The sequence below is a fragment of the Moschus berezovskii genome, chromosome 13, assembly GCF_049115385.1.
Source record: "Moschus berezovskii isolate FMDL1 chromosome 13, NW_MosBer_1.0, whole genome shotgun sequence".
Classification (NCBI taxonomy): domain Eukaryota; kingdom Metazoa; phylum Chordata; class Mammalia; order Artiodactyla; family Moschidae; genus Moschus; species Moschus berezovskii.
Window position 1 is genome coordinate 67,796,939 of NC_142472.1, and position 71,268 is coordinate 67,868,206.

Consider the following 71,268-nt stretch of genomic DNA (forward strand, 5'->3'; position numbering starts at 1 on the left):
GTCGGACACGACTGAAGTGACTTAGCAGCAGCATGTATGGATGTGAGAGTTAGACTATAAAGAAAGCTGAGCACCGAAGAATTGATGCTTTTGAACTGTGGTGTTGGAGAAAACTCTTGAGAGACCCTTGGACTGCAAGGAGATCCAACCAGTCCATCCCAAAGGAGATCAGTCCTGGGTGTTCATTGGAAGGACTGATGTTGAAGCTGAAACTCCAATACTTTGGCCACCTGATGCGAAGAGGTGACTCATTTGAAAAGATCCTGATGCTGGGAAAGATTGAAGGCTGAGAAGAAAGGGAGGACAGAGGATGAGATGGCTGGATGGTATCACTGACTCGATGGACATGAGTTTGAGTAGGCTCTGGGAGTTGGTGATGGACTGGGAGGCCTGGCGTGCTGCAGTCCGTGGGGTCGCAAAGAGTCGGACACGAGTGAGTGAACAGAACTGGGGACAGGTCTGGTTTCGGCAGTTAAGAAAATTGGTGAGCACGTACCTGAGTTGAGAAAATGTCCGGCTCTGCTGCCTAGGGACTTCGCGGGGCAGCGGGCCTGGAGGGGAAGGCCTCCTTCCGCCCCGCCCCTCGCCGCGCAGCCCCGCCCCCTCGCCGCGCAGCCCCGCCCCCTCGCCGCGCAGCCCCGCCTTCCCGCTCCCTGCTCGCGGGACGATCCCAGCCCAGGTGTGGGCAGTTTACGCTGGGAGCAGGAACCATGCACGCGGGCGGGGAGCTGGGTGCCGCGGCGGGCGGCTCGCTGCTGCTGTGCGCCTCGCTGCTGGCAGTGGGCTGCGCGCTGGGCCTGCGCCTGGGCCAGGGGCGGGGAGCGGTGGACCGCGGGTTGCTCGCCTGGCTCTGCTTCAACGCCCTGGTGCATTTCGCGCTGGTAAGTGTCCTCGCCGATAAGTCCTCGCTTGGGCCCCGAAAACGCGGGCGGACGCCGCCTCTCTTGAGACCCTTTCCTCTAGTTTCCAGGAAAGGACGCGGACGCCAGGGACGCCTTGGCCGCCCCGGGCCCTGTGGCGGGAGACCCGGGATTCACCTGGAGGCCGTGGTGCCCGTGGCCTTTGGCCAGATACTGCACCTCTCCGAGGTCCCAAGGCCGTAGTGCAGCTTCCCTAGGGGTGCCAGTTTCTCTACCAAATTAAAACTAAACCAGGAAGAGCCGAACATTGTTATCCCTCTGCGGTGCTGTTAGTTGGACTGTATGCTTCCGAAAGGCCTTGGCTTGCTTGACTTCGTAACCTGCACATAGATGTTTAAGATAATTGGGAGTTTTTGAATGACCCAAAGGCAGCAGGGAGGGGTGATGAGATACGCTGGGGCCTGAACCAAAACCCCAAACCCACTCCCAAATAGTAATCACCATTTATTGGGTAACTACTGACTGAACTGATTGAATGACTGACTATATGCAGGCCCAGTACTGTGTTTAAAATTTCTGACCTGCGAACACCCCATAAGTCACTTACTATTGTTCCCATTTTACAAAGAAACAAGCCTTGCAAAGTTAGATGACGTCACAGTGCCACACAGCTGGTGTGATTTTCGAAATAACTTAATTAGTCTGACTCCAAAACTTCCACTTTATTTCATGCCAGGCTTTAGGAAACCTGTCCTTAAAACTTCACTCACTTTTTGTATGGCCAGGACGGTTGTTTTTAAGGGATTCTATTGAAAATGCCCCACTTCCTGTGCACGTTCTTCTTAAAGCCTTTTGTTAAACCAGGCAAAATATCTTTTTCCTTTTTTTGCCAATTTGACCTTGGTTAAATCTAGGCAAACCCAAAGCTAATGTGAAGCCAGGGTCTCTACAATCGATTCTACTCTATATCCGCTGGTTTCAATCAACGGAGGACAGAAAATACAAGAAAAAAAAATTCCAGAAATTTCCAAGATGAATTTGCCCTCCTCTGCAACTCCCCCTCCTCTCGCACAACTAGTTACATGGTATTCTGATGCTGGGAAAGGCTGGGGGCGGGAGGAGAAGGGGACGACAGAGAATGAGATGGCTGGATGGCATCACCGACTCTATGGACATGAGTTTGAGTGAACTCCGGGAGTTGGTGATGGACAGGGAGACCTGGTGTGCTGTGATTCATGGGGTCGCAGAGAGTCGGACACGACTGAGCGACTGAACTGAACTGAACTGATGTAGCATTTGCATAGTGTTGGGTATTAAAGGTGAGCTGCTGCTGCTAAGTCACTTCAGTCGTTTCCGACTCTGTGCGACCGGACAGACGGCAGCCCACCAGGCTCCCCTGTCCCTGGGATTCTCCAGGCAAGAACACTGGAGTGGGTTGCCATCTCCTTCAATGTGTGAAAGTGAAGTCGCTCAGTCGTGTCCGACCCTTAGCGCCCCCATGGACTGCAGCCTACCAGGCTCCTCCATCCATGGGATTTTCCAGGCAAGAGTACTGGAGTGGCTTGCCATTGCCTTCTCCAAAAGGTGAGCTAGAGACGATTTAAAGCCTAGGGGATGCTGTCCAGTTATATGCAGATACTACACCGTTTTTACATAAGTGACTGGAGCATGTGGGTTTTGGTGTGCCTGGGAAGCAGTCCCTCTCTGAGGGAGGACCATAGTATTGAGAAAGAAAGCAGAGTCTTGGAGAATCACCTTGGGCTGCAAATGTTTATCAGTTGGGTATGTGCACATATCAGATACTGCTGGAATGGAATGACAAAATCCCTTCTTTCCTAATAGTCAACTTGTGGAGGTTGTAGACGGTAACTATTTCCCTCAACTCCTTTATTTATAGAATTTATTTATTTTTTTTGCTGTGCGGGGTCTTGGTTGCAGCACACATTGATCTCCATTGCAGCATGCAGGATTTTTAGTTGCGGCATGTGGGATCTAGTTTCCTGACCAGGAATCAAACCGTGGCCTCCCTGCATTGGACCACCAGGGGAGTCCCTAAAGAATATTTAAGCCGTCGCTGAACACAAGGTGTCCAAGGAACAGAGGCAGTAAAATAGGTTACAAGGCCCACTTAAAGTGTATTATATTTTAGACACACAGAAAGGGTATAAAAACACTAAAACATACACCCACATGTTCACCACCTGTTTTAAAATTAAAGTCTGCTTTTCAAGGGCCGACTGCCAGGAAGCCCTGGATACATCTCCACTTGTGGCTCTTTGAGGTGCAGCCCATGTATGCCCCACTCTCCTCCTCTATTCTGAAGGAAATTCTTCCCCCACCACCGCCCATGGGCCCATCTTGTGCTGTTTACCTGTCTCAGCTGTGAAACGTCCCACTGTTTTGAATGCACCATACCATACACACCTGAAGTGAAAGTGTTAGTCGCTTGGTCGCATCTGACTCTTTGTGACCCCATGGTCTATAGCCTGCCAAGCTCCTCTGTTCTTAGAATTCTCCAGACAAGAATACTGGAGTGGGTTGCCTTTCCCTTCTACAACGGGTCTTCCCAACCCAGAGATCAAACCCGTGTCTCCTGTATCTCCTAATTGTAGGCAGATTCTTTGCCATCTGAGCCACTGGGAACCTGAATACATACAATAGTCCCTTAATTCTAAAAGGTCCGTCTAGTCAAGGCTATGGTTTTTCCCGTGGTCATGTATAGATGTGAGAGTTGGACTGTGAAGAAAGCTGATCGCCAAAGAATTGATGCTTTTGAACTGTGGTGCTGGAGAAGACTCTTGAGAGTCCCTTGGACTGCAAGGAGATCCAACCAGTCCATTCTAAAGGAGATCAGTCCTGGGTGTTCATTGGGAGGATTGATGCTAAAGCTGAAACTCCAATACTTTGGCCACCTCATGCGACGAGTTGACTCACTGGAAAAGAGTCTGATGCTGGGAGGGATTGGGGGTGGGAGGAGACGGAGACGACAGAGGATGAGATGGCTGGATGGCATCACCGACTTGATGGACATGAGTTTGAGTAAACTCCGGGAGTTGGTGATGGACAGGGAGGCCTGGCGTGCTGTGATTCATGGGGTCGCAAAGAGTCAGACACAACTGAGCAACTGAACTGAATTCTAAAAGGCACTATTTTTTTTGGCATGTTACAACAATCAGTGGCATAACCACTGTGGGTTATTTTATTGATGTATTAAAATGTATATTAAATGTATATATACACACATATTTGAGCTTCTTTATGACTCAGTCAGTAAAGAATCTGCCTGCAGTGCAGGAGAGCCAGATTTGATCCCTGGGTCAAGAATATCCCCTGAAAAAGGAAATAGCAACCCACTCCAGTATTCTTGCTTGGGAAACCCCAAGGACAGAGGAGCCTGGTGGGCTGCAGGCCATGGTTTTGCAAGAGTCAGACACGATTTAGCCAGTAAACCACCACTAAAAAATATTTATTCATTTGTTTGACTGCACCAACTCTTAGTTGCAGCACCCAGAATCTTTTACTTGTGGCATTTGAACTGTTTGAGCAGCATGTGGGATCTAGTTCCCTGACCAGGGAATCCCTTGCATGGAGAGTGTGGAATCATAGCCACTGGATCACCAGGGAAGTCCTTGATATTTTGTGTCTCTGGATTAGGTTGTATCTTAACAGTTGATAATGAAATATGATAAATAAAAGCACGCCCATTAATATTGTCTGGTTGAGCTGACTCCTTACACACAGTGCTTCAACCAGCGTCTTGGTGCACATGTCCTAGAGACTGGTGAGAAGGGCTCTTAGGTGGTGAGGCCTCCAAGGCAAATGCACGTCCATATTATCTTTGAGATGATTGGCGGTTCGGAAATGTGGGCGGAGCTAAGATTTGAATAGAAAGACTGGAGGAGGTCTGAAACCCCAACTCACTTCTTCCCACTGGAACCTGAGCTGTCTCTCCTCACTCCTTTTGCCTTGACTTCTCAAATTGAGGAGATGTCTGGGTCTGTTGGCCACCATCAAATGCTGAGCTTCCCTGTTGCACAGAGATTTAACCAAGCATTGCCAGAGATGGTTCAGCTCCCTGGTGTCCAATCAGACACTGGTTACCTGGGGCTGCAGCTCTGACCTTCAGTTCATTGGTTATGGCTGGGATGGAGGACTGGTTGGTTATCTGTCTGATGGGAGCCATGGTGACAACCATGAAGAAATCAGTCGTTTGGCTCACCGTTGCTCAAAAGGTGCCATGGGTGTTTCCTGCCCTGGTGCTTCATGGGTTTTCCCTCATCTGTGACCTAAGTATAGCATTCTAGGCATGGTCGGGGGCTTCCCAGGTGGCACTAATGGTAAAGAATCTGTCTGCCAATGCAGGAGACACAGACCCAGGTTCAGTCCCTGTCTCAGGAAGATCCCCTGGAATAGGAAATGGCAACCTGCTCCGGTATTCTTTGCTGGAGAATCCCGTGAACAGAGGAGCCTGGTAGGCTACAGTCTGTGAGGTTGCAAAGAGCTGAAAACAACTGAGTGACTGAGCATAGGCAAGGCCAGAGCCTGGAGGCAGGATGTGTATGCCTGTTTGGGAAACATATGGAAATCCAAATTGATTAGACAGAAGATTTACATAGGGTGAGACCCTAGCGACATATGTCCAGCTGATATCTGCAGACCTGGGTGATTATCCTCTTGGTATCTATGGTGGATTGCTTCCATAACCCCCTGGGATACTCAAATCCACAAATTCTGAAGTCCCTTATATAAAGAAGGGGGACAGACTGGAAAGAGAACTTGAATTACAGGTAAGGCTTAGAGTTTTATTCTATGGAAGGAAGCCATGGAAGTGTTTCAGTCAAGGAAGTAAGGAGGGCAAAGCAGATCTTTCAAAAGATAGTTTGTTGGTGGTGTGTTAAGTCACAGTGTAAGGGGTCTGAGATCTTACCCTTCTTCAAGTGAGGTTAGCCTTGTTGATTGCCCAGGCTCCACAGGGCAAGGCAGTGAGGGCCAGGTGGTACCTTCACAGGCTGGGGGTACGTTACAGGAGAGGAACTACCCCCAAATTAGGTTCCCATCTTCTGTGGAGCTGCTGGTGACCTGCTCCTACTTCTCTCTGGAGGAAGACCTTGTCTTTACTCAGCAATGTAAACAGATCTTCTCTGAGGAAGAAGAGGTGAGGTCTTTATCTTCACTACCCTGAAACATCTCAGGAAGGAGAGGTCTCTAAGCCCTACTACTCTGGAATGTCTCCTGACATACATATTCTTTTTTTTTTAATAGATTATTATTTTTTTTACATGTTTTTCTTTTTAAAATAATTTTATTTTTGGCTGTGCTGGGTCTTTGTTGCTGTGCAGCCTTTTTCTCTAGTTGCAGTGTTAGCTGCTCAGTCATGTCCAACTCTGTGGACAGTCCGACCCCATGGACTATAGCCCACTAGGCTCCTCTGTCCATGGGATTCTCCAGGCAAGTATACTGGAGTCGGTTGCCGTTACCTTCTCCAGGGGATCTTCCCGACCCAAGGATCTTGGTTGTGGCACATGAACTGTAGTTGTGGCGTACAGGCACCAGAGCCTGTGGGCTTTAGTAGTTGCGTCCAGAGCCCGTGGGCTTTAGTAGCAGTTTAGTGCTTAGGCTCAGAAGTTGCGCCCCTGGGCTTACTTTCTCCACAGCATGTGGGATCTTAGTTCCCTGACCAGGGATCAAGCTCACATCCTCTGCACTGCAAGGCAGATTCTTAACCATGAGACCACCAGGAATATTCTTAAATTAGTGTGAATGCCTGTGCTTAGACACCCCACCAGACATTGCAAGAACAGGAGATCTTTATGGAAAATTGTCTCCTAACAGATGCAGGGTGGATTGGAAAGGATAGTTCAGGGGCAAGAAGATCAGCTAAAAGGGATTGCAGTATTTTAGGAATGAGAAGAAAGCTGAGCTCAGGTGTGATGGAAGTTAAAATGAGGAGGAAAGCGAAATACAAGAGACTTTGCTGGGAAGAATTTTATGAGTCAGAGTAACCACTTATACATCGGGAGTGGAGATGATCTTGGAGTTTAGAATTTGGCCGACTTGGATAATGTTGATAATGTTAACGAGGACAAGAAAGTCTGATTTTAGAACTGTGAATCTGGGACCCCAGGCTGTAAAATTGAGGGGAAATGGTTAGAAGGCACTGAAAATGTAAGACCCGTTGGAGAGACAGTCAGGGTGGAACAGAGAGTTGGAAGTTCCTCACTGGACTGGAGGAGACACTAGGAAGCCCTGGGGAGAGTGACTTTCGACTAAAACAGAACGGTGAAGAGCCTGGGGGATGACAGCAGAGTCTTTTGATATTGCTATTGAACAACCGGGAAGAGGAAGATCCAGGAAGGATCTTGGGGGCAAGGCCAAGAACAAGATACAGTGCTGGGTCCTGGGAGCCAAAGAAAGGAATTTCAGGATCACTGTGAAATGTGCAGCATTGTTACAGAAATAAAAAGTTCAAAAAGGTGAAGGCTGAGCCTTTTGGGACCAGCCGTCAGGAAGTGGATGTAGATGGCATTGCTTGAATGGAGGCACCAGCAGCCAGGGGCCAGGGCTTAGCAGGTGGGGCAGAGGGGAAGTGGACGCAGCATATGCCAGACTGGCAGGAGATTTGGTGGTGGGAGGAAGGGCAGTGCAGGGGTGTGCCGACTTGAAGAAAAATGGACAGACTTAAGAGCTGTGAGTGTAAGTTGTGTTTTTTTTTTTTTAATTTATTTAATATAGAGAGGTTTTTTTTTTTTTTTTGGCTGCACTGGGTCTTTGTTGCTGCGTGGGCTTTCTCTAGTTGCAGAGAGCAGGGGCTACTCTCTAGTTGGTGTGCACAGGCTTCTCTTACTGGGGAGCTTGGGCTCTAGGCATGTGGGCTTAGTTGCCCCACAACACATGGCATATTCCCCGGCCAGGGATCGAACCCATGTCCCCTGCATTGACAGATGAATTCTTAACCACAGGACCACCACGGTTGTCTGTGAGTCTTAAGTTTTAATTCAGGGACCTTACTGAGGACTGTGAGTGGCCCAGGAGACAGCCTCTCGGGAGCTCAGAAGAAACTGCTCCCAAAAGATAAGGGAAAAGAAAGAAGAAAGAAAGTTAGTCAGTCGTGTCCGACTCTTTGTGACCCACCAGGCTCCTCTCTCCATGGAATTCTCCAGGCAAGAATACTGAAATGGGTTGCCATGAAAGAGCTTATATATGGGTTTTGGCTAGGGAAGACATGCAGTCAAGCATACGTCCTCGATAAAAAAATCACTGCTGGTCACAAAAACAATATCAGTGCTTATCCAACCATATATGTGAAGATGCTTGAATGTGGGCTCATGAAAATTCCTCCTGAGTTGTGCATCCTACAATCTCTGGGGCCTGTTTTTCTGAAGCTCAGTGTGTCTCATGCTGCATTTCACCCCCAGTTCCTCTCGGGGAGCGCGGTCCATCAGCAACTGCAGTGGCTGTTGACTTCATCCTCATAGAGCTGGGTGCTGAGCAACACCCTTTATTCTTCCTTGTTCACGAAGAAAAGTTCAAAAGATACGGCAAGAGCCAGGGAGTTGGGGTTTAAGGTGGGAAGGCCTGAGCGCATGCGTGAGCAGGAGCCTGGTCCAGGGGAGGGTGGACGGCAGAGCTGTGTGCGGGCCCACGTGTTGTCTGGTGTTGGCCGGCCCCGTGAACTGAGGGGAATCGGATGTGCCTGACTCTACCCCTGGTCCTCTGCTCAGACCCCTAGACTAGCCATTCCCACCCTCTCGTGACTGCAGCACCACTCGGGCTTGTCCATCAGGATGCAGGACAGTTGTCACGGGACGTCTGGGCTCTGTAGTCTCTCCATTCATTCTGCCTTAACGCCCAAGCATCGTCTTTCTTCAAGAAATCCTGAGGCTGCTTACCTCCCTATTAATCGGTGTATTTTGGACATTACCCTTTTCCGTTTCACACTGCCATCTGTTCTTTGCCTTCACGGCAGTAACTTCAGCCTCTGATCTTGGGACTTTCTAAAACTGTCTTCCTCCCACTACTTTGTCATGAGGTCTGAAGCTGCCTTTTAACTCACTGTTGCTGTCTGCTGTTTTCCTTTCCGTTTTTGGCATCATTGTCTTCATCAGTTTTGCTCTGAGATAGATATCCCCTCTGGTAAATGAATTTATAGTCCTTGTGCTGTTTGGTAAGCCTGGTGAATCACAGTTGGTTTAGCTATGTATTAAGAGTAATGGTTCATGCTGGTTAGTTTTGTTGTCACCTTGACTGGGCCATGGGGTGCCCAGATATTTTGACAAACGTTTTTCTGGGTGTTTCTGTGAAGGTGTTTTGGATGAAGTTAATACTTACATTGGTAAAGCAGAATGCCCTCCCTAACACGAGTGGGCCTCATCCCGTCAGCTGAAGGCCTGTTGCTGTTCAGTCGCTCTGTCATTCTGACTCTGCGACCCCATGGACTGCAGCACGCCAGGCTTCCCTGTCCTTCACTGTCTCCCGGAGTTTGCTCATGTCCACTGATTCAGTGATGCCATCCAGCCATCTCATCCTCTGTCGTCCCCTTCTCCTCCTGCCCTCAATCTTTCCCAGCATCAGGGTCTTTTCAAATGAGTCAGCTCTTTACATCAGGTGACCAAAGTATTGGAACTTCAGCTTCAGCATCAGTCCTTCCAATGAATATTCAGGATTGATTTCCTTTAGGATTGACTAGTTTGATCTCCTTGGTGTCCTGACTGGAACAAAAACCTGGTCTTCCCTCAAGTCAGGAAGAAAGCCTCCTACCTGATTGCCTTCACGCTGAGACATTGGCTTTTTACTGCCTTTTGACTCAAACTGAAACAAGGACTTTTCCTGAATCTCAAGCCTGCTGGCCTTTGGACTAGATCTGTACCATTGGCTCCGTCTGTTCTCAGGCCTCTGCTTGGATTAGAGCTCCATTGGCTTTTTTGGGTCTCCAGCTTGCTGACTCAACCTCAGGTCGTGGGACTTGTCAGCCTTCATAATTGCTTAAGCCAGTTCCTTATGATAAATCTAGGTTCATAGATATATAGACATATATACACATAAATTTAGGTACAGATCTAATCTCCTGGTGATTCTGTTTATGGTGTCAAATTAAAGCCTAAAGAATAGCGCCCAGAATGAACCACTATCCATTATTTAGGGTGGTAGACAGTCCTCGTACTTCTACAGACCAGGATTCAGTCTGTTTTCTAACATGATGAAGAATGTTCCTTAGAAATTGGGATGGCTGTCCATGTAGCCACATCTCAGAATGACATATTATTCCTCATTTCCACAAAATTTGAGTGCCTACTGGGGTACCTGTGTCTAGACACAAAATAAATGACCCTTGTCCTCTCAGAGTTTATGGATTAGCAGATTTTTTTCTTATTATTTCATGTGGAAAACAATATTTATTAGTATCAGTTTAGTTCAGTCGCACAGTCGTGTCCGACTCTTTGCGACCCCATGAATCATAGCACGCCAGGCCTCCCTGTCCATCACCAACTTCTGGAGTTCACTCAAACTCATGTCCATCAAGTCAGTGATGCCATCCAGCCATCTCATTCTCTGTCGTCCCCACCTCCTCCCACCCCCAATCCTTCCCAGCATCAGAGTCTTTTCCAATGAGTCAACTCGTCGCATGAGGTGGCCAATTTATTAGTATAAGTATTAATAATATTTATTAATGACACTCAATATGAGAAATTTCCCATATGAGAGATTTCCTTTGTAGATAAGGGCTAGGAGAAGCTTAGTTTCTTTTTAAAAAATCAGTCTATTTCTCTCTGATGGCAAGAACAAAATAAATGTTTCTCCTTTTCACTTTGGCTGCTTGGATGCTCAGAACCATACTTAAGCTCTATCATAACAAAAGATAGTCTACATATAGATGTTTCTATTGTCCCCGATCCAAATTCTTATGTGTATTTTACCATTTAGTGGAATGTTTTTGTTGTAATTAACCTAAAATCTTTTGTAAAAGGAGAAAGCCTGTAAATCCTTCAAAAAATTTTAATGCAACTAATTTCCTTTGAAATAAAAATATTCCAGGGAAATTTTTCTTTTTTTATAACACTATAACACTTTTTTCTTTTATAACACTAAACACAATTTGTAACTGTTTTGTCTTCCTCTGTCTCCAGAACATGGCCTGGTGCCTGGTGTGTAGGAGCTGTTCTGGGATATTTGTTAATAATGAATGGAAGACTGATTCTATTCATTTAATTTTTAGCAGCATCTACTGTTTACATTTTTAACCTCTTATTGCTCAGATATCTAAAATGTCAGTTCTTGGACTTCCTTTGTGGTCCACACTCCTGGTGCAGGGGTCATGGGTTCAATCCCTGGTCAGGGAACTAAGATCCCATATGCCACTTGGCCAAAAAAAAAAAAAGTGGTTAAAACGCCAGTTCTTTTTCTATGTCAGACAGTCTTTTAAAACAAAATTTGTTTAATTATTTATTTCCACAATAATTGTAAAAAAAAAACAAAACATATATCTAAAAGGAAGAAAGTGAAGTCGCTCAGTCATGTCCGACTCTTTGCAATTACATGGACTGTAGCCTACCAGGCTCCTCCATCCATGGGGTTTCCCAGGCAAGAATACTGGAGTGGATTGCCATTTCCTTCTCTAGGGGATCTTTCCAACCCAGGGATCGAACCTGGGTCTCCCTCATTACAGGCATATGCTTTACCGTCTGAGCCACCAGGGAAGCATGGCAACCCACTCCAGTACTCTTGCCTAGAAAATCCCACGGACTGAGGAGCCTGGTAGGCTACAGTCCATGGGGTCGCAAAGAGTCGGAAACAACTGAGTGACACTTCACTTCAAAAAGGAAGAAAAGTTAAAATTACTTACAGATAATTATTGTTAGTATTCTTAAAAATAGTCTTCCAGAATTTAAATGAATATATATATCCATATAAATATTTTTCAGGATCCTTTTTACAAAAATGTGATCATATTATTCATTCTTTGTTGCTTTTTTCATTTAGCTGTGTTCAGTGACTATCTGTTTGAGTCTCTTGAACTAGTAATACCTCATAAATTTAAATAACTGCTAGGATTCCATTATACTTCATGTATAATCTATTTCACCAATCCTAAATTGTTGGACTTACAGGCTTTTCCCAGTTGCTGGCAATTATATTGAATGTTCTCTGTACATTTTTATGCGGTTGTCTTAAGTGTTTACCCAGGATGAATCCTGAAAAGTATAGTTGCTTGCTGTAAGGGAAGCTCAGGGCTTCCCTGGTGGCTCAGTTGGTAAAGAATCTGCCTGCAATGCAGGAGACCTGAGTTTGATCCCTGGGTTGGGAAGATCCCCTGGAGAAGGAAATGGCAAGTGATTCCAGTATTCTTGCCTGGGAAACACCATGGACAGAGGAGCCTGGCGGGCTACAGTCCATGGGGTCACAAGAGTCAAATATGACTTTGCGACTAAACCAAGGGAAGCCAGTGTTTGAAGATCCCAGAAACGTGATCCCCATTTGTAGTCCCATCAGCTACTTTCTCCCAGTCGTCCAGTAGAAGATAGCAGGATTGTATCTGGTACCTCTGGCTTTATCTGACCTTTGACAGCTGGCCCTGCTTCTGCCACCATGATGGCAACCAACTCCAGCTTCACTGGGTCCCATCCAGGCAGCTTCTGCTCCCAGCCCCTGCCCCAGGCCCCTCACATGCCACTCAGGTGTGAGGTCCTGGGGTCCCACTCAGCTCCCACACCCCTGCCCACGGGATGAACCTTTGACAATGGTTTTTGGGAACCACAGGATAAATTCTTCCCTCCTCACCCAAGAGGAACTCCCCAAAGAAGCAATAGTTCATACAGTCTCTGGACAAGTGTAAGATTGAGACATCAGTTAGCTTGTTACTAAGCAGCTTTACTAAGTTGCTAAAGGCACTAATGTAGCCTTGTACCTGATTCATGCCTCTCCTTGGTCCCATTTCCCATTTCTCCGCCTCTGCCTCCTTGGGACAGCGATCCCCGTAGAAATAGTAGAACACAGTATAATACCTCCTCACTTAAAGTGAGGTCATGAGTGTGGACCTTCTCCCAATAATGACTGGTGCCTTACAAAGGAGGAATTTGGACACGGAGAGAATGCCATGTGAACTCGAAGGAATCGATCAGAGTAAGGCTCCTTCACGCCAAGGAGCACCAAAGAGCACCATCAAACCCCTGGAAGGTTTAGGGGAGCGGGGCACAAGACAGATTCCCCATGCACCCCTGGGAAGAAACCAGCCCTGCTTACAGGTTGATCCTGCACATCCAGCCTCCAGAACTGTGACACAGTTAAGTGTTTGCGGTTTTAAGTCACCCGATCTGTGGTACTTTTCTGTGGCAGCCCAATCGAACAACGACACCGTGCTTCCTGGTAACTTAACTTGATGCAGAGTGTCGATTTGTTCTGGGCCTCCCCTGACCTCTCCTACATTTTAATTGTCAGAATCAGATTGGATTCACGCCCTCTTTCTGAATTGGTGCTCTCGGAGAATAAGAACGTGGTCCTGGGGCCAGCTCAGGTCTGTTCAGATTGTGATGTTTTGCAAGGGCTGCTTCGTAGGCCAGCCACCAGCCCGTGCGCTGCCTGCCTCCTTGTCCCTCCCGATCCTCAGATCCGAGCACCCGCAGCCAAAGGAGCGGCTGTCACAGTGTAGACGTCCAGTCCGTGGAGGGCACAGTGTGCGTCATGCCCCACACATCCAGAGGAACGCCCAGGACTGCGTGTGGAAAGTGAGAAACTGCCGTAGTCTAGGAGGGGCGTTTAGGAGCCAAGTAGCCCAGTCTCCCCCTTGAAATAGGACTTTTCTCACAGTCCAGACAGACATCCTCGGGTCAGCCACCTGGGCTTGGAAATGTTCAGTGGGTGCCATCTTTCCCAAATAGAATAGCTCTAGTTACAGGAAGAAGTGGCCTTACGTTGAGCTGAGACTCCCCATTTTGATCTCTCTGGGTTCGGCTTGTGCCGTCTTCTGTAGCCCAAGGGAGGCCGAGTCCTGTGTGCGCTCCGCCGTTTCTCGTGGCCTGGTTTCCTGGCTCTTTTCCGTCCTGTCCCTCACCCTCACACACACCACAGGCTGCCTTCCAAGCCTGGAAGGCAGCGCTGTTCCAGAGGAGCTCTGACTCAAGCCTGGGGTGGAGTGGGAAGGCGGGGGAGCATGGGCTTTGGGGTCCGACAGGTGTGCTGGTGCGGCCGGCTCTGTCTTTTCCCACCTGTGAAATCCTGGGCATCGCCCATTTTCCCGCTGGAAATCCTTTCTGTCATGCAGAGAGGAAGGAAGAAATATACGTGCATTATGAAATATCGTGGTGGTTTCGTGACTCAGTTGTGTCCAACCCTTTGTGATTCCATGGACTGGAGCCCGCCAGGCTCCTCTGTCCATGGGATTTCCCAGGCAAGAATACTGGAGCAGGTTGCCATTCCCTTTTCCAGGGGATCTTCCCAACCCAGGGATCAAACCCAGGTCTCCTGCATTGCAGGCAGATTCTTTACTGACTGAGCCACCAGGGTATGTGCGTTAAATATGTGTGAGAAATACAGGCTGAGGAGGCTTTGCAGAGCACATACAGAAAAACCAAAATTCTCACTGCAGTGATTTCCCCCTTTACTGCTGCTGCCAAGTCACTCAGTCGTGTCTGACTCTCTGCGACTCCATGGACTGTAGCCTGCCAGGCTCCTCTGTCCATGGGATTTCCCAGCCAAGAATACTAGAGTGGGTTGTCATACCCTCCTCCAGGGGATCTTGCCAACCCAGGGATCAAACCTGAGTCTCCTGCAGCTCCTGTATCAAAGGCAGATTCTTTACTGCTGAGCACCAGGGAAATTATTTGTTTACTCGTACTTGTATTTTGCATTAAACTCCTTTGGCAGCGAAGAGAAATAAAAAGCAAAATAATATGTTTTGTTTTTCTAAGGGAGGGAGAAAGGAAACTTTCTTTCTGGGTTTCCTTATTGTGTTAGTCTCTTTAGGCTGCTGTAACAAAATGCCACACACTGGGTGGCTTACAAACAACAGAAATTTCTTTCTCACAGTTTTGGAGCCTGGAAGTCCGAGATCAGGACCCAGATTTGAGATGTCTACCCCAAATTTGTAGACGTAAAGTATGGAACTAATATTTTCTTCAAATGGTTGTTGAAAGGATTAAATAAACTTTGTAATTTAGGGCAGGTCTTCTCAAACTTGACTGTGCCCAGGAATCCCCGTAAGTCTGGGCTAGGGTCTGACAGTGCACACAAGCTCCCAGCTGGTGCCCGAGCTGGTGCCCATGAATAGCAAGGATGTAGGTCACTGCGCCCGGAGCTTCGCGGAGTCCAGTCAATGTCCACTCTTCTTCTGTCTCTTGTGTGACCCCTCCTCACCATCCTTCTTACTTGGGTTAAGTTTTAATTTTCATCCTGTCCCTAAGTAATAATGTGATAATACACATGTCCAATAAACATGAGCCTGGGAAGGTTTCAAATCTAAGAAGTAACTGCCTCAGCAAAGGAGGGTATATTCTTTAAAGGGGAGAAGTGGTTTTTAAGTCCTAAAGGAAACACTAAGCCGTGTTGTAGGAACAGTAGAACTTGTGTGGCTGTGTGATTCCCGGACTTGTGTAAGGGCCAGCATGGTCCATTGTTAATATCGGCAACGGCCCACCTGCTAGGACCGAATGGAATGGTGCCATCGAATGGAGGTCGTCGGCTCATTAAGCGGATGACAGCTGGGCAGCATATATTCATGAAGTCAGTAAAGCCTTGTCTTTGAGGGGCTGTAGGAGACTGAAGCAGCTGATCCGTCCAGAAACAGTGACGTGTGCTGTTGCCATGACATGGAAAAATCAAGTCCGATTAGGCTGAGGTTTTATGAGTCAGATCAGTAAATGCTAATACATTTTGACAGGATTTATTTATTGATTCTATTCTTACTCCACTTTATTCTCCCACTCTTAACGCATTGCAGTTTTTCTGGCTCTTCATTCAAACATGTTTTTTTTTTAAACTTCGCAAATATATTTAACTATAAATTCAGCCTTTACAAACACAAATTACAAAGAAGAAAATGTATGTTCTCTTTTATTTCTATAAAGCCTGTAAAGACTTATAAATTTTTTTCTTTAAGGGTGAAATGAGTAAATTCAGCGTTCTTTACAAATTGGTCATTGAGTTATAAATAGAAGAAACTTGCCCAGCTCAAGCTTGTTTTTAAATCTGAGCTTTGACTTGTAGCTGTCTCAAAGTCTATAAAATGCATTGTTAGAACTACATGTCTGGAACACATTAAGTGAAAAATGAGATGAGACCAGCGTTTTTTGTTTTTTTTTTTCTTCACTTCAAGGCATGTGAGATCTTAGTTCCCTGACCAGGAATTGAACATTGGAAATACAGAGTATTAAACCACTGAACCGCCAGGGAAGTCTTGCCTTTGTCTCTAAATTTATTTGCCATGATTCATTTTAGCTTTTAAGTTGATTTTGTTAGCAGTTCAATTAGACAGTATAGTCCAGTCACATTTTAGAGCATTTAATATGAATTAAATGGTTTTTAAACCAAAATTCCTGATGCATTGAACTTAAAATCTTTTAAGTTAATAAACATTGTAGAATTGTCCTCATCACCCTCTAGGTTGATAGTAGGAAAACTAACAGCAGGGAGAAAGTATTTTAAATATTTATAGCTATATAATAACATATACATGAAAAATTTCCTGAAGGCTACTGTGGAAGTCAAGCAGTGATATCTCTGGGGGGTGAGATTGGGGATCAGAAGAGAAAGAGACTTTTACCTTTTTGTAAATTTTTTTTAACTTACAGCATGCATCACTTCGGTAATTTTTAATAGTTAAAATGGTAATGGTACACCACCAGAAAGGATGTCAGAAGAGTAAAGGAAAGGGTGATGGGAAGTCAGCACGCCGTGGGGGTTGGGAGCACCGATTGTGGCAAGGACAGGTGAGTTGAACCGGAAAAAAGCCCTTATCAGGGTGAGCCCCAGCAGGAAAGACCCGGCCTGCCAGCACAGGAGATGCAGGAGAAGCGGGTTTGATCCCAGTGTCGGGAAGATCCCCTGGAGGAAGGCATGGCAATCCATGGCAGTATTCTTGCCTGGGAAATCCCACAGAGAAGCCTGGTGGGCTACAGTGCATGGAGTCACAAAGAGTCAGACGTGACTGAAACGAACTTAGCATGCACACAGAGGGTGAGTGGGAGCCCACTCAGTGCGGCCTCTCTGCAAACTTGACAACACGGAGAGTTCCCTCAGCGTGTCACCCGGAGCCAGGAGGACACAGGGGCTAGCATGTCAAAGGGCACAGGTAGTTTAAAAAGGGACTCCTAACACCAAGACCGTTTCCCTTTCTTTTTGCGGTCATGGCCATTGGCTCTCCTTGCTTTTAATCCTTGTTTCGTGTTTGTGTGTGTGTCCGTGTCCCTGTGTGTGTCCGTGTGTGTGTGTGTGTAGGACACGTTGGGGCTGGTGAGAAGTGTGAGGGCAGAGGACCTCTGGGACCACGGGGTCCTGAGATGTGAATCCAGAAACGCAAGGGACAGCAGTTCACTTTTGACAAAGTGCTGTATGTTGTTCAATCAGTCGTGTCCAGCTCTTTGCAGCCCCAAGGACTGCAGCACGCCAGGCTTCCCTGGCCTTCGCCATCTCCAGGACTTTGCTCAGATTCACATCCAGTGAGTCAGTGACACTGTCTAACCGTGAACAGTATGAAAAGGTGCTATATATATATATATATATTTTAAGTATTTATTTATTTTATGTATTTGACTGCACCAGGTATTAGTTGTGGCACGTGAGATCTAATTCCCTGACCAGGGACCAGGGATCAAATCTGGGCCCCCTGAGTTGGGAGTGGGCAGAGTCCTAGCCCCTGGACCACCAGGCAAGTCCCATGTATCTTTCTTTAAATTAAGCTTTGCTGTGAAAAATTTTAAACATGCACAGATGCAGAGAGACTAGTGTGCCGAGCAGGTTCAGTGTTTTCAGATTTTGCTGCACTTGCTTCATTTGTCACTTTTTTCTTTTTCTCCCTCCCTTCCCCCCCACCCCTTCCTTTTTCTTTCATTATTGCTGAAGTATTTCAAGGGAACCCAGACCTCCTGTCATGTTGCCCCTACATCATGAGTGAGTTTCTCTCTAAAGATTCAGGCTGTGCTTCTTAGGGGACAGGTGTCTGCCTCTCAGACAGTGGTAGGAGTTATTGCACTCACTCCGAAATTCTTGATGACAGCCTCAAGCCCAGTCAGTCAGTCGGGGAGTCTGCCCTGGTGGCTGCCATGAGCCTGGCCTTCCCGTGACTGATGACCAGTGGCAGGTGTGGGACGCACAGCCCACTCCTACTTGGAAGGCTGGGACTTACACAGCGCTGACCCCACAACCCTGCATGGGGCCCCTTCCTCCACGCCTGGCCCCGCACTGAGGCGCTTCGCCTGGGCCACTGCTCAGTGAGGTCGGTGGACCCAGCGCCGCACTCGGGGCTTCCAGTCAGCGGGCGACACTCTGCGGAAAGGTGGAGATATGACCTGACTCTGCTCGTCACTGTGTCATTCAGTTCTTCGTTCATCGGACGTCTGTTGAGAGCTTCACTCTGTTGCTTTATATCGATGAGGGAGTTGAAACTCAGAGAGGTCAAGGTAGCAGGGAATATGAGAAATAAAATCCGATGTATTTTTTTTTTTGCTCAAGCTCACCCAGATCTCCAGCCTGCAGCACAGGGCGCTTACCCCTCCACCTGTTCAGGCCCTCCTTCCCAGTTAAGCAACACCCTACTGATGGCCTTTACTGCTTACCAAGCACCTTTCATCTGGTCCTTAAAATCTCCACATAGCTGTTGAGCTCAAACATGAATTTTAGTTCTGGCTGGCTAGTTCTTCACCATATAGTATGATTAAAGACTTTTGGAGCTGATAACCTCCCAAGTTTATTCTGCAAGTTAGTATAAATTTCGTCTTCCAGAGCCTGGACATAATTTTAACAGGGAAGGAAAAGCGCTTTATAGTTCATTTGATATAAAATATGAATTCATGGATGGGAGTAAGTCTGTTTCCATTCTCTAAAATTCTACAGGTAATTTTGGCTCTTGGCAAATAGTAACTAATGTTTCCAGTGACTTTGATCTTGATCTTAGATCCAGGTCCCCATCCTGCATTTACCCACAGAATTGCTCCTGAGGAAAGAACCAGACAGGATGTCAGGGTCCGGGTTTGCCAATGGCTCCAGTTGAAGAGGTTGCTCGTGGAAGTCATGAGATCAACAGCCTAATTTTGGGAAGTCCTTTATCTCACAGATAGGTGGACTGAGCCCCACAGAGGGTCATATTCAGCTCAGCCTCATTATTCATACTGGCCAGACCAGGAGATGTATTTTTGTCTAGAAAGTTCCCCATCCATGCCAGGGAAGTGATGTGGACTTCCTATGGGTCTGCTAAAAAAAAAAAAAAATCAGCTGGTGAGAATAAGGAGCTACAAAGTAGATAGGGAGTACTTGTTTAGAAACATTGTTTATCTCATTTGTAATTTTTAAAAATCTGCTTTAAGGAATAGGATTTTCATGTATGCTCTGAAATAAACCATACTTTAGGTACTTACAGAATGTTAAGAAAAGGGAAAATAGGGCTTCCCTGGTGGCTCAGTGGTAAAGAGTCCACCTGCCAATGCAGGGACACCGGTTCCATCCCTGATCCAAGAAGATTCCACTTTGCCGTGGAACAACTAACCCTGTGTGTCATAGGTGCTGAGTCCACTCTCTGCAGCTACTGAGGCCCGTATGCCTAGAGCGTGTGCTCCTCAACAAGAGAAACCACTGCAGTGAGAAGCCCTCGAGCCTCAAGAAAGAGTAGCCCCCGCTCGCTGGCAACTGGAGAAAGCCCAAGCACAGCAATGATGACCCTGCACAGCCATAAATAAATACATAAATCTTTAAAAAAAAGAAAAGAGAAACCAGCTTCAAGCCTCTGTTCAGCAAAGACTGGAATGGACAAGAAGCTGTAAGATTATGTTAATGAGATGGGGAGAAAGTAGGGTTTCTTCTCTCAATTAGAGAAAAAGAAAGGCAATTACAAACTGTGGCATAAACCAAAATATCTTATAAGAAAGTCCTGGCCCAAAGTCGAAGGAAACTAAAATGTAGCATGATTTTGAGAGATGTGTGAATGTAAGAAAGAATATTCCATTTGTCATATTCTTCTTAAGTGGCAGAAATACTGATTTGTAGAGTAAGAAGTTGTGGCCTGTTGCAGTGAACACTGTTTATATAATCACCATATTGTCAATAGAGCATTGACTGACTTTTCAGCTTTGAGAATCTACTTATGGATAAAATGGGGAGGACAAATACATTTACAGAACAAGAATGTGATCAATCTCAGCAGCATACAAAGTGGACAGAGGCTGAGAGAAGTGGGGAGGAGCGGGAGGGAGCTTGCTGGGGGTTCTCATACTTGCCTGATATCACAGAAGTCCATATACTGCACAGCACTGATGAAGGACAAATTCGGGATAACCGAAGAATTAAAGAGAAGTCACGTAACTGTTAAAGGAGTTCAGAACACGCCACGCCAAATTGTGCCACTTTGGCACGTTGATGATTCTGAACAGAAGCAGCTGAGGAGCAGTAGGTGCAGAGGGCTCTCTGCTCTTCCTGCTTTCTGTCTCAAACCAGGTCTTTGAATTTCCCCTGAGAAAGGTGCCCGCCCTTTACCAGGAGGAAAAGAACGTTCATTTCACTGGGGACTGGGAGTCAGTGCTGATGTGGTCCTGTGCAAATAGCCCGACTAAAATAACCCTTGTCTTCCATTAGTTTCTCCCTGTGTACTTCCTGGGGACAGTAGTCCTCAGCCCGAGCCCCCTGGTCTCTTCATGTCCCTGCAGTTACTGGTCTTTAGGTAAAAAGGCATATGAGTTTTGGGGGCTGACAGCTTTTTCAGGTCATTTTCCTTTTGAAGAGTCCCATGTACATGCCAACATAGGAAATCAAATGTGTCTGCTTTTCTTTTTAATCCATTTATGTCAATTAATTCTTAAACCAGCTTACAGAACCTAAGAGGGGAGGAAGAAGTTTTTCCTCCCTTACATTATCAAAAATTGGATGGAGGGAAGGGAAGGGGAAACAGTATAATTTATAACATAATTTTTCAGGATAGGCAGTTAATAGTGGGCCTTCCCCAGTAGCTCAACTAGTAAAGAAACCACCTGCAATGCAGGAGACACCGGTTAGGTTCCTGGGTGGGGAAGATCCCCTGGAGAAGGGGTAGGCTACCCACTCCAGTAGTCTTGGGTTCTGTTGCGGCTCAGACGGTAAAGACTCCACCTGAGTGTGGGAGACTGGGTTTGATCCCTGGGCTGGGAAGATCACCTGGAGGAGGGCATAGCCACCCACTCCAGTATTCTTGCCTGGAGAATCCCTGTGGACAGAGGAGCCTGATGGGCTACAGTCCATGGGTTCGCAACGAGTCAGACATGACTGATCGACTAAGCACAAAGAAATAGTAATAGAATTAGTAATATAAGTGTAAAGATAGTTGCCAGAACTACAGTTAGAAGTGGTTAAAACTGGTAGCCTCTGGGGAGTTGTACTAGAAGTGAGCTTAGGGTTTAGGCAGAGACACTGTTCTGATGTCATAAGTGATTGTTTTGGTAAAGAGAAACAAAAAGTTGTATTGACCAGCAACAAAATTTTTTTAAAGGAACAACATAATCAGATATCTTAGAGAATCCTAGTTAATCCAGTTTTTGAAATTTTAGGCAAAGGAACATTTCTCTGATGAGGAAATGCTAAATTGCAGAGATTTCCTTACCCAAAAATTTAAATACAGCCTGTAAGCATTTTTAATTTTCCTAAATTTTCCCTCATGCCGGAGGAAAGAACTAGTTCCTGCTCTGATAGTGATACTTACAATGTGCCAGATTTGTTAAGAGAGATCTTGGGGTTTTTTTGAGGTGAGACACAATGAAGTACTCTGAAGTACTTCTGGATTCATCCAGAATTTAGCTTATTTACTATAACATTTAGACTCTTGGACAAAATTTTCAGCTTATTTTTTTTTCCCCATCAGAACACACCTCTGATTTTAGAATGCCAGTCACTGAAAACTAGCATTTACTATATAAACATTCACTTTGGATGGATCTATTTCCAAGGTCGGCCTTCACCTGCCCCTGCCCATACACACTGGGATTGTGCGGTGTGGAGCTGAGGGTGCTGGCCGGGATGTGTGCTCCTGCAGGCTGGGCAGGGGGTGCTGCCTGCACAAAGGTGTATCTCCGGTGCCATCCTATGGGTGTGATGCTGAATTAGACCATGTTTTCCTTTTCTTCTCTCTAGGAAGGCCCTTATGTCTACTTGTCTATGGTGGGAAACATCACAGACTCAGATGCCTTGATCGCTTCATTGTGTGAGTAATGTAAAATGTTGGCACTTGCCACGTTTGAGGGGTCAGTTCCAAGTACGGCTGTCCCTTAAATGAGTACCTGTACTCCACGTTGTACGATTCTGTTTGCATGAAATGTCCAGAAGAGACAGATCTATGGAGACAGATGACAGATTAGTGGGTGCCTGGGGGTGCAGGAAGGGAGCGGGATTTGGCCAGAAATGGGGAGTGATTAACAATGGGTACAGGTTTCTTTTGGGAAGTGGAAACTAATGTAAAGTGAGGTTGTGGTGATTCAAATCTGGGAATGTACTAAAACTTGTTGAATTATACACTTTAAACAGATTTAAGAAAAAACAGACCTGGCACATGGATTATATCTCAATAAAGCTATATTCTAAAATGTTTGCAGTGAGTGCAGATTGAGGAGTCTGCAGTATTTAAACTGGGTGTTTTCCATACTTTCAACATTTATTTGTCATATATGTGTATATATTGTACGGGCTTCCCGGGTGGCTCAGATGGTAAAGAATCTGCCTGCAATGCGGGAGACCTGGGTTCGATCCCTGGGTTCAGTACTAGAAGGGCATGACAACCCACTCTAGTATTCTTGCCTGGAGCATTCCATGGACAGAGGAGCCTGGTGGGCTACAATTACATATATATATTCTTGTAGATAATTTCCAGAACTCTTCCTGCTTTACAGAGATACTAACTAGTTTTCCTTAGTGATCCAGTGGTCGAGAATCGACCTTTCAATGCAGGGGACACAGGTCCGATGCCTGGTTGGGGAACTAAGGTCCCGTATGCCTCAGAGCAATTAAGCCTGGGTGCTGCAACACAGACCCAGCACAGCCAAACAAAAGGACACATGTTGCTTGGGGTTCTTTTTAAAGTGCAGATTCTGATTCCAGAGGGTCTGGGGTAAGGCCTCCTAGTTATTGATCTGTGGACTGTCCTTTGATTCACCAGGATGTAGAACTTGTTAAAGATGGTGAGGAAGACATTATTCCACAGAGACCACAGCAGTGGAGGGGAGATTGGCTCAACCCTTAATACAGGGACGTGTGTTCATGTTCAGTCACTCAGTTATGTCTGACTCTGCAACCCCATGGAGTATAGCCTGCCAGGCTCCTCTGTCCATGGGATGCTCCAGGGCAGAATACTGAAGTGGGTTGCCATGCCCTCCTCTAGGGGATCTTCCCAACCCAGGGATCGAATTCACGTGTCTTACATCTCCTGCATTGGCAGGCAGGTTCTTTCCACTAGTTCCACCTGGGAAACCCCAAAATGGAATTCTCTGGGCAAGAATACTGGCGTGGGTTGCCATTTTCTTCTCCAGTGGATCTTCCCAACCCAGGCTTGGAACCTGGGTCTCCTGCATCGCAGGCGGATTCTTTACTATCTGAGCCGCCAGGGGAGCCCTAAATACAGGGACGTGTGTTCATGTTCAGTCACTCAGTTATGTCCGACTCTTTGCAACCTCATGGACTGTAGCCTGCCAGGCTCCTCTGTCCATGGGATGCTCCAGGGCATAATACTGAAGTGGGTTGCCATGCCCTTCTCCAGGGGATCTTCCCTTCCCATGGATCGAACCTGGGTCTCCTGCATCACAGGTGGATTCTTTACCACCTGAGCCACCAGGGAAGCAGAATATTATTCAGCCATAAAAAGAAGGAAATCCTGCAGTTTGTGATGACATAGATGGACTTTGAAGAACATTATGCCAAGTGATAGAAGCTAGACAGAAAAAATTGAAAACTACAATGTCTCATTTTTATGTGGAATTAAAAAAACCAAAACTCATTAGAGAAGGATCAGATTTGTGGTTACCAGAGGCAGGGGCTGGGTAGTGGAGGAATTAGATGAAGATGTTCAAAAGGTACAGACTTCTAATTATACAATAAATTCTTACTAGGGATGTAATGTATGACACAGTCAATACAATTAACACTGCTGTGTGGCATTTATAAAGCTGTTGAGAGAATAAATCACTAAGGTTACTCAGCAGGATTCTTGGTCTGAGCCCAGAATCCAAGGTGCTGAGGCCTTTTGGAGAAAGGGTTTCGGAGGAGGCTAACTTGAGTTTGGTTAAGAAAAAGAGTCGCCGCCCCTCATGTCCTCATCTCTGCCCTGTGGCAAAGACCACGGCCATGGCTTGGCTCCTGGATACCTCCTCTGGCTCTGCTTGTGCCTCTCTCTAAACTTCTGCCCGAGCCTGGCGGTCATTCACAGGATGAAGGACGAGGATCACATTAGGTTTGTTAACGCTCTGCTTGTGCTTTCCCTCCCTTTATAGGCGCTGAACCTGCAAAGAGATGGTAAAATTAAGCGGTAGATGAGATGCCAGAGGTCTGGTACACTGGGGCGGGCAGATAGCAGGGCCTGCTTCCCCTTCCCACCCTGCCTTCCTCTCCAGCATGGATGCTGCCCCCATCACTCCCCCGGCCCCCAATCTCACACACACACACCCCGCCCCGTCTCCTTCAACTTTGCTGAATTACCTGTAGTTTCAGACGCACCAAGCGCTCTCAGCCCCAGGCTTTTGCTCAGACTTTTCCCCTGAAACACCTCTCCCTCCCCTATTCAGGGCTCGCCTCCTGTGATTTAAGACCTGAGATTTTTTATTTGTTTCTCCACAAAATGCACTTTATTTCTGTAATGTAATTCAGATTATTTCTTAGCACAAGTTCCAGAAGAGGCCATTTGATCTAGGGAGTGAGAGCCGTGTTTCAGTTCATACACACTTCTGCGCGGTGGGGGCAGCTGACATCACACGAGGGTCCATGTGGGGCTCGTGTTGAGTGACCCACTCCTCTCACTGGCCCTTGAGGCTGGACTGGGTGCCATTCGGGACAGAAACAAGTGGTGGGCTGGCCGCTCATCGGTGTGGTGCTTATCCTCGCTTCATCACCTTGGTTGCTGGCGGTTGGACGGCATCTCTGATTCGATGGACACGAGTGTGAGCAAACTCCGGGAGATGGTGAAGGTCAGGGAAGCCTGGCGTCCTGCAGCCGGTAGGGTTGCAAAGAGTCAAACACAACTGAGCAACCGAACACCAACAATGGAAGGTCTGGGAGTAAGAGAAGAGCCTGAGATTAAGATCCAGGATTGCGTGTTCCTTGACTCCTGGTAAAATCCGGAGGTCCTCAAATGCCCTAATTTCGTGGCCCCTCCCCACCCTGCCTGCCTGTTAATGGAAATCGAGACAAGCAGCCCACGCCCACCCCATGCCCTCCCGTCTCGCAGACCAGCACGGCACCTGCGTGTCCCTAAGGAGCCGGCTTCAGTGCCCTGCCAGCCCTCGGAATGACTCCAGCAGGCCAGCCACATCGCCGTGGGAGCAGGGTCACCCACCCTGGTGTCAGTGCAGAGCCCGCCTCCCACAGCCCCTCCTTGTTCCCTCCGTGTCCTAGTGCGGCCCCCACGGGGCCCCCGTGGCGCAGTGCCCTCCTCTCTGCACCTGCAAGTGTCGCATCACCAAGGAGCAGCCATCAGCCTCATCCGTCCAGTGTCGGCCGCCTGCTGTGTGCTGAGCCGCCCCATGAGCCCAGGCTGGGCCCCGTCCCTCCCCTGTAGGGTGAAGAGGCGGTGATCAGAACCCTCGTCTCCTAGCCTGTGAGTCAGTGCCTTCCCTCCCGGCCCCATTCTCTGTCCCCGTCACTTACTGCGTGGTTTGACTTCGCTATAGCATGAGCCACCAGCAGGCAGACTTTGTGTTCTGTGCTAGGCATTCTTGAGGTCTAGCACAGAGGCGTCTGTATGCTACAAAACAATTGTTGAATTGAAGAATGAAATGGGGACTTCCCTGGTGGTCCAGTGGCTAAGACGCCCCGCTCCTGATGCCCTGGGTTCAATCCCTGGTCAGGGAACTAGATCCACATGCTGCAATTAAGAGTTCTCATGCTGCTCCTAAAGACCCTTCATGCTGCAACAAAGACTGAAGATCCCTGCTGCCACAGTTAAGACCCAGCACAGCCAAATAAATAAAATTTTTTTAAATGAATGAATAGGGTTATTTTTGTGAATGTCTGAATACCCACTAATCTCTTCACTCTTAAAGCACTGACCTTTTACTTGTGATATTTTCTTAGATTTTGGGTACACTAGGTGCTGTATTTCACCTATTGTATCTGTGTTTAAAGTTAGAGGGAGAACTTTTACTTTCACTGTTAGCTGTTTCCCAGTGAGGTCACGGCTGGCAGTCAGCTCAGGACAGGCTGGACGACTCTGCCGGCTGTGTCTGCCCCTCGCAGAATTTCCGCTCAGCGTGTGTCTCTGTTATCTCTGTTTACTGGCCTGTCCTTTCCCTGAGGACAGCCTTTCATCGGAAGCCTCTGTCCCCAGCCCTGGAGGGACCCTGACTCTAACCATTAAGAGACCGTTGTTTTGTGCTGTTCAGACCAATCAGTCAGATCATGTAGCTAATTTTGGACCATTCATAGCTTCCCTAAGTTATATGAGAACCGTAGTTAAAGGAAGCAAAGGGGTAGGGGCTTTGGGTTTTTTTCCCCCACTGGTGATTTGAGATCTTGGGACCAGCCTGTGTTACTTTGGTAAACAGCAAAAGGAAGAGAGAAAGAGAAGGTGAGGCGGGAGAAGAGGAGGAAGGAAAGACGACTTCAGGCAAGGCCCTCGGTCCAGCACTAGAAGGACTGTCTGGTCTCATGGTGCTTTTTCGAAGAAACCATGCTGATAATGGGGTCTGAAAAGATTTCTCAGTGCACACCTGCTCCCGGGGCAGCACAGCGGAGGCTTTTGTGGCGGCTGCTGTTAGTGAATACCGTGTCTGTAGCAGCCCGAGATGCCGCCTTGGTCCATTTCAGATTCATTCTGTCGTCCAGGCTGTGTTGCTCCCCTCCCCTCCTTGCTGGCCCCTCAACACTCAATTCCTCTTCAGTTATTAATAAACGTGTTTTTATAAACATTTCCTGAACAGTAATTTTCCCACGTCTGACTAATACAAACTTTATATTGAAATTTTAAAGTTAGGAATTATAATGTATCTTATAATGCATTATAATTATCACACATCTACCAAGATAGTTATTAAAGATTATCTTTGCAAAGTCTGACGGTGTCGAATTAATTTAGAATCCTGCTGCTTATGATGAAAAAGGAGGAGGTGAAGAAGCCACACCTGTGAAAGCACTTTGGAAAATGCAAATCATTTTACAAATGTAATGTGATGTTGTTATCTTTACTTGTGTCCGGTGGTAATGTGTTTTTGTCTCAGGACGCCTCTTTCCTTCCACTAAGGCTTCATGAAGACTGTAGAGAGAATGGCAGTTCAGTTATTCTTTTTATCTCCTCCAAATGGGGGGGGGTCATTTCCACCAACTGTCATAAAAATAGTTGCCAGATGAGTAACAAAGTATATTTTGTTTTTAGGGAAAGAATACGGCAAAGCTGATGCAAGATGGCTTTATTTTGATCCAACCATCGTGTCTGTGGAAATTCTGACAGTCGTCCTGGGTGGATCTCTGGCTCTGGTCCTTGTTTATGCCATCGTCAAAGAGAAACATTATCGGTAAGTACTCTTCTCCTGTCCGGCTGGAAAGAGGAGAAACAGCTGTCCCGATGCCACAGTGACATGTGGAGTGGATGGCGACCACCGGCCTTTGTTAGGCAAAACGTAGAACAGATGAAAGTCATCTGATACAGTTTAATTTCAGATCGGTCAAAATAAAAAACACCAGCAATATGATGGTGGTGACGACCTCGATACTGTATATACAAGCACAGTGTTAGCAGCTTTGGGTGATTTGCTGCCAGTATTGTGGAAAATCAAAGGGTAGTTATTTTCATCCTCCGCCCCCAAATCATTCTAGAAACTTCTTTTCCACGTGTCACAAAGAGAAATCTCATGTAATTCTGAGGTGGACATGCAATTAAATAAGTCTTTTCAGAAGCAGCTTATGGACAGTATGAGGAAGGCCGAAGGGTGAGGAGATGGAGGAGAAAGATGGCAGATTAACCGTCCGTCAGGCCCTGAGACTTTGAACTCTGCTCCCTCCCTCCGTTTCCTTCTTCTTCTCCTTAGGGACAGAGTGACCTGGGATGAACAGATTGCTTTCCTGGGAATGATTCCCAGAGACTGGTTTTAGACTCATGTCAGCTCGGCACAGTGGCATTCCATTTTCCACCATCTTGTATCAAAGAAGTCTGTGTAAAACTTCATCATGAAATTTCAGACTCGAAAGAAACCTCAAAAGTCGTTTAATCTACTTGCCCCCACCCAATTTTACATAGCGAGTTGGTAGGAAAAATTTCCTCCTGGCTGCCTTGTGTTGTTCAGTCGCTCAGTTGTGTCTGACTCTTTGTGACCCCATGAACTGCAGCATGCCAGGCTTCCCTGTCCTTCACCATCTCCTGGAGCTTGCTTCTGGGTGCCTTACATGACCTTGACTCCATGGTCGTGGCTGTGGATTTACTACATTTACCCATGTGTTTATTATTTCAAACATTTTCACACATGTGCATTGCTGAATATGTATGCTTTGTCAGGCACAGTGCTTTATCTACATATCTCATTTAATCTCTACAATATTATTCGAGGTTGTTGTTGTTTAGTCGCTAAGTCCTGTCCGACTCTACAGACCCCATGGACTGTAGCCCGCCAGGCCTCCTCTGTCTACGGGATTTTCCAGGCCTCAATATCAGAGCGAGTTGCCATTCCCTCCTCCAGGGGATCTTCCCGACCCAGGGATCGAACCCCAGTCTCCTGCACTATCAGGTGAATTTTTTACCACCGAGCCACCAGCGAAGCGTTATTCAAGGAAGGGATTATTATTAGCCCTTTTCCCACAGGTGAGATTGGAGCTCATAGATTCACATCCAGGTCTCTTTTTCGTGGCTTCATTAAATCTTCCAAGGGATAGGGCTGTATACCCAAGAGACCTTCTTTAACTCCAAGTATAATCTAGAGAGGGTGCTGTTGCTTCTGCGAGGAAAGTGTCGCTTCATTGTGTCCGACTCTTTTGTTACCCCATGGACTGTAGCCTGCCAATTTCTCTGCTTGTGGGATTCTCCAGGCAAGAATACTGGAGTGGGTTGCCATTTTCTTTTCCAAAGGAAAATGAAAGCATGGGTCTTCATCAGTTATCAACTTGCCCCATCAAGGAACCTCTCCGCAAAACCTGAGGTCCCACTTCAGGGAGGTGTTCTGCTGTGGGAGATAATGTTGGTACAGCTGGCAGTTTCATCCCTGTCTCTTTCTTTCTAACAGGCATTTCGTACAGATTACCCTGTGCGTGTGTGAATTGTATGGCGGGTGGATGACCTTCTGCCCAGACTGGCTTATGGGAAGCCCCAACCTCAACACCAACAGTTGGCTCTACTTTTGGGTCTATCTGGTATTTTTCAATGGTGTTTGGGTTCTGATCCCAGGACTGTTACTGTGGCAGTCATGGGTAGAACTCAAGAAAATGCATCACAAAGGATCTAATTCACGCAAAAAGTTTCAGTGAATTTTCAAAGTCATAAACACTGTCAGCTTGCTTTATGAGAATGAATCCTTTTTGTTGGGCCAAAATGTAATGCATTCCAGTCTGTGCTTTGTTTTTTTTTAATTGTCATTTTGGAACAACCTAATTGATTTCAGTGGAATCAATTTCAAATGGACTGTAAGGTTGACGAGTTTTTGCTATTGTTTTTTCCAATTAAATGGCAATACAGGGAACAGAATAAATTTTAAACAGAATGAAACAGATTTAATTATATCCTTTTATGGCTAACATTAATTGTTCTACATTAATAAAGCCAATTATCATGAAATGCCATAGAGCATGTTATATTAATTTTTTATTTCAAAGAACTTATTGTTGCTTCAACTTCTGATCTTCCCACCAGTCTTTTGGTTACTGAAGTGAAACCAGAAATGAAATGAATGCTTCTGTTTTGCGTTTGTACTGTATCAAATTTGTGAAGCCAACAAAAAAAAAAATGACAGTAGAAGGAATTTGTGAGTGGGTTAACTCCTCATGGGTAAACACTGGGGTTTCACCAACAGCTGATTAATTTATATCTGTTCTCTTGCAAGGAGGAAGATTTGAAATACCTTACAAAAATACGATAAAAAGTTAATCAGGAAATAGGAACATAGGGAAAGTATGAGTGAGAAATAATAAGATAAAGGTAAAGTTAATATGCAGAAAGGCATGCCATGATGTCGTGTGTAAGTGATACAAGTGACACATAAATTTGACATTTACCTTCAGTACCAAGAGGGAAACACTACCACCCGCGGTTGCAGGAAACACTTGTTTTGGCAGATGTTGTGTTCTGTCGGAGGTGGGGAGCGGGTACTCACCTTAACCCGTTCAGCACCTGCTTTGCTCACAGCCTCTTAGCTCACGGATGTGTCTCTGCCTCGGAGGGTTGCTGGCACGTGCACACACCAGGCACTCGGTTGATCATATTGGACGCGGTCACTCAGCTCAGCCTTTGTGCCACCTCGATCGAGGTCTCCTCGTGCAGAGGGCTGCAGTTATAGTCCAGACTGGTTTCACCATTTGAGGTATTCATGAGAGGTTTGAAGGGTGAAAGCATGGAGACCGTTTTCAACTGTTCCTTTTCATTGGTGTTTTTCTGCTCTCCGGTGACAGGGAATGTCTATGGCTGTGGAAATGTGAGGGTTTGGGGCATTAGCACATCAAGTGTTCAACCTTGTGGGCAGTGAGAGGCAGTTGTGGTTGGGGCAGTGGGAATAGAGGGCCAGTGGTGGCCTCGGGGGTAGTGCCGTACTTGGGAGGGGCCGTCCTGTGCTCATCTGGGAGCCATTTCTAGAAATTTAGCCAAGCACCTGCTCTTGCTGTCCCCTAGTAAAAGTCCCGTATTCAATTCTCCTGCTTAAAATATCTAGAGTAATTGCTGTTTTCTGTACTTATCTCTTGAATGATACTTGACTACGATGTTTGTTGAATACTGGATGAATATGGGCAAGTAAGCTTCAGGAATATTATATTAGCACATTCAAGACTTTAGAAGTTCTGCAGTAAAGAAGCGAGATTAATTTGTTAAGCCCAACTTTCCCCAGCGTGTATCAGACCACTTTAACAAGTGGGATGGTTGTTTCATGAAACATCAGGTAGGGGGAAGCTCTGAGTAACAGAGTCCAATTTTCATGGGATTAAAAACAAACCAGTATATAATTAAAGTAGCAGTTTAACAAATGTCATTTGGTATAGCATTCTAATATCAGGGGAAAACAAAGATATTCAAGTCTTACACAGAAAACAAAGACAGCTATAAAACACTGAGAGAAGTTCAGTTCAGTTCAGTCGCTCAGTCATGTCCGACTCTCCGCGACCCTATGAATCACAGCACGCCAGGCCTCCCTGTCCATCACCAACTCCCGGAGTTCACTCAAACTCATGTCCACAGAGTCGGTAATGCCATCCAGCAATCTCATTCTCTGTCATCCCCTTCTCCTCCCACCCCGAGTCCCTCCTAGCATCAGACTCTTTTCCAGTGAGTCAACTTGTTGCGTGAGGTGGCCAAAGTATTGCAGTTTCAGCTTTAGCATCAGTCCTTCCAATGAACACCCAGGATTGATCTCCTTTAGAATGGATTGGTTGGATCTCCTTGCAGTACAAGGGACTCTCAAGAGTCTTCTCCAACACCACAGTTCAAAAGCATCAATTAAATAGACCTAAATGGGCTGGAAGAAGCAGAAGCTGGAATCAAGATTGCTGGGAGAAATATCAATAATCTCAGATATGCAGATGACACTACCCTTATGGCAGAAAGTGAAGAGGAACTCAAAAGCCTCTTGATGAAAGTAAAAGAGGAGGGTGAAAAGTTTGGCTTGAAGCTCAACATTCAGAAAACTAAGATCATGGCATCTGGTCCCATCACTTCATGGGAAATAGATGGAAAAACAGTGGAAACAGTGTCAGACTTTATTTTTTTGGGCTCCAAAATCACTGCAGATGCTGATTGCAGCCAGGAAATTAAAAGACGCTTACTCCTTGGAAGGAAAGTTATGACCAACCTTGATAGTATGTTAAAAAGCAGAGACATTACTTTGCCAACAAAAGTCCATCTAGTCAAGGCTATGGTTTTTCCCGTGGTCATGTATGGTTGTGAGAGTTGGACTGTGAAGAAAGCTGATCGCCGAAGAATTGATGCTTTTGAACTGTGGTGTTGGAGAAGACTCTTGAGAGTCCCTTGTACCGCAAGGAGATCCAACCAGTCCATTCTAAGGGAGATCAATCCTGGGTGTTCATTGGAAGGACTGATACTAAAGCTGAAACTGCAATACTTTGGCCACCTCATGCGACGAGTTGACTCACTGGAAAAGACTCTGATGCTGGGAAAGGTTGGGGGCGGGAGGAGAAGGGGACGACGGAGAATGAGATGGCTGGATGGCATCACCGACTCGATGGACATGAGTTTGAGTGAACTCCGGGAGTTGGTGATGGACAGGGAGGCCTGGCGTGCTGTGATTCATGGGGTCGCGGAGAGTCGGACACGACTGAGCGACTGAACTGAACTGAACTGAAATAAGGAAGAGAGATCTGTCACGCTCATGGACTGGAAGGCTTAATATTGTAAAGAAGTCAATTCTCCCCAAATCGACCTATAGATTCCATGTAATCCTAATTAAAATCCAGACAGATTTATCTATTTGCCACTTTTTAAATAAGTTGATTTTAAGATATTTTACGGCAATGCAAAGGGCCAAGAAGGCTAAGACAACGCTGTGAGAGCTCAGAGCTGGAGGACTTACTCTGGCAGACATTAAGTCTTCATATAAAGCTGCAGTAATTACGGCAATGTAGTGTTGGTTCAGGAAAACCAGTGAGTAGACAGACCAGTGAAGCACACTAGAGAGACCAGAAACAGGCCTTCCCGTATGGACTCTGGATTTCGGATGAAGGTGCCACTGCAGAGCAGTGGGGAGAGGATAGTCTTTTCAGTACATGTTGCCGGGTCAGTTGCATATCCATGTGGGGACTATGAATTCTGATCCTTACCTCACACCATGCATAATATCAACTCCAGGTGAATTGTTGATTTTAATATGAAAGGCAAATAATAAAGCTTCAGGAAGAAAAAATAGGAGAATATATTCTTTAAAAGGATTCAAAACCAGCAATAAGTTTGACTGCTTTAAAATCAAGTATTGATACTTTCGATCATCAAAATTCACCATTAAGAGGAAAAAAAAGAAAGCCAGGAGGTGGAAGACATTTGTAGCACATATAGCTGACAGAAGACCTATCCCAGTGAGTAAATCAATTAGACAAAGACATGCAATTTAATAGAGAAAAGTTGATGAGATAATCTGACTAAATACTTCACAAAAGAGAAGGGATTTGGGGGAATGATATTTAAGGCCACAAGATGTTGCTGTGTGCTGCTGTGGTTAGTCACTCAGTCATGTCTGACTCTTTTCAGCCCCATGGACTTGTAACCCACCAGGCTCCTCTGTCGGTGGGGATTCTCCAGGCAAGGATACTGGAATGGGTTGCCATGCCCTCCTCCAGGGGATCTTCTCAACCCAGGTATCAAACCCAGGTCTCCCACATTGCAGGCGCATTCTTTACCTACTGAGCTACCACAGACCTGTTAAAATGGCTGAAAATGAAAAGACTGACAGCGATGAGTGTTGGTGAAGATGCAGAACCACTGGACCTCTCATATACTGCTGGTGGAATGTAAAGTGGACACTGTGTTGAAATGGAACTGAACGTGTGCATGCCCTAAAACCCAGCTGAGGGATGCTTCACAGAAGTGCTTACGCTATGCACCAGAACGGCAGCAGCGTTCATTATAACCCCAAACCAGAACCAACCTAAATGAATAAGTTGTGGTACATACATATAATGGACGGTAGATACATACAGTGAAAATTCCAATATGAAAATTAACAACCTACTTCTCATAATAACATGGATGCATTGCACAAAAATAGTTATAAGTAAAAGAAGCCAGACCAAGAGGGTACATGTTGTATGATTCAATTTCTGTAAGCTTCAAAAGCAGATAAACTAGGGGAATTCCCTGGTGGTCCAGTTGGTTAGGATGCCTTGCTTTCACCGCTGAGCTGGAGGGTTCAGTTCCTCGTTAGGAACTAAGATCTCACAAACCACACATTGCAGTTAGGAAAAAAGTGTAAAAGAAAAAAAGAAAAAAGTGTATACATGTCAATTCCCATCTCTATCTATAAAATAAATAACTAATGAGAACAGAACTCTACATAGAAGGAAATCCAGAAAAAGAGGGGATGTATGTATGTGTATAGCAGATTCACTTTGCTGTACAGTAAAAAACTAACATTGTAAAGCAACTATACGCTTACAAAAATTAATTTTTTTTTAAATGGATAAAACTGTGGTGGTGGAAATCAGGACAGAGGTTGCCTCTGGGGAAGAGGGTGGGGATAGTGATGGGGAGAAGTCACGAAGGGCTTCTGAGATGCTGGTAATGTTTTATTTTTTTCATTTGAATGGTTGTTATAATTTGTGATAATTCATTCAACTGTGCCTGTATGAATGGTGTACTTTTCTCTGTGTATGTTATACTTCAACTTAAAAAGTTTATTTGTTGAGATTACTGGTATAAAGACCTGAAAAATGTTTCCAGCAGGTCCTCATGAAGAGAATGCTGTGTCCTTGACAGCAGTTTGAGTGTGACAGGGGCTGTTCTAACAGTGTCCCCAGCGTGGGCTGAAGGCAGGATGCCAGAGAGAGTCTGGATCAGCCTTTCTATGAGGGATTACCTAGTTGTTTCCAGTATTTTGCTCTCTGCTGATCTGGCTCAAGCCACGGGTAAACAGAGTAGAGAAAAATGGACGGGCTTATATATTGTGCAAAAATACGACTTTTTCAACTGAGCTTTTGCTGAGTATTGGATGGGAGAGAAATGGAGGTTATAGACTCTGACAGGACCTTGGAGGACAGATACATTTTACTGCCAAGTAAGGACCTGAATGTTTTAACCCTTCAGTGAATGGCAAGGATTGGTGTCCCCATATGAAGTCTAACATGTCACTGAACAAAAGCCTATCTCCCTGTGACAGGGAGGAAGGGGCAAGGTGACAGGTAATGCTGTATTTCATTAACTCTAAGATAGATATTTTCCACCCACATTTTAACATTTAAAAAATGAGAATGCATTTTAAAGCTGATGTGTCTTAATTGAGTTGGCCATCTTTTTTGTTTCAAAAATATAATCATCTATAATTGATCACATCTTGAAAGTGAAAGTCGCTCAGTCGTGTCCGACTCTTTGCGACCCCATGGACTGTCCAGTCCACGGACTTCTCCAGGCCAGAATACTGGAGCGGGTAGCCATTCCCTTCTCCAGGGGATCTTCTCAACCCAGGGATCGAACCCAGGTCTCCCATATTGCAGGTGGATTCTTTTATCAGCTGAGCCACCAGGGGAGCCCTATGGCATCTTAGAGTCAATTAACTAAGTCACTTCCTTCAACATTGTTCCTCTCTTCAAGGAACCACTTGGATTCAAATATGTCTTAAGTCTAAATTTTACTTGGGACCTTAGGAATCATTTACTCCAATATCTGCCCCACCCCTGCACCATCTTTCCATCATATTTGTTTCCTAGGAGCTGGCCATAGAAGGCATATTTTGATGATTTGCCTATCAGATGATTTGCAATGAGTTATGAATTGCTTATATTAAAGGCAGCTAGATTCCTGCAAACTGTCCATCCTTTCTCAGTGTTGTTTACACCATAAATTTCCTCTGCTTACTCTTCCTTTCCAAGTAATGTTGAGGCAAGTGTCAGCATAATCCATCCAAAATCAGAGTCTAAATGATGACGTTTTCTTGTATTTAATTATGTCAGCTCTGCAATCCAAAGTACTAGCACTGAGGCTTTAGGAAAAGTCTACAGGCTGCAGTGTTGTTCAGTCGCTGAATCATGTTCGATTCTCTGCACCCCCATGGACTGTGGCCCACCAGGCTCCTCTGTCATCCGCTGCCCCTCAGAGGTTGCTCAAGTTCACGTCCATTGTGTCGGTGACGCTATCTCAGTTCAGTTGCTCAGTCGTGTCCGACTGCAGCCCCGTGGACTGCAGCACACCATGGGGTCACAAAGATGCTGTCCAACCATTTCATAAAACCTTGTCCAAAAAAGGCTTGACGGAAACCAAAATGCACAAAGTTTGGAGAAGAATCCTTTGTTTTCTTTCTTTTCAAAGTATTCTTAAAATCCATGTACCGTTGTTTGTTATGAAAGCTGGTCGGATCTAAACATAATTTATAATGAGAATAATTGGATAAAGCCTTGAATGAGAAAGGTTAACTGTTGCTGTCCTTACTCTTGTAAAAGCCCCTCGAGGTCAGTAAACACCCTGGCAGGCCTCCTCTGCTCGCTGTCCTTTTAGAAACTCTGCATCTCCTCTCGCTTCCCACTGCCTTGACACTCCAGCCGACCCGACATCACAAAACCACTGCTTCACTGTCGGGTGCAGATCACATCCATTAATTCACATTACGGCGCTAGTAACTGATAGTGGTTGGATGTATCATCCTTCCCGGATGTATTTGCATTTAAAAAATACAATTGATCCATGCTCGTTGATAAAAAGGGAAAATCCAGATAAGCAAAAAGAAAAATAATTACCCCCAGTATCATCAGACAGAATTGCTATTACAAAGTTAGTTTCCATTTCACAAGCTGTTGCCTGTGCTGTATTAACATAGGTGGGAGAGGATACTTTTAACATGTGAAGAAGGGTTTTAACCTCCCCGCTGCCTTCCACTCTCTCTCCCTTGCCCCAGATTTATCATCCAGGAACTACTATACATGTCCACACAGAACCATCTGGATAGAATTACAGAACATGCCCCCATCCTTGAGAAATTCATGTGCTCACAGAGGCTGATAGGTAGCAGTTACCATTTATTTTTGGAAACCAGTCTCCTTAGATGTTTATGTCCACACAGATCAAGTTGACATCTTAAAATATTGGATTGGCCACCTCCCAGCTCTTCAAGGGAAGGATCAAGTGTGCTGAGCATGCTGCAGTGCTGTGTTTTAGGTGTTTGATCCCTTCCCCTTTGGAAGCCTCTCTCAGTCCCCCAGTCAGAAGAGGAGGACTCTGCATTCTTGTAGCCCTTGCCTGTGTCACTTAAGTGGCCTCGTATTGTTTTTGTTATTTTTGATATCCACCTTCCCAGCTGTACATGGGCCCTTCAAGGCCACACTTAGAATCCTAGAATCATATATTGTTTAAAGGGGCCTTGAGTAGGTTCCCTGGTGGCTCAGACGGTAAAGCGTCTGTCTAGCAATGCGGGAGACCTGGGTTCAATCCCTGGGTCGGGAAGATTCCCTGGAGAAGGAAATGGCAACCCACTCCAGTACTCTTGCCTAGAAAATTCCATGGACGGAGGAGCCTGGTGCAGGCTACTGTCCATGGGGTCGCAAAGAGTCGGACACAACTGAGTGATTTCACTTCACTGAGTAGGGAGTAGGGGAGGATGAATTGCGAGACTGGGATTGACATTTATACTCTTCTACATATAAAATAGATAACTGATGAGAACCTACTGTATAGCATGGGCAACTCTACTCAATGTTCTGTGGTCATCTAAATGGGAAGGAAATCTAAAAAATGGATGTGTATATATGTGTGTGTGTGCGTGTGCATATATATATAACCAAATCACTTTGTTGTACAGCAGAAAATAACATTGTAAAGCAACTATACTCCAATAAAAATGTTTTAAAAGAGGGGTGGGGCATGAGTAGGTTCAGTTTATACACAAGGAGACTAAGGCTCAGAGAGGTTGGATAACCTGCCCAAGTCCACATAGCCTTTTAGTGAACTAGAACCTAGTTCACTTAAAAGTACTTTTAGGGACTTCCCTGGGAGTCCATTGGTTAAGCCTTCACCTTCTGATGCAGTGGGTGCAGGTTTTATCCCTGGCTTGGAGCTAAGATTCCATGGGCCTCCGCTAAAAAATATAAAATGAAGCAATTTTGTAACAAGTTCAAAAAAGATGCTCCACATCAAATAAGTACTTTTTTAAGTCCAACTGTGTTAGACCTGTTGCCAGAACCCTGCAAGCTATGAAAATCATTCAGTTTTGTGGATTTTTTTAATGGTCAAAAAATTCAACCTCAGTACATTTTTGATCATCTGGGTCTATTCATTATACTTGAGAAGCCTCTCAGTTTCATTGTTCTGTGTTTGCTGATGATGCATTTTAGTTAAATAAATATTCTGTCTTGGCCTCTCATTTCTGATTTGCTGTTTTGTGCTGAAAGGAACCGTGCACAAATTTTTGGCATTTCTTGGTTACATTCTGGGAGTCGGACTGCTTTTGGTCCTAGGGGTGCTGGAGGTGGAGTTGGTTTGATCTAATCACTAAGAACTGGAAGCAGGAGTTGGGTCTTACCAGTTGGGTTGCAGGAATTGGGTGGGTCTCGTGCTTCCGAGCGCCCACAATTTGAACTGTCTCCGTAAAGTCATTGCCTTTACGGCAGTAGGAGATGAGACCGCAGATTCATGCTCCATGGAACAGCGACATCTGGCGGCTGTGGGGTAATTTGAGAGGCTGATCTGTGGGTTCAGACGGGATGCCTGATTATATTTATTAACAGTAAAGTTTGTCGCTGTGGAAGCCACTGCCCTTTCCCGGGGAGCCCCGTTTCCTCCCATGACACACCCACCTCTAACCCCCCACACCCAGGAAGCACCTGCAGCAGCTTCCTGCCTCCTGGGGGCACTCTCCTCCTAGCCCCACTGGCTTGCCCGGGTGTGAAGAAGTGGACTTGGGCCACCTGGCACGGGTCGGCCGCCAGCGGCCATGGTAGGCCAGGCCTGGCCTGCATTCTGGTGCTTGAAGGCCAGTGATTTACTGCCCGCTTGGGCATCAGGTGGCAGGGGTATTTTTAGTGTCCCACTGTGGAAAGTGTCAATAGTTCACTAGCCCGAAGTTCTGTTCTGTGTAGAAAGGGTTCCGTGATCATGATCAAAAGCTGTACACTGTAAAATCCTGCCTGCCTTGCTTTTGTTGTTCAGTTGCTCAGTCGTGTCCAACTCTTTGCAACCCCATGCGCTGCAGCACGCCAGGCTTCCCTGTCCTTCACCATCTCCCGGAGCTTGCTCAAGCTCATGTCCATTGAGTCGGTGATGCCATCCAACCATCTCATCCTCTGTCGTCCACTTCTCCTCCTGCCCTCAATCTTTCCCAGCATCAGGGTCTTTTCCAATGAGTCGGCTCTTCACATCAGGTGGCCAAAGTATTGCAGCTTCAGCTTCAGTTCTTCCAATGAATATTCAGGACTGATTTCCTTTCAGATTGACAGGTTTGATCTCCTTGCAGTCCAAGGGACTCTCAAGAGTCTTCTCCAACACCACAGTTCTTGCTTTAGAGCCTGGCTATTCCTGTCATCATATTAAGGGCTTTGAGATGTCCTTCAGTGGAGAAACCTGTGTAATTCCATTAAACCTAGCACCTCCCAAGCTTGTTGGACCACAGAACCCTCTTTTCAGGCCAACAGCCCTTCACAACCTTCAGAACCGGTGGTTCACAGATCCCAGCTTGGGGAGCGCTGGCCCACATGCCATAGCCACGTGCTATGACTTGTGTCATAGCTGCCTTGACTCGTGTCTGCATCCACATCCCAGATGGCATCTCCTTGGACGCCAGTTGCTCCCAAAAGTGAACCTGAGCTCATCATGAGTCAGCCCTGCCTGGACCATTGCCCCAGTCCTAATTTTGCTCCGCCCTGGCTCTCCACCACCTCCCAGCTTGCCTGGTAGCTGAACCGTTGGGAGGCAGCAGGGGAGAGAGGAGCCCCCCACGCCTCCACATCTGTTGCAATCCTTTTCCTCCTGCCCCCCTCCCCGCCCCCGCCCCAGGTCAGCACCCAGAGGGCGGTGCTTGCTTTGAGGCCAGGAGCCCCTTAGACAGCAATCTTCTTGCTTTTTCTTGCTTTCTGCCTTCTGAGTCCTCATCCTGTGTTCCCCAACATCTGCTCGGAATGCCCTGGGCCTGGGAAAGAAAGTGAAAGTGTTAGTCGCTCAGTCACATCTGACTGTTTGTGACCCCATGGACTGTAGCCAGCCAGGCTCCTCTGTCCATGGGGATTTTCCAGGCAAGAATACTGGAGTGGGTTGCCATTCCCTTCTCCAGGGGATCTTCCCCACACAGGGATCAAACCTGGCTCTCCCGCATTGTGGGCAGATTCTTTACTGTCTGAGCCACCAGGGAAGCCCCTGGGCCTGGGAGTAGCCTTTTACTAAGTGAATCAGTCCCACAGTCCTGACTCGGAAGACTTCAGCCCTGGCTACCCTGGCTGGCATTCTGAGAATGTATTACCCCGCCTTTTTTTTTTTTTCCATTAAATCCAAGCAAGATGTGAACCACAGCCTTTGAATCTGTGAACTGGTCCTTCATCCCTGGTTTCCCTCCTCTTCACATCCCCAGACCCCACGTTTTTGGTTGAGTCTCTCCCACTTGGCAGCCCCATTCCAAGCAGAGCTGGTTCTGCAGGAAGAGCAAAGGTGGTTTGTTACAGGACTGAGTGCGATTAAACCCCAGGGGTGCTGCCAGCTGAGGTGCATTCCCCCTCTGCTGCTTCCTCCTCTCTACTTTGATCAACATTGTACAGGAATCTCTGCTTTAAGTCCGTTCCAGGATCTCTGGCTTCCAGAACCCATTGCCTGCTCTCCATTCTTAACTAAAACCTGCTCTCAGCATAGCATCTAATCCGTATGTTCACACTAAGTTAGAATCAACTGAACACCCACGCGATGGAAGAGAGTTTTATGACCAGGGACTCCTCCTGGGAGCATGTGAAATTGGAAAACCAAGGAATCTTAAGAATTCCAAAAAGCAGTTTCACACAAGACTGAGAAGTAGCCATTATCACTGCATCTTCCCCCTCAACATCCATATGCCCCTGGCGTGACCACGTTTATGTCAGACTGTCCTCTGTAAAAATGTCAAAGCACATGCCAAATTTGTGGCACATTTGTCAACCACCACCCCTGTCTGAGGTTAGTTCTTTTCTTAGCTCGTAAAAGATTCAAGACTCAAGCTCTTTTTATGATTCGACCTTGGGATACAACCCTTGAGCATTATTTTATAAACCAGTGAAATCATGGTGTAAAACTATAGATAGGTGGTTTCCAACATTTAGTGCCTGTATTAGTCCCCCAGCACCGCAGGGGGAAAACAAACAACAGTCTTCTTAGTGGCATGCAGTGGTAAGCATTTGTCTTCAGAGCCCTGTGGGTGACGAGGATCTGGCTGATCCAGACTGGCCTCAGTTGGCCATCTCTGCTTGGGCTGCAGTGGCTTCAGGTCTCTGGACTACTTAGTAGTTTTTTGTTTGTTTTAAAATTATTTTATTTTTGGCTGTGCTGGTTCTTTGTTGCTATGCTGAGGCTTTTTTCCAGTTGCAGTGAGCAGGGGGTACTCTCTGGCTATGGTGCGAGGGTTTCTCATTGCGGTGGCTTCTCTTGATGCAGAGCATGGGCTCCAGGGCACAGGTTTAGGAGTTGTGGTTCATGGGCTTAGTTGCCCCTTGTCATGTAGAATCCTCCCGGAGCAGGGATTGAACCCACGTCCCCTGCGTTGGCAGGTGGACTCCTAACCACCAGGGAAGTCCTTGGCAGTTTTGCTCTCTATGCCTCTCATCCTGTCCTCCTCAGACAGCGGGCTAGCTGAAGCTTGTTCTTCTGCTGGCAGAGTCAGCAGAGGGAAACCCCCGCATGCAAACACTATTCAAACCCCTGCTTGTGTCTATCTGCTGACAGCCCATTGGCCAAAGAAAGTCACATGGCCAACCCCAGTGTCGACAAAAGGATACTCCATCCACGATGAAGCCGTAGCAAATGTGTGGATGGAGAAAGGAATGAAGAATCGGGGCCAGTAATACCACCACGCTCGCCGGTGGCACACACGAAAACGATAAAGGGTTTCTTTGGCCAGCTGCTGCCAGCAGCGTTTTGTTGCAAAGGCGCTTCAAGGAGCCCAGCCAGTCCTGGGAAACTTCTGAAAGTTAAACAGCTCACAGGCTCCCTGTGGTCAGAGAACCGGGTGACCACTGTGCTTAATCCAAGTCAGCTTCTGGTGGGAGAGGGCAGCCCGGGAGGCCAGATGAGGAGGGAGCAGTCGACAGAGGTGTAGAGAACAGAGCAGACAACCAAAGAACTCTTCCACGGCTCAAGGGTGCAAACCTCTATGCTGTGAGGCATTGATGCCAAGGAAAGCAGAGGGCAGAGCCTCTGGGCCTGCCAGGTGAAAGCCGCGCTAGCCGAAATCTGGACAAGAAGGAATACCAAATAGGCAAGGTTGAGACCCTGACTCGAGCCCTACAGTTAGTTGGGTTTAGATGCTTAAATTAAGTGGCTGACTTTATTTTGGGGGGCTCCAACATCACTGCAGATGGTGATTGCAGCTATGAAACTAAAAGATGCTTACTCCTTGGAAGGAAAGTTATGACCAACCCAGACAGCATATTAAAAGGCAGAAACATTATTTTGTCAACAAAGGTCCATCTAGTCAAGGCTATGGTTCTTCCAGTGGTCATGTATGGATGTGAGTTGGACTATAAAGAAAGCTGATCGCCGAAGAATTGATGCTTTTGAACTGTGGTGTTGGAGAAGACTCTTGAGAGTCCCTTGGACTGCAAGGAGATCCAACCAGTCCATCCTAAAGGAGATCAGTCCTGGGTGTTCATTGAAAGGACTGATGCTAAAGCTGAAACTCCAATACTTTGACCACCTGATGCGAAGAGCTGACTCATTTGAAAAGACCCTGATGCTGGGAAAGATTGAGGACAGGAGGAGAAGGGGACAACAGAGGATGAGATGGTTGGATGGCATCATCGACTCAATGTACATGAGTAAACTCCGGGAGTTGGTGATGGACAGGGAGGCCTGGCGTGCTGCGGTTCATGGGGTCACAAAGAATCGGACACGACTGAGCAACTGAGCTGAATTGAACTGAACTGAAGCAAAGTTATCAGCGATGTTCTGGTTGCTGTTGCCTTATTTATTATTTAAAATGTAGTTTTCATTTTTATAAAAATCATACAGGTATCTAGTTTAAGAAGTGAAATAAAACCCAGAGGCCTATTATGGAAAACAGCAGTCTCCTGCTTGGGGCTTCCCTAGTGGCTCAGACGGTAAAGAATCTGCCTGCAATGCAGGAGACTGGGGTTTAATCCCTGGGTTGGGAAGATCCCCTGGAGGAGGGCATGGCAACCCACTCCAGTATTCTTGCCTTGAGAATCCCATGGACAGAGGAGCCTGGCAGGCTGCAGTCCATGTGGTTGCAGAGAGTCGCACATGACTGAGCCACTAACACACCTAGTCTCCGCCCCTACCAAGTCTTAATTACTTCTCCCCAGAAGCAGCTATTTTAGCTGTGTCTTGTCATATTTTCTCTGTATTTCCCCCCAAATTTATGTTGCTGTTCCTTGGTTTTTCAGCCTTACACGTCATCTGTTTTCCTGCCTTGGAAGAGAAGAAGTTAACCCTCTCACACTCTCCCCTTTGCTCCACCCTCACAGGTATTTTCCTTCCTCCATCCTCCCAGGAGAGACATTTTGGTTAAATGGATATTTTAGTACTTATATTATTATGACTTATGTAAAAACTTTTCACAGCTGAGCCATTTAGTATACTATATTCCCTTTTGGTGCAACTTTTGTTTCCCCAAGAGGGTTTTTTTTTGGTCTATTTGCTTGGTTTTCTCTTGATAAATGCTTATCAATGATGCAGCCCTAAACTGTCAGAACTGTGGATTTCAGTGATGCAATCGAATAGATAAGAGTTAACCACTGGGTTTTTTTGGTAGGTTTATCTGCAACATCCTTCTGGGAACCACGCATCCTCTTGTTCCCTTCTATACTAATTGCTCTGGAGGCCGTGTTCTCAGAACTCCTCTGCTTCCCTCTGGCGGTGAATCTCACAATGCCTGCATCCCTGATCTTCATTTCAGTTTATTCTCTTGGAGGAGCGTGACGATCGGTACCCTTCTAATAAAAGATGCCACGCATTCTCATTTATCTGAAAATGACATTCTATCCTCATAAATGATTGATAGCTTGATTGGGTATAAAATTATAAGGGGAAATAATTTTCCCTCAGAATGTTTTCTCTTAACTTTCCATTTTGAAATAATTTTTGACTTACAGAAAATTGCGTAAATGTTACAGGGTTCTAGCTAATGCCTTTACCCAGCTTCCCCGAATGCTAACATCTTACATAGCCGGGATGCACGCAGAAGTGTACATCAAAAAAAAAAAAGAGGCAACTAAGCAATTACCTTCAGTACACTGTGTGAACAAAGCGGCAGACTGGATGCCACCAGTTTTTGCAGTAATGTCGGTTCATTTTCCAGGATCCAGTCTAGGGGCTCACATCATACTGAGTTGCTAAATCTTCTTCGTCTCCTCCATCTGAACCAGCCCTCAGTCTGCCTCTGTCTTTCATGATCTTAACAGTTTTGAAGAACCCTGGTCGATTATCTTGTACAGTGTCCCACGGTTTGGATTTTTCTGATATTTTATCACAATTCGGTTGATTATGGACTTTGGGGTGAGGACGCCACCGAGACCGTGTGCCCGTCTGTCTGCCTCACCTCAGGGCCCGCTGCTGATGCTGTGCTCACCACTCAGGGTGTCCGTCTTCACCACCTGGCTAAGTAGTTCATGCTAGGCTTCCCATTCTCATCGTTATTTTTCCTTTTATAATTAGTAAAAATATTAGTAGACATACTCTAAGATAACACAAATATCTTGTTTATCCTCAAACTTTCACTTATCAAATTTTAGCATCCGTTGGTGAATCTTACCTATCAGTAGTTATTAATATAATGTGCTTAATAGTACTTTTCTATTTGCCGCATTTCTTTTACAGTCATTAATGAAATTCTTTTGTAAGATGAAGCGGTTCCTTCTCCTCCATGTATTTAGTCATTTAGCTATGTGTATCAGCATGCACTCACCGATATTTCTTTTATCCTAGGGGTTATCAGACAATTTTATTGTTCAAATTGCCCTCTGAATATTGAAGGCTTTGTTCCATTATCCTTTAGGTTTCAGTATTGCTGTTGAGTTTAATGCTATTCCGGTTCTTGACCTTTAGTATGTGACCTGTCTTTTTTAGGATGTTCTGAAATTGAACAGTATTGTGCTCATGATTATAACATGCATTTGTGTTGGGCAACTCCGTAGACTTTCTCAAGCTGAAAACTCATGTGTTCTGAAAAATGTTCTTGTTTTATTTATTTATCTGATAATTCACCCCCTCTACTTTTTCATTCTTGCTGATTTTTCTGGGACATCATTATCCCAATGCTAAACTTTGAGACTAATCCTCTAGTTTTCTTATATTTTAATTCCCAATTTTTCCTCTTTTATCTTTTTGTTGTAATTTTTAGGAGATTTTTGCTTCTACTCTGTCTTCCAACTTTGTACTGGGTTTTCAGTGTAGATTTCCAAGAGTTCTTTCTTGGTTTCTAAATTTTTTTATAGCCATCTTCCTTCAGTTTTGTGAGGTCTTCTCTTATTTCTAAGGAGATTTATCATTTGGGGGAAGTTTTCTTTTGCTTCCTGCAGTGATCTCTTTTTCCTCTTTCCTCCGAGTTGTTTTTTCCTCTCTCTCTCTCATATTGGAGACTTTTTCTCAGATGTGCTGTCGCCCTTTATTATCTGTTCCTATTTGAGTAAGGCATTATCACTTCTTCACACTGGAGCAATCCGTCACTCACTGCCTTCAGCAAGAGATGGAGCTTTGCTTCCCCACTAGTGAGATAATCAAATGTTGTCCCCTGATGAGATGCAGCATGAAGTAGAGAATGTCACCTCCCTGTGTCACCAAAAACATCCGATCTGAACCTCATCGCACCTTTAGACCTGACTTCCACTTGACAGCATTTACAAGTGATACGGGGACCAATTAAATGACACAGACACACGACCCAGTCAGACACATCAGCTCTGAGATGCTTCTTTAATGAATGACCTGGTCCCTTCAAAATGTCAACATTGTGGGGCAAACAAATGGAAGGAGGACTGTTTTAGGAAGGAGAATAAGGAGACATAATAACCAGATGCAATGATATTCTAGGGACAGTGCGGGAAATTTGAATATGGATTAAATACTGGAATGTATTTGGGAACTATTTGAAATTTTCTCAGGTGTGATAATGCATGTGGGTTAGAGCTGATGAGATCCTTATTCTTTGAATAGAGATACTGAAATATGTGTAGGTGAAATATAATGTCTTCAGTCATTTTCAAATGGTTCAGAAAAATACTATATGTTCATACCTATATCTAAAGATAAAGCAAATATGCCAAGGTGTTAGCAATTGTAGTACGTTAGAGGTGGGCATATGGGTGTTCATTGTAGTATTTTTTTCAGCTTTTCTGTATGTTTATATTTTCCATAATAAACATGTAGGTGGAGGAAAGAGAAAGATGCCAGAAAGCTTCTAGAGCTCGTTTGAGTCCTGGCCCGTGGGCAGTCAGGGCTCATCAGCTGGTGAGCCAGCTGGTTCATTCGGGGGCCTTCAGATGTCAGTGTTGTATCTTCTCTCCAGCCAGCCAGTTCCTAGGGAGGGGCTCCCAGTTCCCACCTCCCTGTTTAAACCTCACTGCCAGCCCCTGGGAGCTGGAGGCCGGAGGGTCCAGGCAGCCTCACTAGTCCATTCACACACTTTCAAGGAATTTTTTCATTGATGTCTCATCTCATCCTCAACTGGGTAACACCTCCAGAGAATAAACTGAAAGCAACCAGTTGTCCAGACTGAATAAAATAGCAAAGGAATCTGAGGATACGTCTCTTCATACAGACGTTCCACAAATTATATTTCCTTTGTTGCTTCATGAGAGCCCAAGTCCTGAGATGTCCTGGGGTTTGTGTCAGAAGGACTTGCTTGTGTGAGGCTGTGTAGACCAAGGTTTCTGGGCCACACTTCTGCAGAGGTTCAAATTCTGCTGTGTGACCTGGGACAAGTTGTTTACCCTCTCCGTGCGTCATCCTCCAGATCAGGTTAGAAACTCTCACATTGTTGGGGGATTATGTAGGTTAATACACCTTCAACACTTAGACCAGTGCCCAGCAGAGTGAGTCCTTCGACTAAGTATCCACAAACACACACATACGTACATACATCCCAACCCCCAGCAACTTGTATCTCCTCTTTCTTTGGTCTGTGAGTCACTTTCTGTTTTCTGTAATCTTAGTGCTATCTCAAGCCTGCCAGATTCACTTCTGTTTTCTTTGTCCCTGTAGGCTTTGGCATTTTTTTTTTTAATCCCTTTATTGTCCCTCCTGTCAGGTATGGGGAGACAGTAGAGTCATGTGTCTATGTGCATTTCACAATGTGGAACCACAAGTCTCAACAGCTTTCTTGCTTTGTCTCTCCTGAAGCAGCCCCCCAGGTAGTACATTCATCATAGTCTGGCCTGAGCTCACAGAGTGTAGCAGGCAGAGCCAGGGAAGCAATTGTCAGGCCTCTTACTCAGGTGTGGAGCCAGCTCCTAAAGTTCTGTCTAGAAAACGCTGAGCAGCGCCTCGGGATGAACCTGCTGGTTGCACGTCCCATGAGCTCCTTTCTGAAATGCCCTGAGGCGCCAACACTGGCTGGGGGGAAGGAAGGGTGTGTGATGGGTCCACCCCGAAGCATGTGTCAAAACCTCATGACCCATGGCTGTGACAGAACCTAACAGCCAGCCGGCTTCTCCACCCCACCGCCCAGATCTGTTGATTCCTGGGGATCACCTGATCGACCCAGAGAACTCAGTCTTGTCTTCAAAATGGTAGAAGGGGGCACCTCTGCACATGACTTCCCTGAAGAGTTTGGAATGCTGGTTTAATAGAATTTCTCCCCAGGCAGGATGCTGCTGCTGCTGCTGCTAAGTCACTTCAATCGTGTCCGACTCTGTGTGACCCCATAGATGGAAGCCCACCAGGCTCCCCCTTCCCTGGGATTCTCCAGGCAAGAACACTGGAGTGGGTTGCCATTTCCTTCTCCAATGTGTGAAAGTGAAAAGTGAAAGTGAAGTCGCTCAGCAGGATAGTTGTTGTTAAGTCACTAAGTCGTATCCGACTCTTTGTGGCCCCATGGACTGCAGCATGCCAGGCTTCCCTGTCCTTCACTGTCTCCCGGAGTTTGCTCAAACTCATGTCCATTGAGTCAGTGATGTTATCTAACCATCTCATCCTCTGTCACCCCCTTCTTCTCCTGCCTTCAATCTTTCCCAGCCTCAGGGACTTTTCAAATGAGTTGGCTCTTCTCATCAGGTGGCCAAAGGATTAGGCCCACAGAATTTTGATCTTTTTCTGCTTGGGTCATGATGTTGTCCTTTTACACGCAGAAGCCCCACTTAAAGTGTACGATGTGCTAAGTCGCTTCAGTGTCCGACTGTTTGTGGCCCTCTGGACTGTAGCCCACCAGGCTCCTCTGTCCTTGTGATTCTCCAGACAAGAACACTGGAGTGGGTTGCCATGCCCTCCTCCGGGGGATGTTCCTTCCGCTCACTCAGGGACTCTCCCATCTTGGCTCAGCCTCTGCAGCGAGAGGCATGGCCTGAACAGTCTCATCATTCTTGCTGACTTGCATCTGTCTGTCTGTGGGGCAGGGGTTTCTGGAAGCAGGTGGGGCCCCGCTGGTCTTGAGTTGCATCAGGTGGGTTCTGAAGGAAGACGAGTCTTTATAGAGGCAACCGCACTACATGACCTGAGGTTGCAGCTGGGATGCTGGGGGTGGCGGAGGACGAGAAGGAAGGCAAGGTGCTGGCTCAAACATGTGCTCGGGAGTGGGGCCTGGTCCACTTTAGAAGACACAGCTGCCCCCAGCCCCAGCGGGAGGAGGTGAGTGAGGAGATCCATGAGGATGGACAGCCGCAACCCGAAACTCAGCAGAACCAAACCAAAACCCAACTCCCATGGTTTGTAACTTTCACTGAAGGATCGCTTCTGTCCAAGAGGGGAGGGAGAAACATCTTCAGAATCTGAGTCAGAGGGGCTCCCCTGACGACTCACTGGTAAAGAATCTGCCTGCCAGTGCAGGAGACAGGGGTTCGATCCCTAGTCTGGGAGGATCCCACCTGTCTCGGAGCAATGAAGCCACAGCTGTTGAGCCTGTGCTCGGGAGCTCATGCTCCATAACTAGAGAAGCCACTGCAGTGAGAAGCTCGTGCACCGCAACGAGAGTGACCCCTGCTAACAACTGGAGAGAAGCCTGCGTGGCAAGGAAGACCCAGCACAGCCATAAGTAAATAAATAAAAACCAGTGAGTCAGAGAGGGAGAAACTTGACCCATATTCAAAGAGGTAATCGGCTTTCCAACGTGAAACAAATCTCACGCATACAGTGTTTGCAGAAAAAAAAATTCATTTATATATAAGAAGGCAACAGACATGTGGTTTTCAGCCACATCAGCTCCTGCACCTCCTTATTCTTGCTCATGGGTTAATGGAAGGCAGATGGATCTGAAAGGTGTGGGTGATTTGAAACATGCAAAATACCTCTCCCATAAGGAGAATACCTTTTAAACAACAAAATAAAACAGAAGGCACAGTTTGATTTTTCCTAAGGTCCCGTGTTGCAGCTCTGTGGTGTAAGTATATATCCATATGTATATCTGAGCAGAAGAGCAGGAGGGAAGCCCCTCTGTTCCATGTCCCTGGTGGGCTCAGGCCTGACTCAGGAGGGGAGGCAAAGGCTGAGGCCATCCTACTGGCCACAGACTGCCCCACCTTCCAGTTGCCAGCAGCCAGGAGAGTAGAATCCCCAGTCCTACCAGCCAGCGTTGACCTGTTGCCACTCTTGCTTCTGGTAGGCAAGGCCAGCTACCCTATGGTCTTCAGGGAAGAGTCTAAAGGAAGATGGGGTTCCACCCTCCCTCCAGACCCGCCATGGTTGGAGTGGAAGCAGAGGAAAGATGGGGGACCCAGAGAAGGCAAAGCCAGCCACCACCTGTGTGCCTTAAGCCATCCTGGTCTCCTCCCAGCGCTGGCTCTGGGTCCTGCATCTGCTCTCACTGGCCAACTCTGGGGGCTCAGCCATTCCTGGGACCCTGGCAGGTGCCCAGAAACATGGCAGATGGACCCTTTTCCACTATGGAGTCATAGTTCAGTTCAGTTGCTCAGTCGTGTCCGACTCTGCAACCCCATGAACTGCAGCACGCCAGGCCTCCCTGTCCATCACCAACTCCCTGAGTTCACCCAAACTCATGTCTATGGAGTCAGTGATGCCATCCAACCATCTCATCCTCTGTTGTCCCTTTCTCCTCCCACCTTCAATCTTTCCCAGCATCAGGGTCTTTTCAAATAAGTCGCTTATTCACATCAGGTGGCCAAAGTATTGGAGTTTCAGCTTCAATATCAGTCTTTCCAATGAACACCCAGGACTGATCTCCTTTAGGATGGACTGGTTGGATCTCCTTGCAGTCCAAGGGACTCTCAAGAGTCTTCTCCAACACCACAGTTCAAAAGCATCAATTCTTTGGTGCTCAGCTTTCTTTATAGTCCATCTCTCACATCCGTACGTGACTACTGGAAAAACCATAGCTTGGACTAGATGGACCTTTGTTGACAAAGTAACATCTCTGGTTCTTAATATGCTGTCTAGGTTGGTCATAAATTTCCTTTCAAGGAGCAAGCGTCTTTTAATTTCATGGTTGTAGTCACCATCTGCAGTGATTTTGGAGCCCAGAAAAATAAAGTCTGACACTGTTTCCAATACTTATGGAGTCATAAGTATTAGGTAAATTATAGTCAGAAAAAATGTTTTAATGTAGGCTATCATTGAACATTTGAAAAAAAAGGGAAATCCAAGTGGCAGAAATGAAGGGGGAAACCATAGCCAAAGCAGTTAAGTGAAGCCTGGAGTCCAGGAGCATCTTAGAGAAGCCAAACCTAGATTCTAGGGACCAGTCTGCCATCATAGCATCTGCATGGGGATGGGGGATGTGGCCTCACTCTTGTTTGGAGGGGAGAAAATTTTGCTTTGAGCTCAACAGAAAAGCAACAGAGCATTAAAGTGGCACCCCTCTCTTAAAAGGGGATTGGAAAAGTCTGCTCACCAGCTCAGCCAGGCTTGTGGAAGCAAATGGTCTATCTTGGGATATGAATGCAAAGAAAAACTGTCAGAAACTGCATTTCCAGGGCCTGGGATGTGAATGAGTGCAGAGTTCAGATTTCTACTGCCTGGGAGGTCTGTGAGCCCCAGGCAGAGAAACTAACATAGTATCTGGTCTCAAACAATCGGAAGCCCCAGCATCTAGTAGACAGCTAAAGGGAAACCCCTCTGTGTAGAAACCCTGTCACAAGCCAGAACACAAGGCAGTCACACAGGAAAAGCACACCCTGCTGAAGATGAGCTCACAGTGAAAACAGGACCAGTCACGGGAGGAGATGAGCTTCCATGAACAGAAACCAGCAGATACCCCCCAGGGGTCCAGGGTGCCCCGGGGTCTGCAGATAATGGCACAGTGTGAACAGAGCTATAAACACATTCAGACCCAGCGGAGCCCAGCAGTTCAGACCCCTTCACAACCTGCTCCTCCGTGTCCACCTTCTCAGTTCATTCCAATCCCAGCTGCCACACAGGCTCAAAACCTTGAGTGTCCTCAGGTTCTTCCTCTCTCAGCCTCTTCTCTTAGAAATGGCTCTCAGTGTTCTGGTCTTCCTCTCCTCTCCTCTCCTCTGTGACTGCGACGGGCATCCACTGGGGTTCCCTGCTCTCCATTCCCAGTGTTCCCGCTTCTCTTTATTTCACCCCTACACTGCCACTAAATTAGCCTCTTAAATGGAAGCCAGACAGTTTCACTTCTCTGAGTCCAACTCCTGATTATGAAAGTCTAAGCCTTCTCGCGTGTGTGTTAGTCACTCAGTCGTGTCCAGCTCTTGGAGACTCCCTGGACTGTAGCCCATCAGGTTCCTTTGTCCATGGAATTCTCCAGGCAAGAATACTGGAGTTGGGTTCCCATTTCCTTCTCCAGGGGATTTTCCCAACCCAGGGATGGAACCTGGCTCTCCCAAATTGCAGGTAGATTCTTTCCCATCTGAACCACCAGGGAAGCCGTCTCAACTTGGATCTAAAATTTCTCTCCATTAAAAAAAAAAGTAACATTTATTCATTTATTTGACTGTGCCAGGTCATAGTTTCAGCATGTGGGATCTAGTTCCCTGACCAGGGATCGAACCTGGGCCTCCTGCATTGGGAGCGTGGAGTCTTAGCCACTGGACCACCAAGAAAGTCCTTCCTTTCGGTTTTGTTTCCTGTTATAATACATACTACCTCTCACCCCCAACCTCCTGTTTCAGGTTTTTGTTGTTTTTGTTGTTTTTTTGGTTTATTTGTCCTTCCTACACCGTACCTCATGCCTCCAAACAATCTCTTTCCTCTGATTAGACTGCTCCCCCATCTCATCTGCCAATCAATGTCAACCTTGGCTTAAACCTCCTAGAAGCACGATGTCGTGGAAGAACACAGGCGTCATCAAGGGCTAGAACATCTGGTTCAAATTCCAGAGGTGTCACTTAAGAGCAGTGCCTCAAGCAAGTCACAACCTCTCCGAGCCTCTGTCTAATTCTATAAAATGGGAAGGATACCTGCTTGGCAGAATTGGGAGATTTAGAGATCATCTCTTGTAAGGGACTGAGTACAGAACCGGCCCCAGTACATGCGCAGTAAACAGTAAACTCCCATCCTCACCTTTTCATGGGAATCATGTCCTCTGCTTCCCCACCCAGAGCTCCCTGAGTCTGGAGGCCTTGTTCCCTTTGTCTTTGCATCTTTGTACTTTTCTGTGTCCAACACAGGAAGTCTTAAAACACATCAACTGTCAAGAGGTGGCAAAAACCAGGCACATCTAAGCTGATGTTAGAAGGGGACACTTAGGGTAGAGGGACCTCTCAGACATCAGAGGGGTGTTGAGGGCCAGTTGTCACATGTCACTCCACAGAGGGCAGAGCCACTGTCAGGAGCTCTTAGGAGGCTGATGGAAGCCCAAGAGGGAAAGAATATCCAACATTTAGAGCTGTTTAACACGAGAGCAGGTACCAAATGAAAGCAGCTTGCTATTAAAAAACTCAGATTATAGGAAGTATTCCTGGGTTGGATGAAGGATAAGACCAGATTGGTGCTTCTTACCTTAGGGAGTCACAGGTGCCTTTGAAAATCTAATGAAAGTTTCTGATCTTTTTGCAAATAATTTCAGGAGCTTCATGGATCCCAGGTAAAGATCGCCTCACCTGAAAACCCTTCTAGGATGCTATGTCCAACTTGGTCTTTCACTGTAAATAGTCAGAGGTGCATTGCTGCTCTTCATGTCTTCAGAATTCACGCCTCCCATCTGGAGGCCCCGCTTCATATCTAAAACTCATTGCCCTTTGCCACAAATTCCATGCTCAACATATTTTTGATTGAGTGAATGAATAAATGGATGAATGAAACTGACTGATCTTTAAGGGAATCTACACACTACAAGGAGAAGAAAGAGAAGGAAAACAGAAAACAGTGAAGGATTCTGGAAAAAGACTAGCACAGGATAACAAAAAGTTGGAGAAGGGCTGTGCATTCGTGCATGTATGCTCAGTCGCTTCAGTCATGTCTGACTCTTTGCGACCCTATGGACTGTAGCCCGCCAGGCTCCTCTGTCCATGGGATTCTCCAGGCAAGAATACTGGAGTGGGTTGTCACACCCTTCTCCAGAGAATGACTAGTCAGGGTCAGAGAAGGTGATTGATTTTGGAAGGTCCGAACTCCCAGCCTCTGTCCAGGGCTGAGTGCCCCACCCAACTTCTAACCCGAGATCCTCTGGAAGCAGACTTGACCTTGCTGGCCCTGACTGCTTGCGATTTAGGGGGCTTCTAAGGACAATCACACATAAGATCGTGAACATGTCCAAGTTTGATATTCTGATCTGATTTTGAAACCTCTTTCCCTCTGTGAATTTAGGTCTTAATTATTCGGCAGCCACTTGTTCTGATATTACAGTTTCTCAGTTCACATGCGGTAATGATGAGCTATTAAACGAATTATGTTGAGGTATTTTTTTTTCTTTGTTGTTGTTTAGTCGGTAAGTCATGTCCGATTCTCTTGCGTGCCCATGGACTGTAGCCCGCCAGACTCCTCTGTCCACGGGATTCTCCAGGCAAGAATACTGGAGTGGGTTGCCACTCCCTTTTCCAGGGGATCTTCACGACCCAGAGTTCGAACCCACATCTCCTTCATTGCAGGCAGATTCTTTGCTGCTGAACCACCTGGAACACTTAGAGTATCATTATTCCAACAGCAGCTGATTGGCAACATAAACACTGGTGACAGTAAGTCCCAAGACTTAAATATTGTGTCTGAGCCTAGGAGGGTTCCTTGTTTGATAAACAGAACTTGAGGTTCCCTCTAGGATTAGCTGGTGTTCCAGTCTGTAAGAGCAGAGAAGACAGGCTGCTCTGCCCGGATCGAGGCCCTCAGGTCTCCTGACGCCTGTCCCCTGCACTCACCTGGAGACTTGGGGGCCTGCGGTAGCTCAGGAGACGCCTCAGGCTCCCCAGGGCCTCAGGTAGCCCCTCACCAGTGAGGGCACTGCAGGCCCGCAGCTCCCAGCAGAGCCCCGGAAACCTCCACAGGCCCAGCCTGTCTCGGATCTCAGGCAGTGGCAGGGCGTGGGGTGCCTCCTGCTTGTTGGCCAGCACCAGGATAGGGACGCCGTCCAGGTGGGGGTCCTCCAGGACCTCCGTGAGCTCAGCCACTGCCTCGGGCAAGCGGGCCTCGTCTGTGCTGTCCAGCACGAACACAAGGACAGCTGTGCCCTCCAGGTAGTCCTTCCAGCTGGCCCTGAGTGGGCTCTGCCCCCCGACATCCCAGAGGGTGAGGCACACCTGCCCAGGGGCCTCGAGGGGCTCCACGTTGAAACCCACGGTGGGCAGGGTCTCTACCAGCTGGTAGCCCTTCAGTTTGTACAGGAGCGTGGTCTTGCCGGCCGAGTCCAGGCCCATCATCACTACCTGGGCTTCCTCCTTGTGACTTCGGGAACTCACAGACCCCATGGGGGCCACTGCCAGACCCTAGGGGAGAAAGGCCAGGTGCACTCGTCAGAAGGAATACAAATCCATGTGGGCCACAGGAGAAGGGCTTCTACACCCAAGGTAATGTCCACAGTGTCATCTTTCAAACCCAGGTCTGGGCTTTGAAAGGGCAGGGAAGTAGGGCTGTGTACGTCCGCATCAGCTGACCTATCTGGGGGTCGTGGGGGAGGGGTGCCTGCTGCAGAGAAGAGACCAGGGTCTCCCCCTGAAGACATGGAACACCAGCCCCCATCCCTTGGTAGTTAAGGCAAGGAGGCACAACCCACTTGTGTTAGACAAACCTGGTTGAGTAGAAGTGACTGAAGGATGTCTTGGATTCTTGCTGGTCCGTGGCTTCGAGCCTCTGGTGTCCACCTGGAAGCCTAAACCCCAAGGGGAAGTTATGTCGGGGTCAGTGCACTGAGAGAAGTAAGCAGGGGCTGCTGGTGACTTCCGCAGCCTTTGGAACCAGCCCGCCCCGCCCCGGACCAGGCTGCCACCCTGTTAAGCTTGCCTAGTTATAAATCCTTCTGACTGTAGACAAAGGAACCGGTCAGAGCAAAGTGGTTTCCTCCAGTGGCTTACCGACATAAATCACCTCCAGAACATTACACAGGTTTTTGAAGAATCTCGAGTGTTAAGACCAAGACCTGTCCCCACCTTAAGCCCAGGAAACCTTGGCTGGAACAGGGGAAGGGACATCTCAGGCCCAGGAATAGGTTTCAGCTGCCCCGTGGAGGAAAACGAGGCGCCCTCTCTCTTCAATCCTCAGGCCAGGGGTAGAAGCGTAAAAATGACAATTACCTCAGAGTTACTAGGCTGCGGCCGAAGCTGCCCGTCTGTGCGGGCCTCCCAGGACAGCGGCTTTCAGTCCTGAGACGCTAGTACAGGGTGAGAGCACGGGGCCGGCTCCCCTTTCTCCGCCTCCTTCCCCGGGGGGCGGGGCGGGGCCGGCTCTGGGCCCCGCCCCCGGCGCCGCGGCTCCAGGAGCGTGGCACCCTGGTGCTCTGCCCTTCAGCTCTGCACTGGGAGCCCCGGCGCAGCGCCCGGTCTCTGCCGCTCAGACTCCGTAGGCAGGAGGGCGGGCGCCCGGCTCGGAACCGGGTCGTGTTCAGCTGCTTCTCTCCTGCCCTTCCTCTCAGGATCTCAGATCCCCTCCACGCAGAAAGCTGAGAACTGCCCCCCTGTGTTTCTGGTGCCTGGAGATTCTTTCGTTTGCTTGGAACCATATGTGCTTAAGAACTGCCTAAGTAGGATTAAAACAGTCTTAAAAAATAGGTCTAAAAGTGTTGAAAGTAAACCTGCTGCTGCTGCTAAGTCGCTTCAGTTGTGTCAGACTCTGCGACCCCATGGATGGCAGTCCACCAGGCTCCCCCGTCCCTGGGATTCTCCAGGCAAATATATAATATATATATTTAAATATATAAAATAATATATATAATTATTATAGATATATAATTTTATGGTTTACCTTATATGTGAAAGTGTGAAAGTGTTTAGTCACTTAGTTGTGTCTGACTCTGCAACCCCATGAACTGTAGCCCACCAGGCTCCTCTGTCCATGGAATTCTCCAGGCAAGGATCTTGGAGTGGGTTGCCATTCCCTTCTCCAGGTTTAACCTGGGGTTAAACCTGAGTCTCCTGCATTGGGGGCAGATTCTTTACTATCTGGGCCACCATATATATATATGCATATATATATAAATGAGCTTGAGCAAGCTCCAGGAGTTGGTAACAGACAGGGAAGCCTGGTGTGCTGCAGTCCATAGGGTCGCAAAGAGTCAGACATGACTCAGTGACTGAACTACTACTGCTGCTGCTGCTGCTGCTAAGTCGCTTCAGTCGTGTCCGACTCTGTATGACCCCATAGACGGCAGCCCACCAGGCTCCCCCATCCCTGGGATTCTCCAGGCAAGAACACTGGAGTGGGTTGCCATTTCCTTCTCCAATGTGTGAAAGTGAAAAGTGAAAGTGAAGTCACTCAGTCGTGTCTGACTCTTAGCTACCCTACGGACTGCAGCCCAGCAGGCTCCTCCGTCCATGGGATTATCCAGGCAAGAGTACTGGAGTGGGGTGCCATTGCCTTATTAAAATTAGAAATTTAAAATTTTATTAAAAAATTATAAAGCTGTGTTAATGTAGTTAAAATTAAGGATGATTAAGCAGCTTTCTTAATTTTTTTTTCCTGAACGGTGTCACTGTATTTTTCCCAGTAGAAACGATGCCCCCGGAAAATAGAATTTTCAAAACATTGGCCAGTCAGAAGCCCTTGCTTCTGTAGCAGATCCTGATTTGGATCTGGAGCGTCAGTGATTTGGCTCTCATAACGGGCGACAACCCTGCTTTCTGGCACATCTTTCATTAAAATGTCAGGAACCAAGCTGGGGGTTGTGATTCTCTCATCTTACCAATGAAGAAACAGGCTCAGACGGGATAAATAATTCGCTCATGATCTTGCTGAGGTTTATAATTCATCTCTTTCTCTTTTATCACATCGTGTTACTCATCAAGGAAGTGCTTTGTAAATGGCAAGCATCTTATTGTGATGACTGATATCATCAGGCTGCTATATTTAATAGGAGGAAGCAACTGGAAAAAATCAGAAACCTAGACAGCACTGTGTTGTTGAGGTTACTGTTGTTTTGTTCTTTTGTGAGTCTGTGGTTGTGGCTACCGTGGTCTTGCATGGGCTGTGTGTGTGTGGTAAGAGGTACCACACCTTCCTTTTATCAGGAAGGAAGTATTCCCCCAAAGCCTCCCAGTCAGTTGTCTCTAATATCTCATTGTCCGAGAGAATGAAATGACTTGGTTTGGCCAGGCAGGGTTCACCTCTGAACATACTGTCTCTGTTTCTCAATAGCTGAATAAAGTTGCACTATCCTAAGCAAGCAGGAAGTAAGAATAGTGTTCGGTGAGCGGCAGTGTCTACTGTATTTCCCCAGCATTCCATGGTAGAAGGTTGTCTTCTTCCAGCACATGCTTTCTTCCAAGATCGTCTTTAACAAGAATTAACAGTGTGTGGGGGGGTGGGGTGGGGGGGTAGGGGGCATGTCCCAAGTGCTCATACTTGGTTGCTTAAGTATCTCGGTCGTCAAGTCCAAAGATAAGAAATCAGAGGAAATGCTGCAGTAATTCTTGCTTGCTGTCTAGCAAATGAGAGAGCAGAAGAGTGAGCCTGGAATTGTGAGGCACCATCATATAGTAGGAAGAAGGTATGTTGATGAACTAGAGATCTGAATTCAAGGCCCAGATCTGCTGCTTCTTATCTGTGTTGCCTTGGGTCAGTTATTTAATCTTTCTGAACCCCAGTTTTCTAATCTGTAAAGCAAAAAGGTAGGACTAGGTCATCTCTAAATTTCATTCTGCTCTAATATTCTATAAATACAATGCAATTTTTTAAACTTTTTATTTTACATTGGCGTGTACGTGGTTAACAATGTTGTGATAGTTTCAGGTGGACAGCAAAGGAACTCAGCCATATATATACATGTATCCATTCTCCCCGAAACTCTTCTCCCATCCCGGCTGCCACATAACAGATTCAGTGCAGCACTTTATTAAAGAGCAGCTGTGAGCAGTGCTCTGTAGAGTCTATCAGGTTTGGTTTTTTTTTTTTTGGCTGCACTGCTCAGCATGTGGAATCTTGGTTTCCTGACCAGGGATCAAATCCGGGCCCTTGGGAGTGAAAGCATCCTAACCACTGGACCACCAGAGAGTTCCCCAATTAAAAAAAGTAAATCTTTCAAAATGCATCTGGATGTTTTATGAATGGGAGAGGTCAACATTGCTCATGCTTAAGGAGACTAGGATATCATATAATAGAATTAGATATAGAGTTTAATATTGTAGACTTTAAATGTCTGTGTTTAGCATTACAAATTATACTTTGAGTTATTATCACTTTGGCTGACTTGTGTTTTACATTTACAGCACAGCTCATCTTCCAGACCTTTTCCATGTTTCTAGTTTCCATTTTACTGAAAACACCATCTCTCCACTATGGTGGAGCTGGGGGAAATTTTTGTGCCTGTCTCTCTTTGCTCTCTCTCTCTGGCTCTGAACAGAAATAGTATCTTGGCAGTGGATCTTTGTCGCTTAAAAAACACACAGGAAAAGGAAACAGCAGTGGGTGATCTGCTTTTTGAAACTGTGAGAAAAATCTGAAGAATGTTAGCTTCTCACTCAAGCTCCTTCAGCTTCTGCTTTTACAATATTTGCAGGAAGTTTCCTGACACTAAAGGGGAAAAAGACATAGTGGCCAGAGGCTGCCTTGTGAAAATATGCAGGAGGCCAAGAGAGACGTGTGTGATGAGCTTCAGCCGTGGTCCAAACAGTCACTGATGACAGGGAGGTTTTGCTACTTTTCTTCCAAGGTTGTTTTAATATGCAAAAGTCTATGGCAGCAGCAGCTGCTATTCAATCAGCCACATTTCCTGAACTGGAGAGTGTATTTTTAGTTGGCAGGAAAAAAAATCACTTGATTAGGAAGGAGTGTGGAAGGTCACTTCTCAGAAACTCCAATCAGCACTTGAGACTTTTCTCCATTTCCCAGATGACTTCCTGTTACTCTGGGCAGAAAGCAGCAAAGTGTTTACTTCGATTTTCTTCTTTTTATTAAAAAGCATTACATAAGTGATGATGAATATATTCTTCTGTACGAGAGTCAAACAATATAAAAATCTAAAAGGTGTAGTTCCTAAGTTCAACCCCCAAATCACTACTTCCCTTCTCAGAGATCATTAGAATCCACAGTTCAATGTACATTTTTGCAGTTCTCTTTCTATGATATGCTTATGTATTTTGGAGCACACGTCTATTTTATTATTTTTGTTTGGTTGGGTCTTTTTTTAAATGTAATTGTGATGTCTGCAACTTATTTATTTTATCTACCAGTGTTTCTGTGATTTCTCCATGTTGGCAACTATACCTAAGTATCTACTGCTAAGTCACCTCAGTCGTGTCCGACTCTGTGTGACCCCATAGACGGAAGCCCACCAGGCTCCCCCGTCCCTGGGATTCTCCAGGCAAGAACACTGGAGTGGGTTGCCATTTCCTTCTCCAAGTATCTACTAGTTAGTCCATATACCTAGTTGTCTATCTAATTATCTTCTGTTATTATTTTAAATAAGAATTTATTAAATAATGAGAAGGCTGTAAGAAGTATAATACTAAATGCAGGAGAAATTATGTGACTCTGAGATTTGCTTGTCAAAGGAGAAGAAGTGGCTTGGAATATAAATATAACAAGATTGGCCGTAAATTGAAAATTGTTGAAGCTAGGTAGATCAGGGGTATACAGTATTAGTCTTTGCATTTTACATATATTTGAACTTTTCCATAGTAAAATATAAAAAAAAACAGAAGAGGTATACATTTTATATAAAATTATATAAGAGATATAAAACCTCTGATTCTGCCGTAGCTCAGAAGCTTCTGGGACCTTGTCACACCTCACAGTTTTTTTCTGCAAGAATTTGAAAGTTGCCCTCTCTGGACGCCTCTGTTACCTGGGCAGATGCAAATTGCCCTTGCTTTACCCTCATTGTGCTTTGTATGCAGATGCAAATTGCCCTTGCTTTACCCTTATTGTGCTTTGTATGTCCAACCCTGAACACACACAGCATAGTCACTCATATGCTCACACCTCAAAGGAAACAGTTTCCTAAACTGAAATTTTTTAAAAAAGAGTTATCACTGATTAAGTCCCTCGCCTGTATCATACATGATATCTATGTTAGTTTATGAAACAAGCACAGATCTCACTAAGAAGGAACATAGATGAGGGCTCCCAGGGAAAGTTGAGCTATGGAGTTTCTGAACCTGACTTTAGCTCGCTTGGAAGTTTTGTAAGAACCCCTTCTGGGGCAACTGGTGGGCACAGCCCTTCTTGGGAAGCATACGGCTCACTGTGGTTGGGGAAGCTGGCAGGCCTTAAGTGTGGGCCAGCACTGGTTATCTGTGGTCACTAGGAATGGACTGCTCTGTAGTTTTAGTTCCCAGTCAGTCAGTCAGTCCAGTCGCTCAGTCCTGTCCGACTCTCCGCGACCCCATGAATCACAGCACGCCAGGCCTCCCTGTCCATCACCAACTCCCGGAGTTCACTCAAACTCATGTCCATCGAGTCGGTGATGCCATCCAGCCATCTCATTCTCTGTCGTCCCCGTCTCCTCCCTCCCCCAACCTTTCCCAGCATCAGAGTCTTTTCCAGTGAGTTCTCAGGAGCTGGCAAATCAGAATACCTCTTAGGGTGTGTCCTCAGGGAGTGTCCTCAGCTGATCCTGGCTGCAGGGCATAGAGAGAAGAGGGGAGAGACTTCATCAGCACGCATTCAAGGCCTAGCAGGTATAGACGTGAATCTGAGCCAGGGTGGCCTGGGAGCGTTTTCCTCCAGGTAAAGAGTGTGATAGCTGCAGAGAGCTTGAGGGAACAGCCCTCACTGAGCCTCTAAGTAACCCCACCTCGGTTGAAACTGGTCACTCTCCACATGGTCCGCACATCCTCTGTGAGATCCCCTTGACCTCACTCCTGTGTTGATCCTCTGCTTTGGATTCTAGGTTTTCCCCTTTCTTGGGTCACTCTGTTGTCTTGATGGAGCACGTTTTCTTGGATGCGTGGGAAGTACCATTTTATGAGACCTTGAATCTCTGAAACTTTATTTTACTCAAGCAACCGATTTGACAGTGTGTCGATGGGTATGAAAGTCTAGGATGGAATTATTTCCTCTCAGGACTTTGTTTTTTTGTTTTTGGCCACATTATATGGCATGTGGAACCTTAGTTCCCTGACCAGGGATCAAACCTGCACCCCTTGCATTAGAAGCACAGAGTTTTAACCACTGGACCACCAGGGAAGTTCCCCTCTTAGAACTTTGAAGGCATTGCTTCTTTGTGTTTCAGCATCCAATGTCACCGTTGAGAATCTGAAACCAGACTGACTCTTGATCCATTAAGTGTGACTTTTTTTCTCTCTGGAGATTCATAAAATCTTCTCTTTGTTCCAGGAATTCTAAGATTTAATAATCATGTGTCTTGATATGAGTCTCTTTTCATCCATTACATTGGAAACTTAGCAGGTCCTTCACTCTGCTACCTACTCCTAGAAGTAAGTTACTCTCAGTTCTGGGACATCTTCTTGATTCTCCTCTCCAGTTTTTATGTCTCTTGCTGGAAATCCTATTATTTAGTTGTTAAGCTCTGACTTATTCTCCAATTTAAAAAAAATATTTCCTTTTCTACACCTTTGGTTTCTTTTTTTGGCATTACCACCTAGCATTGGGAATCTTAGTTCCCTGACCAGGGATGGAACCCGTGCTCCCTGAAGGGGAAGCTTGGAGTCTTAACCACTGGACCACCAGGACAGTCCCTTACACCTTTACCTTTTCACTCTACTTCCTGGAAGATTTCTTCAATATTATCTTTTAACCCTTCTATTATATTTTCTGTTTTCATCTATGATTTTTTAAAAATATTTTCAAGGGCTCATTTTTGTTCTCTGAATTTTTGAAAATAGCATGCTTATTTTGCATCATCTCTCTGAGTTTCCATGGAACCAAGCAGAATGACAACAGGAGACCCTGAATCAGAAGACAAATGTGGTAACACCCAGAGGGGTCATGTTGTTATTTTTTGAGTTGAGGTCTGATTCCTTCAAGGTAGCCTGCAGTCTGTTTCCTAGCAGGGAGCCTGCTTCTACCTGGATCCTATTGGCCACTTTGGAGCAGAATGCTGTCTTGTCCGTGTGCACAATAATTACATGGGAACCAAGTGAGGGAACACAGAACATGCACCAGTGTAGCCCGGATGGTGGGCTATTAGAAAAGTCTCAGTAATTATAAAAGAATTAGGGGCTTCCCTGGTGGTCCAGTGCTTAGGACTCTGCACTTTCACTGCTGAGGGCCTGGGTTCAATCCCTGCTGTGGGAACTAAGATCCCACAAGTCGTGCCTTGGCGGCCAAGAAAAAGATGATAAAAGAATTGAAATCACAATCCACCAGCCATCATTCGATCCCTGGGTCAGGAAGTTCCCCTGGAGAAAGAAATGGTAACCCACCCTGGTATTCTTGCCTGGGAAACCCCATGGACAGAGGAGCCTGTCGGGGCTACAGTCCATGGGGTCACAGAAGAGTGGGACACAACATAGCGACTGAATAACAATAAGAAAGTAATGGGCTGATATGTGGAAAAGTGCCCCCTACATTTTTGGAAATTAAATAACACCCTTCTGGGACTTCCCTGGTAGTGCAGTGGATAGGAATCTGCCTGCCAGTGCAGGAGAATACGAGTCTGATCCCAGATCTAGGAAGTTCCCACATGCCGAGGAGCAACTGAGCCCCAGCACCACAACTTCTGGGCCTGTGCTTGTGAGCATGCAAGCGCAACTATAGAAGGTCACCAGCCCCACAGCCTGTGCTCAGCAACAAGAGAAGACACCGAAGTGAGAAGCCCACGCACTACAACGAAGAGTAGCCCCTGCTTGCCTCAACTGGAGGAAAGCCTGAGCAGCAATGAAGACCCATGAGGCCAAAAATAAATGAATGAATTTTGTAAAATGGAAAATAAATAAATAACATACTTCTAAAAAACCCACGGACCACGTCAGAAATTGCAAAAGAAATTAGAAAATATTCTGAGCCAAACAAAATACAATATATCAGGATTTATGGGTTACAGCAAAAGCCTTGGCAAACTCTTACACTTAAATGCTTATATTAGAAAAGAAAGAAAGATGTACACATCAGTGATCTGAGTGCCAATCTCGAGAGAAAAACATAAAAGCAAGCTAAATACAAAATAAGTAGGAGGAATAATAAAATAAGAATGGAAATCAATTAAATGGAAAAAGAGAAAATTGAGAAAGTTGAAAAGATTAATAAAGTCAATAAATTGCTGATAAGGCTGATGGAAAAAAAACAAAATTATGAGGAATGAAAGACATCATTGTAGATTTAAGACATCAAGAGGACTGATGAGAATTTTTTTTAATATATTTTTAATTGAAGGATAATTGCTTTACAATGTTGCGTTGGTTTCTGCCATACATCAGCATGAATCAGCCATAGGTATACATATGTCCCTCCCTCTTGAACCTCCCTCCCACCCCATCCCACCCCTCTAGGTTGTCACAGAGCCCTGGTTTGAGCTCCCTGAGTCATACAGCAAATTCCCACGGGCCATCTGTTCACACGCGGTACTGTATGTTTCCATGCTTCTTTCTCCACTCGTCTCAGTCTCTCCTTCCCTGCCGTGTGTCCACAAGTCTGTTGTCTGTGTGTGCGTCTCCACTGCTGCTGTGCAAATGGGTTCATCTTTATGGATTCCATATATCTGTGTTAATATATATTTGTCTTTCTCTTCTGACTTACTTCACCCTGTATAATAGGCTCTTGGTGCATGCACCTCACTAGACTCAAATGCTTTGATGAGGAGGATATTATGGACAACCTTATGCCAATAAAATCAACAACTTAGATGAGTTGAATAAATACTATTTAATGAACAAGCTATCTTTTTTTCCTGGCTAACTTAAGTATCACTTCTGTTGTATTCTAATTCATATATTGGCATGGAAGCATGGGTTTGAATGTTTCTGCCTTCTGTATTCCATTCCATCATTTGATTTGTTCCAAGAGCCAGAGTTCCAGGGAACAAGTAGGCAGCTGCATCACCCTTTCTAACCCAGCCTGAGAAGTCACATTAGGCTACTTCTGCTTTTTCTTGGTTACAAGCAAATCATAAGCCTACCCAGTTTCCAAGCGAGGATACACAAACTCCATCTGTCCATAGGAGAGATACAAAAACATTTGTGGCTTTTTATTTTAATCCATGCTATCTTTAGTGGTAATAGATCTAACGTTTTCATTCAGTATGATATTTTCTGTCAGTTTTGCACAAATATCCTTTTAGTAAAAAATGGAGGACCTCTCAGATTAGATTATGGTCAAATATATACATAAAAACGGTTATCGTTTGTTTTTCTCATAGAGAAGTTAGCATAATTCACAGAATAGGTTTCTTTAACCATCTTATTTATTCATTAATTTTTGGCTGTGCTGGGTCTTTCTCTAGTTGTGGCGCGTAGGGGCTACTCACCAGCTCTGGTGCTCGGGCTTTGTTTCGGTGGCTTCTTCTGTTGCGGAGCACATGCTCTAGGCACACAGGCCTCAGAAGTCGCAGCTCGTGGGCTCGGTGGTTGGCGCTCCCTGGCTCCAGGGCGTGCGGGCTTCAGTATTTGTGATATATGGGCTTAGTTGCTCCGAGGCATGTGGGATCTTCCCAGACCAGGGATCAAACCCTGCATTGGCAGCCCAATTCTTACCCACTCTACCACCAAGAAAGTCCTAAACAGCTTTAGATATCATTTTTTTAGATATCACTTTTATTTTGATAAATGCAGGGAGAGGGCAGGGAAATGTCTGCCTGGTGACTTACAACATATTAAGCTTGTATATTGCTAAAACTCTAGGAAATGGTGAACTCTGTCTAATTCTGACACTTCTTCGTCCTAGGGATGTTTTATCCATATTCAAAGAGTCTTTAGAAATCCCCATTGCGTGATTGGGAATTCTGTCTTCTAATTTGGCTCATTGAGTCACTTCTGAGTTGTTCCCTTGCTAAATCATGTCTGACTCTTTGTGACCCCATGGACTGTAGCACACCTGGCTTCCCTGTCTTTCATCATCTCCCAGAGTTTGCTCAAACCCAAGTCCATCGAGTCAGTGATGCCATCCAACCATCTCATCCTGTCATCCCCTTCTCTTCCTGCCTTCAATCTTTCTCACCATCAGGGTCTTTTCCAATGAGCCGGCTCTTTGCCTCAGATGAAGTAGACTGAGATAAATCTTCCTAGTTGTTATATTTGTTTCTTTGTTTGTGAACACCAAAGTAAGTAATCCTCTTGTGAGAATGCCTAGGCCACGTTTTAAAAGTTGGTCACCCCCGTAGTAGGATCAGAAATATTGCAGTGGTTTTTAGAATTGGATGAAGAAATGTATCCTGAAATTAAAAAGTACTTAAACCTATAACATTGACAGAGCTGAGTGTGAATTTCTTAGCAAAACCATCATCAAATCTAGGTTGGTTAAATAAACTAGAAGCAAACATAGTAAATGGGAATAAAGCATTTAACAAACGTTGAGTTTTGGCCCATACCACACGGTGGCAGGCTTACTCTGTGTTATGCTTCCTGTTCATGAAGCAAATCTCAATGTTTGGATTTCAGTCCAGGAAACCACATCTTCTAGGAAGTTAACTTTTAGAAAGAATGGCATAAGTTATTGGTTTGTCAAGACTATGTTTTCTTATAAAATGTTCTTTACAACCTTCAACAGGACATTCTGCCTCTAGATCTCAGTTTCTTCATCACTAAAAGTATGGGTTTGGATTACTTCGAGTTCTAAAATCATCCTTTTTTTTTTTTTTTTAAAGTCTTCACTGGATTTATTACAATATTGCTTCTGTTTAATGTTTTGGGGTTTTTTTTTTTTGGCCACTAGGCATGTAGAATCTTAGCTCCCTGACCAGGGATCCAACCTGCACCCCCTTGGAAGGCAAAGTCTTAACTGCAGGACCACTAGGGAAGTTCTAATCAATTGCCTTTTAAACAAATTTAGATAACTTTTTTATTTTGATAAATGCAGGGAGAGGGCAGGGAAATGTCTGCCCTTTTATAACCTCTCTTAAAACTAAAAGAAAGCCTAAACATTCTTCATTTCATCCATATTGCAGTTAACTTGATAAGGAATATAGCTTTTCAATTAGATTGCCTAGATTTGAATTTGAGTTTGTCATTTATACTGTTCTTGGGGTTCTCAAGGCAAGAATACTGAAGTAGTTTGCCATTCTGGAAACAGTGACAGACTTTCTTTTCTTGGGCTCCAAAATCATTGCTGATGGTGACTGTAGCCATGAAATTAAAAGACTCTTGCTCCTTGGAAGAAAAACTATGACCATCCTAGACAGCATATTAAAAAGCAGAGACATTACTTTGCCAACAAAGGTCCATCTAGTCAAAGCTATGGTTTTTCCAGTAGTCATGTATGGGTGTGAGAGTTGGACTATAAAGAAAGCTGAGCGCTGAAGAATTGCTGCTTTTGAACTGTGGTGTTGGAGAAGACCCTTGAGAGTCCCTTGGACTGCAAGGATATCCAACCAGTCCATCCTAAAGGATGTCAGTCCTGGGTGTTCATTGGGAGGACTGATGTTGAAGCTGAGGCTCCAAAACTTTGGCCACCTGATACAAAGAACTGACTCATTTGAAAAGACCCTGATGCTGGGAAAGATTGAAGGCGGGAGGAGAGGGGGATGACAGAGGATGAGATGGTTGGATGGCATCACTGACTTGATGGACATAAGTTTGAGCAGGCTCCAGAGTTGGTTATGGACAGGGAGGCCTGGTGTGCTGCAGTCCTTGGGGCCACAAAGAGTCAGACACGACTGAGTGACTGAGCTGACTGAACTGTGTCATTTATTAAGCGTGAGATAATGGACCTGGCCTATCAAAATTGCAGCTTCCTCATCTTTAAAGGACTATAAATTATACTCCTATCGGGTGGATTTGTTAGGATTATATGGGGAGAAATATATGTATGGCAGAAACTGGGCAAACTGTTCATTAAATCATTCTTTTTTTTTCCTGGGCAACCAGCTAAACCACATTTCACATCATCACCTGCAGTTAATTGTGGTCGTATGACCACATTCTGGCTAATGGAATGTAAGAGGAAGAGGTTCCTGCTACTCTAGGCTCAGCTCACAAAAACCTCCCATTGTGATCCTCACTGTTCTTTCAACTTCTGCAATTTCCCTGGAAGCTACTTCTTAGAGATGGCAGAGCCATCACCTTTAGGAAATGGAAGGGAGCTTGGTCTTGAAACGACGTGGAGAAGCACCTCATGCCTATTACCAGCACTCATTATGGACTTTACGTGAGTGAGAAATAAACCTCGATTTTGTTAAGCCACAAATATTTATCTAATCTGGCAGCTGTCATTAACTAAAATAGCACTTAAAGCACTTATCACAATACCTGCTTAATTAATATTCAGTTCAGTTCAGTCACTCAGTCACATCTAACTCTTTGCGAACCCATGAACTGCAGCATGCCAGGCCTCCCTGTCCATCACCAACTCCCGGAGTCCACCCAAACCCATGTCCATTGAGTCAGTGATGCCATCCAACCATCTCATCCTCTGTTGTCCTCTTCTCCTGCCCTCAATCTTTCCCAGCATCAGGGTCTTTTCAAATGAGTCAACTTGTCGCATGAGGTGGCCAAAGTATTGTTTTTGTTGACTGTATAGAGCTTCTCTGTCTTTGGCTGCAAAGAATATAATCAGTCTGATTTCGGTGTCGACCATCTGGTGATGTCCATGTGTAGAGTCTTCTCCTGTGTTGTTGGAAGAGGGTGTTTGCTATGACCAGTGCATTCTCTTGGCAGAATTCTATTAGCATTTGCCCTGCTTCATTCTGTACTCCAAGGCCAAATTTGCCTGTTACTCCAGGTGTTTCTTGACTTCCTACTTTTATTGATTAATTTTATTATTTATTTATTTAATATTAGATATTATTAATATCATGACTCTTAATAATATAGACCAAGTGGATTCAGGGGAGGAAGGGGAAGGTCTTCTGGAAAATGTCTTTTCTTGGCTCCAACACTTTGTGATATTTTAATGCTTTTGCTCATGCCTATTCCCAAGTTTCTCTAATGAAATGCTATCTATCTTAAAGTCCAGATCAAATTTCACATATTCAGTCAAAGACTTCCAAGACATCCTTGTTGTAAATGATCCTCGTTATACTGAACTATAACATTTATACAATCCAAGCCTATTCACCTTTGTTGTCTTCTACAGTAGGATGGCATCACCAACTCAATGGACATGAGTTTGAGTAAACTCCGGGAGTTAGTGATGGACAGGGAGGCCTGGCGTACTGTAGTCCATGGGGTCACAAAGAGTCGGACATGACTCAGCAACTGAACTGAACTGAACAGTAGGGTTTGGCGTCCCTGGTGGCCCAGTCAGTAAAGAATCCACCTGCCAATGCTGGAAACATGGGTTCCATCCTTGGGTCAGGAAGATCCCCTGGGGAAGGAAATGGCAACCCACTCCAGTATTCTTGCCTGGGAAATCCCATGCACAGAGAAGCTTGGTGGGCTACAATCCATGGGGTCGCACAAAGTCAGACACGATTTACTGACTGAACCTCCACCACCAGAGTAGAGTTTATTTTCAGGTGGGTTTATATAGCTTACTTCTCCCTAATTAAACTATGAACAACCTGGTAAGAAAGACTATGTTTTTCTATTTTGTATTGCCACCAGAAAAGAGTAGAGTGTTGTGCAAATAGTTTTTGATACTTGACTCTTTGGTAAAAAAAAAAAAAAAAAGAAACCCAAGTAGTATATGAGATTCCCTCTAGCATTTTTTTCCCTTTTGGCCACTGTGCAGAATGTGGGATCTTAGTTCCTGGGCCAGGGATGGAACCTGTGCCCCCTGCATTGGGAGCACGGAGTCATAACCACTGGACCGCTAGGGAAGTACCCCTCCGCACATTTTAGTGTAAAGCTTTCATGGAGGTTTATAAGAATGAAGAGCAACTAGGCACTAACTCTTTGTTGAGGGACAACAGTGGCAGATGTGGGTATTTTATGGTCAGTGGTTTCGGTTGGAGGAAATTTATAAAGAATAAATTGGTACCTGATTTTCCATTTTGAAACAAGGATGATTTTATATATACTACTAGTTACTGGGTGTTCATTGGAAGGACTGATGCTAAAGCTGAAACTCCAATACTTTGGCCACCTCATGCGAAGAATTGACTCCCTAGAGAAGACTCTGATGCTGGGAAGGATTGGGGGCGGGAGGAGAAGGGGACGACAGAGAATGAGATGGCTGGATGGCATCACCGACTCGATGGACATGAGTCTGAGTGAACTCCGGGAGTTGGTGATGGACAGGGAGGCCTGGCGTGCTGTGATTCACGGGGTCGCAAAGAGTTGGACACGACTGAGCGACTGAACTGAACTGAATCTTATTTTGTTTTTTTTGTGGGGGTTTTTTGGTCATTTTTTATTTTTTTCATATTCACTTAAGATGTTTTCCTTAAAAAATTTAAAAGTTATAGGGGAATTTAACATTGTATATGCATCATAAGGAACTTAGACTATTTAATTCTGAATTTGCCTTTCATCTTCAATTTGATTACTATGTAATATCCTAGTTTCACCCTGTACTTTATCCTGTAAAAATTAGTAATTTTCTAAAAGTATTGTTTACTTAGATTTACCAATGCAATCTACTAATTTCTTTACTCATTATTGATTCTTGTATTCGAATCCTTCCTCCTCAGTTTATTTTTCTTCTTTTTGAAAGGGTCTGTGAGTGGAAAATTTGCTTAGTCTTAATTTGAAAATGTCTTAGTTTTTTATCTTTATTATCTCCCTCCTCACTGTCAATTATCACCTCTGAAGGTTTAGGTGACTTACCCAGTGGAGGGACTCATTCTCAAAACTCATGAGTTCCAGTTACTGTTTATCACGTCCTTCTCAGGCTGTACCTGCTGTTCTTGTCCATTTGTCATCAAAACTGCCCAGGACAGTACTTAGAAAGGTTCAAGTTAATTATCTGGGTGCCCCAATACAGGCTTCCCTGACTCCATTGGGCTTCCCTGGTGACTCAGACAGTTAAGAATCTGCCTGCAAAGTGGGATACCTGGGTTCGATCTCTAGGTTGGGAAGATTCCCTGGAGAAGGGAATGGCAACCCACTCCAGTATTCTTGCCTGGGAAAACCCATGGACAGAGAAGCCTGGCAGGCTACAGTCCATGAGTCACAAAGAGTTGGACATGACTGAGCGACTAAGCACAGCACAGCACATTGTGTAACAGCAGAACACTAGCTCCATTGCCTCTTGGTGATAAGTCAGTTACCAGGACCTTACTATTGCCTGCTGGTCCCTGACACAGGGGCCCAAAGTGCCTGAGCGTTGGTGTAGCTTAAAGATCAATGAAGACTCTTGCTGTGTTCCCTGGTAGAAATGTTCCCCCTC

The 71,268-nt window shown here is 45.8% G+C and overlaps 2 protein-coding genes across 3 annotated transcripts; one reads left to right on the top strand and one right to left on the bottom strand.

Annotated features, from left to right (window-relative positions):
• Positions 1-630: 630 nt before the first annotated feature.
• On the top strand, positions 631-31,759 carry EBPL (EBP like). The gene is made up of 4 exons (XM_055426140.2): positions 631-881; positions 22,155-22,224; positions 27,592-27,730; positions 29,429-31,759. The coding sequence occupies exons 1-4, from the start codon at positions 711-713 to the stop codon at positions 29,667-29,669; spliced, it is 621 nt and encodes a 206-aa protein (XP_055282115.1). The 5' UTR covers positions 631-710; the 3' UTR covers positions 29,670-31,759.
• Positions 31,760-49,562: 17,803 nt separating this feature from the next.
• Positions 49,563-56,141, bottom strand: ARL11 (ARF like GTPase 11). 2 transcript variants are annotated; one of them, XM_055426139.2, is made up of 3 exons: positions 56,028-56,141; positions 55,526-55,606; positions 49,563-55,223 (listed from the first exon to the last, which is right to left on the bottom strand). In XM_055426139.2, the coding sequence occupies exon 3, from the start codon at positions 55,203-55,205 to the stop codon at positions 54,627-54,629; it is 579 nt and encodes a 192-aa protein (XP_055282114.1). In that variant the 5' UTR covers positions 55,206-55,223; positions 55,526-55,606; positions 56,028-56,141; the 3' UTR covers positions 49,563-54,626. The 2 variants fall into 2 exon arrangements, with proteins under 2 accessions (XP_055282114.1, XP_088698865.1); XM_088842739.1 differs by lacking the exon at positions 55,526-55,606 and having other exon boundaries at positions 56,028-56,128.
• Between the last annotated feature and the right edge of the window lie 15,127 nt (positions 56,142-71,268).

What these genes read in the sequence shown, in the direction of transcription:
- ARL11 (XM_055426139.2), bottom strand. Translation starts at nt 55,205, where the DNA reads ATGGGGTCTGTGAGTTCCCGAAGTCACAAGGAGGAAGCCCAGGTAGTG.
- EBPL (XM_055426140.2), top strand. Translation starts at nt 711, where the DNA reads ATGCACGCGGGCGGGGAGCTGGGTGCCGCGGCGGGCGGCTCGCTGCTG. An exon ending in CCCTGGTGCATTTCGCGCTG is followed by an intron (nt 882 to 22,154) that starts GTAAGTGTCCTC and finishes TCTTCTCTCTAG; the next exon opens with GAAGGCCCTTATGTCTACTT. An exon ending in GTCAAAGAGAAACATTATCG is followed by an intron (nt 27,731 to 29,428) that starts GTAAGTACTCTT and finishes TCTTTCTAACAG; the next exon opens with GCATTTCGTACAGATTACCC.